Source organism: Poecile atricapillus, chromosome 1 (assembly GCF_030490865.1).
Source record: "Poecile atricapillus isolate bPoeAtr1 chromosome 1, bPoeAtr1.hap1, whole genome shotgun sequence".
NCBI lineage: Eukaryota > Metazoa > Chordata > Aves > Passeriformes > Paridae > Poecile > Poecile atricapillus.
The window spans coordinates 68,302,951-68,375,039 of NC_081249.1; the positions used below are offsets into that span (position 1 = coordinate 68,302,951).

General features: G+C 38.1%; 2 protein-coding genes across 3 annotated transcripts in view; one reads left to right on the forward strand and one right to left on the reverse strand.

Annotated features, from left to right (window-relative positions):
- Positions 1 to 1,047: 1,047 nt before the first annotated feature.
- B3GLCT (beta 3-glucosyltransferase) lies at positions 1,048 to 48,102 on the reverse strand. The gene is made up of 15 exons (XM_058842575.1): positions 47,771 to 48,102; positions 40,331 to 40,392; positions 38,088 to 38,127; positions 35,242 to 35,351; positions 24,176 to 24,252; positions 20,624 to 20,735; positions 18,029 to 18,165; positions 17,124 to 17,187; positions 14,474 to 14,605; positions 13,502 to 13,571; positions 9,438 to 9,551; positions 7,694 to 7,793; positions 6,527 to 6,646; positions 5,868 to 6,012; positions 1,048 to 2,693 (listed from the first exon to the last, which is right to left on the reverse strand). Exons 1-15 carry the CDS (start codon positions 47,856 to 47,858, stop codon positions 2,526 to 2,528), a joined length of 1,539 nt encoding a protein of 512 aa, XP_058698558.1. The 5' UTR covers positions 47,859 to 48,102; the 3' UTR covers positions 1,048 to 2,525.
- A 16,232-nt stretch (positions 48,103 to 64,334) lies between these two features.
- The window catches only part of HSPH1 (heat shock protein family H (Hsp110) member 1), a 23,411-nt gene continuing 15,656 nt past the window's right edge, over positions 64,335 to 72,089 (forward strand). For both annotated transcript variants that reach the window (XM_058842558.1, XM_058842566.1), the window contains exons 1-3: positions 64,335 to 64,602; positions 65,522 to 65,579; positions 71,208 to 71,348. In XM_058842558.1, the coding sequence (XP_058698541.1) occupies positions 64,496 to 64,602; positions 65,522 to 65,579; positions 71,208 to 71,348 (306 nt within the window). In that variant the 5' untranslated portion in view covers positions 64,335 to 64,495. The remainder of the gene's footprint in view (positions 64,603 to 65,521; positions 65,580 to 71,207; positions 71,349 to 72,089) is intronic.

Below are 72,089 nucleotides of genomic sequence, written 5' to 3' on the forward strand. Positions count from 1 at the left end.
ATGGAATTTTTTAATGCTATAAACATTAAAAATAAATAGTCAGTAATGATTCCCAGATTTTCTTTTTCATGCCACAACACTGCAATGTCCCAGAAAAGGAAATTTCAAGCAGTCAATCAGCTTTGCAGCCCTGGTTTAATCTGCCTGTTACCAAGTGAGTTGTGAATGCCTATTGATTTGCTTTAACATTACACCATTTATAACCCACTTGATTTTCATTAGAAACATTAGTACTGTTCAGGCTCATTAACACACAGTTTTGTCCTTAGGTTTCAGCTAGTAACAGTCATCCTCAGTATTTTAAAACTAAAGTTCCCATAGAAGGCTTCACATCTTGTTTACAGAAACTCTTTGTGACCCTTTGCTTGAAAAGATCTTATTTAGGTGGTGGGCTAAAAGGTAGTTTGTGTCATGCTCCTACAGTGTCAGAGTTTTGGGGGTAAAATACTTCAGCAAATTATGGCTTTGTTGCCTTCAAAACTGTGGAGACTAAAATCAGAAGTCTGATGCTTACTAATACCAGAAACTTTGCAGTAGAACCCAGAGCTAACAGCAAGGGAAAAGAAGGACTTTAGGACAGCTACTGCTACTACATTTGCCAAACCAGAAATAAAAGTCAAGCAAGCAATCAATCAATGAGTCAATGACTTCCCCCTAAATAAGCAGTTGAGAGGTACAACACAGCCTGGACTCAAATCTAATCATCTTTTGTTGATCTAGTCTCCACAGGGCCCAAGAAGAGATTAAATATCACCAGCTGGAAGTTGGACCTGACTGTACTGCACTGCAAGACCTTTGGAGAATCTGACAGTGAAATATGTTTTGTGATAGCATCAAGACTCCCAATCACAAAATGTCCATTGAAACAGCATTTTCCATTTGCACAAAACCAGAGGCTGAAAACTGACCTAATATGGAGGTCAGGACCAAACATGAAAAAAACCCCAAAGATTAAGCTGCCTTTTAATAGAACTGACAGTAAATACAATTAAGGTGATAAACTTATTTCACTGGTGCTTAAAGAATCCCGTACTTGCTATGCAAAGAGGAAGAAGGCACAAAAGGTTAAAGAATGCTTTTATTCAGCTTTCACAGTTCTAAACAGTAAACATAATTAACAATACACCAATGGTATCAGAGAACATAGTCCTGGTATCAGTAAAACGTCTATTGTTTAAGGCACTGGTAGTGGGAAGAAAGAAAGACATAACATGGATTGCTCTTTCTTAATCAGAATTTGAATCTATTATGAATATGTGCTTGCTATTCAATGCTTAGAAACCCACAAGCTACATTCACAAACAAATGTTTATACAAGTTCCATAATTAGAGAGACAGGAATCAGTGGCTCCCTTACTTCGACTCTAGAGCAAGTATTGCTTTTCTTTGGAGTGGAATCAATTTTTAGCCTACTAAAAGAAACCAAAACACAAATTACTTCAGCAGTATGGCTTTAAGACCCTGTGTTTGGTTACAATATAGCAAGCCAAGTTAAATAACAGCATATAAGTGCCATATACTGTCATTTTAAAAGAAGCAGTTTTATAATATAAAAATTAGTTTAGAACATACTAAACCCAGTTTTTGTACAAACATTTTTACAAAACTGAATTGCTAAAAAAACATTCAAGAACATTTTAAATATGAATCACACTTTACATGTTGTATGCATAAAATTACTTATCTTGATGATATAAATTAGGGATACTACAAAATCTTTAAAGCTGGCATTCATATGCTATTGAAATGTACACATCAGAAATACTGAAATGTTCTGCAGAAATCTTTAAGTGAAAGAGTCACTTTTATATTTGCCAAATTGATGTACGGTGACATCGGTTTCTAAAGGAGCCACAGTGACCTCCCGTGGCCACCTAAGAAATCCCTGTCCCTAAGCTTTTTTTCCATTTTGTACATGACATTCCATATAAATGCCAATAAACTCAAAAGGTGGTTTCATGCCTGGTCCAGCTACTCCAGAATACTACAGTATTTCTATCTGAAAGGAGCAAAAAGGAGCACAGCCTCCACACAATCTAGCTCCTGGTCGCAGAAAAAAAGTCAAGTGTCCTCTATGATTTATCAAGAAACTGTTCCAGAACCTTTTAGAGAACTGTTTTCTGTAAGTCATTGAGAGGTGATGTTAAATAGATGTTCAACACTTATTCAATATTAGGCTCCCAAATACATAAATTCAGCTTTTGGGAGAGCAAAGGAAGGGAATGTAAACTGATGCTGTCTAAACCAAGACCAAAGCAGAACACAGGTAAAGTTGTACAAGACTCTTAAATGTGAGTCATTGATATACAAAGCCCAAAAATATTCTAGAAAGAAACCAAGTGGAGGAAAATAATCCAAAAGTCGTTTAAGTGCCTTCTTCCATTGTTCTGAAGGGATGCAACCAACAGGAACAAAACACTGTCTTCTTATGTCATGAACAAATGAACCATGTGAAAACAAAACAAAAATCACAGTAGTGACTGTCTCTCAGCTGCAGAATAGTAATTAACACATTCTTCTACTGCTTATAAATCCTCTCTGTTATATCCAACTTTTTTTCCATTACGTGACTCTTCTGTGTTTGGTGCCAGCCATGTGAAATACACCTTTACTGGATCAATATTCCAATGCTTGTGAAATGATACTGGAATTTGGTGAGAAAGGTAGTCTTTTGGGTAGTCCATTGGCCTTGCCTAAGACAGAAAAATAAAGCAAAAGGACCAGTACTTAATGATCAATAATAATTTTTAAAAAGTATCGCTGCTCAATGGCCCTTGTAACACAACAATGTGGCACTAACAAAATATGCAAGATGGTAACAAAGGGGTTTTTACATCATTCTATTAAATGAATTTACAAGGCATTAGTTTAAATCTTCAACTCACACTGCAGTCATCATGCTAGGAATGAAGTACACTGATACTAAATATGCCCTGTTTCTCAGGATGAAATTGCCACCACTTCAGAAGCCAAGCAACAGTGTGGTTGTATGAATTCTTTCTAAATATGCAGTTTTGTCTCAATAATGACAAAATTATTTTAAACTATATTCTCTTCCTCCACCGATAAGACTTGTCAGCACTGCCACTGTGATTGCTGGATTCTAATAAGGCCATTTACAGCCAAAATGTATAGAGTTTATGATAGGTAAAGGTTCCAAATGTATCCAGTGGGATACACTGTTGTCCCAGGAAGCTGCATTGTTATCCTTTATCAGGCTACATCAAACCAGACAAAATTACAACACAGCTACAAGATACAGCTGCTATCTTAATGCTTCACATGTATTTAATTTTCTCTGACAGTTCAATGACACTAAGTGCATCAGTACATAAAGAATTCCCACCTGTAGTGGTCCCTGATAAAACAACTACATTTTACCATTATGGTTTTTGTAAGAAAAATGTACCAAAGGCAAACATTTGTGTTTTACATCCAGGGGAGAAAAGCCCCAAACAAGAAGAAAATGAAATTATTTGGATAACAAATAATTGATTTGATGCCTAGGCTGGTAACTGATTCAATACTGCACGCTTCACCTACTTATGGTGGTATTTATGAATTCTTCATGCAGTTCTGTATACATTACAGCCATAAAATTAGGCAACAGAATTTGACATTATGGAATCTGAGTACATGTTTTTGGTGCTTTGGTTTTTTTTTATTCTGATATTTAAGACATACAGTGCTTATTTTTAAAAATTCCACTGGAGAGATCAAGAGGGAAACCGTATCCCTCATGACTTTGAAAAGCACATTTAGGTTTCAAGAACCTGACAAATTTATTTTGGATAGAGACAGTTTTTACACATATGAGACCAAAGATTTTTGCTGTTTGAAAATCAATCAGCTTTTTATTAAGCTACAGACAAAATCCTGGTGTTTTGATAATTCTAAAATAATGATACCTACTCTAATAACTGTAATTGCTGGGGTTTTTTGCTAAAATTTGTATTTGATGTTCTAGAAAAGCCAAATATATTGCTTTAGCACAGATGTTATATTTAAGACCACAATTCTGGCTGCTACTCAATATGGGAAGGTTCCTGTTCTCTCTAAGAGTCACATCATGTCAAAAACCTCTGGAACAGGTTACAGAATATGTACATATCTACCTCAGCAAGTAGGCAGCAGGAAACCAGTAAGAGTGAGCAAACACATTACAGACACTCCAAGAATGAAGATATCTTTGCTTCTGTTTCATAATGTATATCTCAGTACAATTTTAGATTCAAATATTTCAAGGAACATCATGCATCACAATATTTCAGTCAAGTCCTTAAAAAGTTATTTTCTGGTTGACAGAAAATCCAAAATTGCTTTTCTCATTTTTAAAATATTTTTTGCACAATAGTGGATTTTGTAGAATAAGCACATTCAATTTTTATCCAGTGGCTTTCCCCCATGGGTTAATTTTTGTTTGAAGGATGTTAAATTAGAATTTGTTATAAACAACAGTAAAGATGAATTTGAAGTCAAGTGCAATTTTCTATGTGGAAAATCAAACTGCTTGGATTTCACTTTCAAAGTGATTCAGTATCAAATGCACACTATTAAGGATTACAAGGAGGTCTTTTTTTATTTAATACGGATCATTCTTACAAATTTGGAAAATGAGCTCTGCTCTGACTCTCCTTTAATTAGGCTGGTTTGTGGCTTTGGTTTAACACCTGTGCAAGCAAAATTATTCAGTAACTATTGATTTTATAATATTCATGACTTGTTTTGCTTCTTTACTGAAAGAAGTAAGCAATGACAAACAAAACAGGAGAGTAAACAGATATGATTTTTTTATATGGACAAGAAATTAAATCATTGAATAGTATGTTCTCAGTCTTCCCATTTCTCTGTATAGTAAATGTAATCAGAAATGGATTCTTAACGTAGGAAAAGCTGATAATTTAAATAAGAAACTCCCCCTCTCCACTGACAGCTCCTTTGAACTACAGGGTAATTTACTAATTCTCAAATAGCTTATTATCTTATCTTAGCTCATATTCAGATATGATTCAGATTCAGGGCTTCACAGATTTTCAACTAGATCAAAACCTGAAAAACATCAAATGCTACACTGATTTAAATGTGGACTTTTTAAAAAGTTATGTGCTGTTTGGGAAAAAAAACAAACCTCTAGTGCTTCTTGTTTATACCATGGTATGATTTGGTTTACTTGGCTTACAAGGAAGAAAATCTCTGCAGGCCTCAATGCATATGTTTTCCACTGTGACAATAGCTAGCTTATTAAATACTGCAGAAGACAGAAGCAAGATTCAAATCTACTCCAGTCCTTTTCTCCCAAACTGACATGAAAATTTTGTTTGGTAAGCCCTCTTTCCCATGTGCTAGCACAGAGCAATTTATGGTACTTACACCATTCTTCAGAATCCACCATAAAAGCAATGATCTCATATTTTATATCTTCACTAATGAGGTATTTCAGAATAGTAAATACTGAATAAATAGAAAAATCAGGTAAGCAGAGCAGGCAGATTTATTGAAAAATTTTACAGCCAGTTCTCCATTACCTGAAGGAAAAAGTATTGTGTTGTAGGCTTTTTCCCTTAGAGGACACATGACTATTATTCAAAGCACGTGGCTCCTAATTCTATTTTTTTTCAAAATCTTAACCTCTGACTGCATTTCTAAGAAAATGTAGTTATAGGTTAGCTAAAATATCATATAAACTAGCAAAGCATTGTAGTAATCCATGGTATGAAAATGTTCTTATTTGATCAGTCTTGTTCTGTTGAGAATCAAGGTAAAGAAGCAGCAGCATCTTGGTTAGTGTTATTACATATTTATGACTGTTTTATGTGTATACTTAAAAAGTGAAATACATTTTTAATACTCAAAAATAGCTCTCTGACCTGATGAAAAAGCGGACTGTGTGTTATAGGGATTCCTAAGCCACTGAAACACATCCCAAGGACCATATCATCAGGTGCATCCATGCTGTAACACCGGCATTTGCTAGCAAGTAGTTTCTGAACAGCTGTTCTGCTGAAAACCATCCTGAATTTAAAAAAAAAAGCACATGAAATGTATAAAAACTTCTAAAGACACCAAATAACTATAATTAATATATATTGCTGAATTATTTAAAACTGCAAGATCAAATATAGCCCTCTGATACAACACATTTGAAATTCAGAATTTAAGGGGTCAGAACTGACAAATAGTGCAAGAGGCATTTTCTGAAAGATAATTACTTTTTATAGTGAAAACTAATTACAACAATTATACCCATTGTTGTTATTCCAACAATAAGCTAGCTACCAACCATTTTTACTACAGCTGATAATTCCTCCTAAATTTGACCTGGACTCTCCTCAATCTTACTCAAATGTAAGGGAGAAGAGCTGAGGACTTGAGACCAGCATGTGTCACTACGCAGGTGTGAGGTAAATTGCACACATTTGGGGAAAACATCACTGTTTCTGTTGAAACTGATTTGTGTTGTAATTTAAAACATTTACATTCAGAACAGGAACTAATGTAGATCTCAGTAGGAAATTAAAAATCTTACCCTCCTCCACCAGTGATATAACTGTATCCTCCTGTTCCCAAGCCGTAGCCATAACGCTCTCCAAGGAATACTGGTTCGTTTGGGTCATAGCAGCTGAGCAAATTTCGGAGTCTGAATATACTATAATATGAAAAGCCATTAAAAAAAAAATACCTTGTAAAGATTCGTTTTGGAACAGACATTGCTACCCTCAACAGCATTCTATTAAATAGCACAAAGACGACAGGAGAAATTCAGAAATTCTACCCAGAAAAACTCCCCCAGAGATACAAACTGCTAAACAGAAATTTATGATGGATTATTTACTGTGAGATATGACTGCACAATTTGGTCAAATGATGAACAAATTAACATAAAGTATTTTTTGAAGTAGGCAGTTTGTCAGCAAAACTGCATCTCACCTCAGAGAAAACATGAAATGACACTCTCCAAGCAATGGTAAGATCTTTGCAAATTATCTGTGAACATTTACAAATTGAAAACTAAAAAGGTAGATTTAGTTCTATGAATGCTGAATTTTCCCCAGTTACATCCTCTCACAATTTCTTGTCTGTCACATGATTTAAGGTATTGTTCATAACCACGTGGTCCTGCACATTGCTCTCTGTGCCTTTTTTTGCTTATATTGCAGTGTCAGGTTTTATGAGAATGGGATCTAATCTTCCAACAAACACAAGTTCCAAAACACCATTCTGGGTACCTCAGACAACTAACCCAAAATTATGAAACCTTTCTCCTGACACATTTGTCTGAGGAACACTTCTTAGAAAGGTTATTAGCAAATGACTAAACAGCTCAAACATACCTACACTGAGGAATCACAAAACGTGGTGTATTCAGACAACATGACTACATGGTAATACTGATATGCGCAGTTTTAACCAACATTAATAAACGTCAGTTAAAATTAAATTAAATTATTAAATTTAATTAAAAATTAAATTTCTTAAATTAATAAATAAACAAATAATTGTTTAACCAACAAATAAACATTCTTTATAATAGCTGTCAAAAGAATACTGATGGGAAGTGATAATTCTTCAAGTAATATAAAGCCACAGGACCAATAAAATAGCTGTATCTCTTAAATAAAGGAAGGTAGGTGAATATTGTTAAATCTCTTATTGTCATAAACAGTGGTAGCTCCTGAAGTAATGCAATATATACCTTATCAGTGTGTCGTCATCCACTACAACTAACCAAGGGGTCTTGGGAGAAGTACGATTTAAAAACCTTTCCAAAATGGCAAAAGTTTTCCCACAGTGACCTAAAAAGAAAAGGAATTAACAGAATATACACTTAAATAAAATAGGAATTAAATTAAAAGCAAGCTTTATTCCAGTCATCTGTCCAGCTGTTGAACAATACTAGACAAATTGCTACTCTTAATTTAAAGAGCTGTAAAAATGAGGAGTCTATGATAGAAGCATGTTCTGCAAAATACTCCAAGATACTGTCATAGCATTTCATGATGCATCAGGCAGATCCATTGCTTTTATAGAAATATTTAAATCTATTTTAATCTATTGTACTCCTCATTGGCAACTCAGGTCCTGATCACTGCCTCCAAGGAAAGGTCTGAACATTTATCACAAAATTATAATGAGGTTCAGAGGTAAGACACCCTTTGCTAGGTGTGAAAAGTGAAACACCCTTATTCAGAATAAGCAGGACATGAGAAACAAAAAGTTTCAGACTTCTACAGAGTCTTTTTTAGATCTCGGTCAAACCTCATTTCAGTCAGTCTATTCGTTACAGTTGATTGTCTAAATATTACATTTAGTAAACTACCACTCAAAACAATACTAGATTTGAAGCCACTTTCAGTTAAAATATTCTTTGAGAAAATGCAGCAATTCTATGCTAAAAGAATGAAGGGAGGCCTCACTCTGGTAGTTATGTGAGACTGCGCACTTAATGCAAACAGATATACGAACATTTAAAATTAAACCCAAGGTTTCTATATTATATTCTATCATGAAATGTGGAAGCTCCCTGGTATGACTAGAACTACTGGGCATGGCTTCTACCATTGATCCACATGTGCCCAGCAGGCTTGCTGCCTCCTGAAAACATTCACTGCTTGCTCACGTCCTCCTCCACCTGTGCACACAGAAATCCCTGCCTATTCTCTCTCTGCTTCTAACAGACAACAAAAAAAAGGAGCAGAAATAAACCAGAGGCCAGAACAATTGACCTAGTAGGCCAGATAAGGCTAACAAGCCACTGCCTGGACACCTCTAATTTAGAAGGTAGTAGATATAAAATATCAGCCTAAGAACAATATATCAAATGAAAGAAAATAACAAAATTAATAAACTCAAGAAAGCCATCATACCCATGGCCTTTTTTCCTATTCAAACACAAAGTAAGTTAATTTAAATGCCTGCTTTTTGCTATAAAAAGATGTTTCAATCTTAACATTTACTTTTTGTGCTTAAATCAAGACATGCAAGGCACATAGACATAATATCTGAATACCATATGGCAAGCACTTTATGCTTAGTAACCAGTTGGCACTGCCTGAGGTCTTTTGAAATAAATTTATGACTTCTTCACTGTTGATGATCCTACTGAAAGTCATAAATAACTGCAGAGTAATTACTCTTACCCCAAGAAATAATACCATTTATTTTTTTTCCCTTGGAGTATATCAGTACACCATGCTTTCATAATCTCAGGATTCAGGTTTCTGCTAAAAAGAATATGATATCTACACAGGGGGACTCTGAATGTACTCTCCATCCACTTCCTGTGTGAAGAGCATTCTTTTAGTTTAGTCTGCACGTATGTGCTAGAGAAAAACAGAATTTCCAAATGACATGCTTGACATGAAAGACAAATATCATCCATGAAGCTTCACTTCTTCAGTCAGACATTTGTATAAAACTGACAACAGTCAATAGCTCACCTCTGTCAGTGTTAGGTATGCCTAAATCTATTGTAGGAATGGAGATGTCTGTATAATCACTGTAGTACTCAATAAGGGCAGCTTCTCTTTCCCAAGTCTGCTTTACAACTGGTACTGCAAAACAATGATTGGCATTCAAACACAAGGAACTTGATTAAAATAGATACTTGATCCAAATATTCATGTTAACTACATTTTGTTAGCCAAATTTCTTCATATGGTAATAAAAATGATACTTCAAATACAGAATCATGATTCTAAATGTTCACACTATTTTCTTTCCTATAGTATTTAGAGAGAAAAAATGTTACAATTTTATGAAAGCCAGTCAGGACAGTTTTATTTAAATGATAAAAAAGATTATATTAAAATATGACCATAGTTTCATGATGCTATTATTTATAATAATAATTGAAAAATGTGATATTTACATTTTGGCTAACCAAAGCATGGAATTCCACGTTTACGCTTGCTATTGTACAATTCATAGGACACATCAGCACAAACACTATCAAAGATTAGTCCTTCCTCCAGTATTGAAATGGCACATTTTAATCGAACTGTACAGTCTGTAACATATTCTGAATCAGAAACAGCAAAAATGTACCTTTTGAAATACTATACTGGTATTATATACAATCTATCTGACAGCAATATCATATTAATGCTCCAAAGCACCTGTCTCTGGAGACACAGGAGATTTTATAACCATTAAAATGTTATAAACATATAAATATTTATTTGTTCATTTTTAAATAAGAATATTTGTATAGTATATAGTTTATAAATATCATACAATCAATTTTGATCCCATGGAGGTTCTATTCAAAGGAGGATTGCTTAATACTTCTCTAGAAAAACAACCTTTTCCTTACTAGTTTGCCAGTTCACATCAGCATTTAAAATTGATCTCACATAATTCTAACAATGATGCCATGAGTGTTTACATTACATCCAGAAGTGAATAAATTACGGGTAACACAACAAAAAAATTCAGCCATCTGCAGGGTGTTCAGAAGAAAACCATCAGACTGAAATAATGATCTCTCTTCCATCTTAAAAATGAGGAGGTCAGGCCTGAGATGAGCAAGTACTCTGCATTCTGCTGCTACTGCTTCTCTGCTTTATGCTGTCTGACACCACCCAGGAGCTCTCATGGGTAGCAGACAGTGCTTTAAACGGAGGAAATCTTTATAATATAATATTATAATATTTATTTATAACTTCCCTTTGCTGCTAAACAACCCTGATACTTGTGAACAACTCATTTTAGACCCTTGCTAGAATCATCCATCACCTAATCTGATGTTTGTTGCCTGCCTAGTTGCTCACTTCCCTCTACTCTGAACACACAGGATTTATTACTCTTGATTGATCAACAGTCAGCTTGACAACAGTTACCCTTCAGTTCATTTTAGTGTTAAGACATTACCACAATGCACTAATGGAAAGGATTTAATATTTTGAAAAGAAAAAAATCACTTTTATAGCATTCTGCAATGGTCCATATTACTATTTAAAGTTCTTAAAGAAATTTAAAACGTGTTCTCATTTTTTCATAAAAAATACAAAAGGAATTAATTACAAAAAAATTTATAGGCAGGAAAATATTTTCTTATTTTGTTGAAATGTTTTACTTAGAAATGTTTCTCAGCAGAATAAAACCAGAAAGGTTTCAGAAAATAAGGCTGCAGAACAGAAGAATCACAGATACACAAGAGCATCCAAACTTCCCCTGGCAGAAGAGATGCACCTATGAAGGTTGTTTCACCTTTCTCCAGACAAGGGCCTGAAACTCAGCAGGGTCCTTTAACACACAGAAATATTTGCAATTACAGACTAAGCCTCTCTATTCCCTTGGTGGAGCCCCCCTTCTTTCTGTAAATGAAGAAAAGTTAACTGAAGCAAGGACTTGAGTTTTGTCTCAGTTAGAAGGTCTAGCAAGAGGGCTGTTAGATAGTGTCCTTCTCTTTCCCTTGCTTGTCTTGATGGAAGTGTCACCATGCAGACTAACGTCAATCGTAAATTGAATTCCACAATACTTTGTAATTGCTGGCAAATTGTGTCTTCCAAAGAAAACGACTGGGAATTTTGGATTAGATGACGATGAAAATATTTATCAATATGTATTAATACTTGTGATCACACTGAGGTTTTAATACCGCTAGAGATATTTAAAGGTCAGCTCTAAGCTCTTAACGACATTTTATTTCTGCTCTTTCTAGAACCCTGATGCATGTTTGCAGTCTTGAAAACTTCTTTTATAACTACAGATGGTATATGTAAGAAGGAGAGTTGTATTGAAGTAAATTCTGAGGTAAAATTTAGCTGCTTTAAAAAGCACAGCGATTTCCAAGCCTTATGCTGCATTAATGTAGTTTTTGGCATACAATAAATAATAACTTACCAGGTAAAAAGAGCTCTCTGAAGCTGGCATCCATTAATCTTTCAAAATCTGGAGTAAGATTATCCTCTATTGCATAAAACTGGAAGCTGTGAGGAAAGTTCAAGAATTTTCCTCAGTCTTCAACAGGTGTTTCTTAAAGGATGTTTAAACTATCTTTTTGAGGCCTTATGTTTCTTTCTGACTTCCTAGGTTATTTTTTTTTCCTTCTTCTTCTTTTTTTAAAATTTTGATGTTAAAAAATTAACATGGATCCAGGAAGGAGAACTCTTCAGTGAACTCCAATTACAGGACAGTCAATTTTGTTCTATCAAAAGCTACTTTAAAGATAACCTAATAATTATATAATTAAAATACTACAGATGTGCCTTCATCAGGTGCAGTAACATTAAGAAAAAAATTCCATAAGTCTTATTATGAAAAAAATCCTGCCTGTTTCTAACCAGACTTAGTTAAGAAAAGAGCTCTTTCATCCTGTCCTCTGACAACAGGTGTGGCAAAACTCTCTCAAAATCTGGTACAACTACTAACCAATTACTTAATTTTCAATTTTTTTGCCAATTATAATTAAATTATGCTTATAAACTAAGCCTAACGGAGAGAGTTTTATGCACCTGGAGTATTAAAGAGCACACAAAATTCAAGCAAATTCCTGGAAACAAATCTCTTCCTTATCAACAAAATGTCTAGAAGCAAACTAGAACAGACTGGTGGGTGGCATCAAGTAGGTGGAGCGTCTTCTGTTAAATTGGTGGATTTAGAATTTTTCCTTCCAAGCTTTGTTGAGACTTGATCTCCCTCAACTTAGCCAAGCATTACTATTTGTTAGTGGAAGCTGAGAGCCTCTCTGTGTCTATTTTCTGTGCCCCTGAGGAGGATGTTAATGCTTGCTGTGTGTATCTTTTTGGCTGTGCTAAGGTCTTTTTGTTTGCTGTTTTTAGCATGGTGACTATCACTGCTTGTGTAACTCTACAATTTTCAGATGAACTTTCAGATGAAACAGGCTATAGTGTTTGATCTGGGGCACTGGCTGGACAAAGTACTACATATGCTCAGATTTCCAGAAGGGACAAATTTTCCCATTCCAAGCATTACAAAATTCACATGCACCTAAAACAGTAGAAGCAACATGACAGCATAGACTGCTCAATCTTTTACTGGAGAGGAGGGCATGACAAAAGGAAGGAGGAGATGAGGGACCTCAGCTTGTTCAAATTTCTAAGTTTGCAGCAAAAAGCTGCACAATTGTCACTGCTGGTACAAAGAAGAGAAGTAAAGCAATTATCTACGGGAAACTCACTGAAGGACATTAACAGCTGCTGTATTAATTCATATTGCAACAACTTACAACAATATCAGCTGCCCCTATGCAGGTTTTAATTTATGTATTCAATTCTAAGTTTTTTGCCAACAGTGACTAATAATGAAACAACTTTTTATCTTAAACGTTTCACAGCACTCCTGAGGACTCTGAACAGCAAAAAGATTCCACCTAAAGGATAAGCTGTTTATAATTCCAAAACTTTCCTGTTTCCCAGTCAGTTTTGCAAACATTTAGTCCCAAAAGCTACAGAGAGAGCATGTATGAGCTTGCTTTTTAAATATTCATTTTATGAACTGTATTGCATAGAACTACTACCTTGACCAGCCAACAACTTACTTCTGTCACCATGAAATTTTCGACACGTTTTTACAGCAACAAAAACATCTTCCTTATTCACTGGCTCTCCCTATATGAACAAAACAAAAATTAATCTTTTAAGTGTAGGCTGTGCCTGTAGTATTTTATAGGATACATATGCCCATACATATAATAAAACAAAAAATATCTTTTCATTGTATAGCCTACCAAGCAGAAGAGTGTTCCTCGTGATACACCAGGAAGTAAATTTTTATCTCTTGAAAAAAAAAGGCATTGGTTGTTTAAAATTCCTGAAATAACATTATTGGAAAGTTTTTTTCCATTGAAATGGTACTCTAACAAGAACTAAAACCCTTATCACTGGGAAAAGACCATGAGTAGAAAAACTTGTTGAACTAAGAATGATTCATCCAAAAAAGAATGTTTTCATAATTTCTTTGAAATCAATCACTATGAGAACACAAATTGTATCACACTTGGAAAAAACAGCTGAAATTCTACACACTAGAAATCCTTGAATCTCCTCAACTGTAATAAACCATTTGACCGCTTTGATTTGTTATCCTTTTCGGCACCTAGAATTTTGCTCTCCTGGAAGCATGGAACACTTTTTGACCTCTAACTACACTTAACTCATAATATCATAAATGTATTCTCCTAGAGGTAGAAGAGATGGGCTGCACTTTAAGGCCCCAATACTATATTACATTTTATCTTTAGCCTCAACAAGTTTGATATTCCCATCTGTAGGGAAAGTAAAAGATCATCTATACTTCAGTATCTCCCTGTGTAAGGAGTGTAAGGATAAATAATTTATAGATCATACACCAACCAGACATTGTGGTAGAAATACTCATTAAAGCATAAGCAATATTAGCTGCCAGGAAATATTCTGTGTCACAGAGGCATGAAAGCATATCCAAAATGCATTCTAGATAAATGCCAGAACAAACTATTTATTTGTTTATTTATTTTAAATATTATACTCACACAAAGTGGCAGAAAATTGCTGAATGTTGTTGCACAGTGATCAACCTTATATGAATTCACATCATCTGTGCAGAACTCAGGCACTGGAGTAAGATGTGGTCCTTCCCCTTTCTGCCAAATGTACAGGGCGATCTATCAAAATTGGAAACATTTATATGAGTAATTAAACTAGAGAAAAATTTTCAGGGCATATAAAGAAATCATATTAACAAGAAAAGTGAAAGATATGGCATGGCATAGCAGATTTGTCCCTGAGTTATTAACTGAATTAACTAATTTCTCCATATTCTGCCAGTGGCACCATGCTCAGAGCCAAGAATTGGTTGCTGGTTCTTCCTGTTCCCTCCCTTGTCACTCCCTGCAACTGCAAGGATAGAGAACAGTACTTGTGCTCCTGGGTCCTTTAACCAATTGACCCTGTGTTAATTCAGAATTCAGCTATTCAGAATTAGTATCTATCACATGAACCAACAAAGAGGCAATGCTCCTAGACAACAAAGAGAATTTGACAATTGTAACTTATCATTAGTTATTTATGAAAATTCACAATGTGCTACAATTTTGCAATGAAAAATGAAATTTCAATAGAAAGCCTTAGAATGGTGTGAAGCTATTTTATTTCAGAAGTGAGGCCAGAGTGCCATTTTGGGTTGTAGCACAGGATGACACAAGGTTACTAAGACAGTTACTGGAAACAGATTTACAATTAAAAGACAAAAATAGTCTTAATCCTAGTTCAGATCTAAGGTTAGATGTACAAAAAATTCTGTTATTCAATTCCAGCTGTGAATAGGCATCAGGGAATATTCCATATATTGTGCAGTTACAAAAAGTCTAAGCAAGAACCTACAAGTGAGCAGCAACATGACAAAAACATTTTATGACATCTGCAAGATATGAAAGTGATATAAATGTTACGGATATAAGAAATAGGGACTTAGAAAGTAATAAGGTAACACAAACAAAAAAAAAAATAAAAATAAAAAGGATGCAGAGCACAATAAAATACCAAAGACTAGAGGCATATGTTATTAGGAGTCTGTCTAACTAAAACATTTCTTATAAACTTAAACATTATACACAATCATTAAAAATGACAGATTATATCCTTTGATTTGTTGTCAATCTTGATTCACACAAGAAGAGCGTAGACATAAAAATGATTTAAGACAGAGAAGATGGTGATTTATTAAATAAATGAGAGGGAATGAAACTGTCTCTAGGGAGACATGAGACTGTGCAGAAAGAATAACTACAGGCCTGAAGTAGGTTATCAATGGCAATAAATTTGAAATGAAACATATGCAAAGACCTGCTAACAGAATAATAAGTGGATGGAAGTCATTTTGTTGGTCGAGTGATCAACTGTTTTTTACTAAGCAATCTGTGGCACATAAAAGGAGTGGCTCTTAATGATCTTTTTTTATGACAATATGTTTAGAGACTTTGTTAGTGCTGAGGTAGAGTGAAATACTGGGAACGATTTTGTCTTAAAATATAGTTAAAATAAAATGACATTGTGAAGCTCAAGGTCTTGCATTGAGAAAAATTAATGAGAGGAAAAAAACAGCCTCTTGTCTTGTTTCTCACAGCAAAATGAAAGCTGAGAGGGATTCAATTGTTTTTGAGAAATTCATCAGTCAATGAGGGGAAACTATGTAAAACAATGGTTTTGCATAAAGCTAAATTTATTTAAATATACTACATATTTATATATAAATACTCTATAAATACAGGGTAGATTTATGTTGTAAATGAGGAGGTTTATAACCATTACAAGATCTGAAAAAGCAGAGTAGTTTTATGTAAATGTGTTTTTTTTCTGGACAAGAACAACAATTTATAGATGCTTTTCAGGAGTGTTAAAATAATTAAAACTACTTCACTATCACTCATAATTTCAGACTAAAATCTTAATCCTGTTCTTCCTTCTTCTTCTTCACATTCCTTATTCCTAATCTTAATCATATTTTTATTTCAGGCCAGAAGCTTATTTCAGATTCATGCCCCTCTTCCAACCCTGGTTCAGAAGTTCCCTTTGGTGACAGTACAAAACCCTGGATGGCACAAATATTTTAAATAGAGAAAAAATAAAAAAGCCTCCAAAAAAGTAACACAGATACTCTTTCAGAGCCTCCTTCTCATGCCCCTTTCAGTCAGTTCACCCACTGTCTGAAATACCTTCTGCCAACCTTTTGAAAGTGTTGCATACCAGAGGCAAAATAAAAGTCTTCCACGCTGCAAGCTGCAGCGCTGTTTGTTCACACAAAGGTAGATTCTGCAGAGTATTTAATGCAAACCCCATCATATTTAGCTCTGAGAGTCTGATTCAGAAAGTGACTGAGGCTGGCTAGAATTGAGATACTACCCACTTCAGTTTATGGTTCATGAATTGGAAGTCTCTCTCCTTCCCTACAGAGCAATCCTTAGAAGATTTATATATGAATGCAAGCTCATTTAATGAATTTTTCTATGCTTAAAATATAGTTCTAAAGTATTACAATATTCTAAAGGAAGGAAAAGAAATCTAACATTCCATTGCAGTCAACCTTTTTAGTAATGTTTAAGAATAATCTCTTATTTCCATTATGATTTAACACCATTCAAATACATAACTTTGAGGCAATTTTTTCTTTCATCATCTGCTTACCTCATGCTTTAAATCTATCGTAAAGTCTGATTTGAGTGGTTCGCTCTTCAACTTCTTTGCAAGCCTATGCAATTAGAGATGAAGAAATTTAATGAAACATATTAAAAAGACCAATCACTAGTGCATGCAGGAAAGTGAGGCTGGTACTACTGACCATCTTATAAGGGGAAAAATAATGATAAATCATATTTCTGTATTTATTGCCTCAAGAAGCAACGTATATTTATCATATAAATCCTTTTAAAAAAAAAACTGAAAAGTGTCATGATGTTAATATTAATATTCAGCATACACACTTCGATAAATTCTTCCTGCACAAGAAGAAAGTTCTCATCTGGAGAAGGCAGAGAGTCTGGTATAAAATTTTCAACAGATTCAAAAGCAGCACTGCATTTGAAGCTCAGTAGTGATCAGCATCTCAAGCTACAGACAATATTCTCTCTCTGTGTATTTCAAAGCACAGCATTTAGGAACTTTCAATTCAGGAGAACTTCGATTCTTGCTATGGTAAGATGCATTCAACTTTTGAAATCTATGACCTTTACAAATCTCATTTGAAAGCACCTAAGTGTCTAAGCCGAAATAAATACATAATTTGTCTGCACAGCATAAGAAATGCTTCCAGAGGGCAATGCAGCCACTCTACAACCCAAGAATAAAACCAATGTCTGGGGGAGAATACATTCTTAAAATTACAATATGGGATTGAACTAGTTAATTAGTACTGGACAACTATTAGCTAGGTGATGTAGGCAGAGTGAAGCAAAATAAACCACATGCACAGCAATGAAAGAGAAATCTATTTCTGCACTCTTGTTTCATTTTGAAGTGTTTATAATAATTATACTTGGAATGTGTAGAATAATGGAGAACAAACAGGAAGTGACTTAAAATTCAATTCTTACTTGTTAACAAGTGGAATGCTAAGTGCCCAACCAGCAGCAAAATCTGGAAATTTAAAGACTGTAGGATTTTCAGCAAAGGCATAATGGTGAATTATTGTAGATTCTTCATCATATAATGCTTTACCTAAAAACCACTCCTGTAAAGGAATATAGGAAACAATTTTGTTCATCTACAGCATCCTTTTAGTGAAGATGACGACTGCATTCATGCTGAATAAAGCAAACCTGAAAACAAAAACAAGGGAAGCATATTGTTCACAATAAATAATCTGGACAAAAAAACTGTACTTGGTAAGAAATTAAACTAAAATTGTTCTCTGAAATCAAATAGAGGCTGCATTTTCAAACTCCAGGTCATGCCTTGGCTTCCACCTGTTCAAAGAACACTGAATCCCAGAGTCATAGAATGGCTGAGGTTGGAACAGGCCTCTTGAGATCATCTAGACCAATTACTCTGCTCAAGCAGGATCACCCAATGCAGGCTGCCCAGGACTCTGTCCAGTCATCTTTTCAGTACATTCCACAACCTCTCTGGACAACCTGCTCCAGTATTTGAATTCCCAAACTGACTGCTCTCTAGACAAGACACTCAAAAGCACTGTATTCAGGATCTTCATACACATCAGTTTTGAATTTCTGGCCTCTTCTACGCTAGGGAACTTAGAAAGAGATTTCAGCTGTCATTCCCTCACTGTCTCGCTACAACATTTTATGAGCTCTTAGGATTCTCAAAGACAAACTGTTCTTAAGACATTTTATACACTTTACAGGTATTAACAGCTACTAACTCATTGCTGCCCATCCACTGGGGTTATCCATTACAGCCATCTCTGAGGCTGCAGTCTGTCACCCTGTTAGGATGACTGGAAGAGAAGCAGCACATACAATTTAGTTTAACCATCTTCCACTGTGAATCAATCTACTGATGAAACACAGAATCACAGAGGGGCTGAGATTGGAAGGGACCTCTGGGGATCACCTGGCCTAACTTTCCCTGCTCAGACAGGTCCAGCTGCAAAGCAGGATGCTCAAGACCATGTCCTAATGGCCCGTGAGTTATATCCAAAGACTGAGACTTCACAATATCTTTGGGCCAGTGCTCATTCATCTGCACAATAAAAAAGTGTTGCCTGATGTTCAGGTATAATCCAGCATCTGAGTGCTTCCCTTGAGGTCTGTATCTAAAGCCATTCCTCACTGATTTTCACTTTTACTGCAGTCAGTAATGCCCTTGGTTATCAATGCAGGACATTCTCTTAACATTTCTCCACAGCCTCCTTCAATGCTTTGAAACATCTGTTTTCACTCATCATTACATTCAATACTACACTTGTATCACTCTCAATATTTCTGTTACTAATCTCTACATATCCACATTGAAACGCTGCAGATTCATCAACAATTCATAGGCCCATTGCAGACCTCTTAATGAGATAAGCGTATACCAACCTTTTATTATGCAGACTGCTGAGACTTTAAAATGAATATTTAATGAGCTCTGATATAAATCACCTTAAATTTTGTATCTGATGGACTACTACTGTATATAAGGAATCAGGGATAGACTGTTACACTAGGATGACAATTTCTATGTACAAAAGCAGTATGTTTTATTTTCCTTTTATTGCAGGTTAGAATGTAATTTGTTATTTTATTAGAATCCATATGTAATGCAAAGCAGAGTAAAACTGGCAGAAGGACAGCAGCTAGAACAAAAATGTTCATGTTTCTATTCTGAGAATATCAATTATAAGTAGGTGTTTCTGAAACAGAAAAAAAAAAAAAGGATAAAGGTCTGAATATATTCAGTCCTCCATTTTGAAGACCAAGTGTTTTAAAAGGTAAGACCTCTGAATTTTTATTATTATTACCATTTTAGAAAAGAACTGTGAGAAAACACCACAAGGCCATGTGCCTGAAAAAGAAGTAAAAGTGAGTCCTGAAACAGAACTATGATAAAGAAGCAAAATATATTTCACACAGGAGATTTTGGCTTCTTTTATTACAGGCTGACACCAAGGTGGGGTTTCTTTTCTGACCATTGAAAATTCTAAATATTGTCACCTTTCATGTCAGTTGCATTGCCAAATATGCTTTGCTCCTTGGTGATTGTATTTCTAATTTGTTTTTTTCCAAGTCTTTGGTGTTGTTTTTTTTTTCCAACAGGTACAGAAGACTTATCACCAAGACAGATCAGAAACAGAATGCAAGTTAAACACCCTACTATTTTATATCAGAGACAAACTAGCATCAATCATTCAGTCTGATGATAATCAGAATTGATAGCAGACAGGAAAATGAGGAGAAGGGACCATAAAAGTGTGGTAACCACAGATTATATTCATATTTTTATTTATGGTACATAATTTTCAGACTATTCACAGAAGAAAATGGTTTCTCTGCTTGACTTTAACAGTTCTTCAACAGCTATACAGGTGCTTGTACTGTTTCATGTTAAATACCTTGTTCTCAGCCTCAGCAACAGAAATCTGTGCCCCTCTTTCAAGGTGTTTGAACACATCTTTTCCAACATTTGGCAAAACACACTCAATCACACTCAAAAAAAAAAGTCAAATCTCTAAATGTTTATTTCACCTTAGACTTGTCAAATCTTCTGAGTGTTTCTAGTAGTTTTAAGACTTGTACTCTTGTATCTTCTTCACAGAAGAAAATCCATGAGGTGTTCCTACCATAGGTAACAGAGAAGCTAAAAAAAAAAATAAACATTTTACTAAAAAGGTGGCTTATGAACAAAACTGGCAAATTCAAGGCACATTCCCCAACTATTAATAATTTGCCATCAATTCTTCATTTATACAGAAGCAGAAAATTTTACTACCGATTTAGAATTACACATCAAAGAACTACAGTAAATGGATAAAGATACTGCCTCTGCTGCTATCTATTTATAAAGCACCAGCTATTACAGAAAAAAGGGAACAGAGATACATAAAGGATTTCCATTCAGAAATGCACAGCTCTAATAGCCACCTAGGAATTCAGAAGTCCACAGATAGCAGTTTAAGTTACCTTCCCTTTCTTCCAACGGACCCCACCACTGGCTGTCTAAAACCTAACAGCACTACAACCATCATCAAAATGCCTAATGGCAGGTTTTCTCACTGCTGTTGGACACTGAACATTCCCAATCTAAAAGCTTCATTAGCTTTTCCAGTACAGTGAAACTACACACTGAAGGGATTCCTCAAAGATAACAATAATCTAAATGCAAGATTCCTGAATCCTTCAGAAAAATGTCATTCCTTGTTTCTCTGTTCCTCTAGCCTTAATTTTTCCACTACTCATCAAAAATGAGCCGTATTAATTAATAACATCCTAATGGAAAAAAACCTCCACTCTATTTTCCCAGTTTCCTTTGCATGGCTTTTACATTGATTCAATTTAACAAATCATCTGAGGAGAGGGAAAAGTAAACCAGTATCTGTAAACAGTCGGCTTTTTCCAAAGCACTTTCTACTGATAAAATCAGCAATGAAAACAAACAGCAGAAATATAAGTCAGCAGAAGTAAGCTAAAAAGGTTGATTGGATCATTTATGTTTTAGGGAATCATGTTTGCCTAAAAAAAACCCCCAAAACCAAATACCACGTGAAAACCCAAACCCATCATCTGAGAAATACTTAAGCTAGAAAATGTTACCTGCCTCTGCAGGTATTGCAGTAACATGCTAGAAGCACCAGATGGTTGCCAGGTGTTAAATTAGTTCAGTCTTTTTTCACCTGGGACCAGGTATTGTGCTGGTTTGTGCTGGGGTAGAAATAATTTTCTCTACAGTATCATGAGAGTCATCTTCCTGTTAAGCTACCTTTCCTCTGTGTCTTGCAACAGTATTTGACCATTCACTGCTTTCTGCTTAACACACTTAAGCAGAAATCTTATCTGCTAAACTCCAGTAGCCAGAAGAACTCATCACTCATCCTTTCATAAAGTCATATAATTGGTGCATAGTCAACACTGAAATCCAGGCAACCCTCTGCCATTCAGCCAAGCAAGCAAGACACAGTTAAGTGGGAAAAACACTTCCTACTGCCCTTCTAAAACCTAACAAACAAGTACAGAAAGGGTATCAGACACATCTCATGTTTTTTAATATGTACATTAATTAACACCCTGTGAAGACTGCAGGCTTTTCTCTCACACCTTAGTGCTCAGCTAGAACTTCAAGGCAGAAATGTCCGGATTTACATAAAAGCAGATGGGTGAAGGGCAAGGGGAAAACACAAGAATGACCCCTACAAGAAGAATTACTGCATCTTGTGAATATAGCGCACATAAGTTTACAAAAATAATGAGCAGCTCACCTAGCTATTGATGGACAAACAGAATAATTCCCAAGGCTAAGTACTTAAGGTCTTCAAGAGAGTCTTATGGAGACCTCAGAGCACAACAGTTTAGAGTTCAGACTGCAAGGAGACATTGGAGATACCCAGATAAGATCCTGTTCTGGATAATTTTTTAAAAATTGGTTTCTTCTCTGCTGAATGAGCGTGGTTACTGAGAAGAAATGTAGCAGCCTTCTGGGCACAGCAAGGATACTGTATCATAAGACATCCACTGTTTGTATCTTCTGAAATTAAACATCTTGTCCAACTTAACCTCTGCTCAAGAACTGAAAATTAAGAATTTTCACAATTGCTTGGAGACCTCCTTAAAAATGCTGATAACTACAGGACTGAGAAATCTTTTATTTTTACAGCAGTTTTCTGATGCAGATGCATCTTACATCACAATTAAAAGCATCATCAGGTGCAGCAGGATGGGCTGAACTCCCTTCTTTCTCTTTTGTCCATTCAGAAAACAAAACAATAAAAGCTTCAAAACACCAACATACTTCTCAACTACTCCATGTCTTCATTTGCCAGAAGTACTATGTGAAACAGTACACACAAGGAAGCTCATATTCCAGAAATCTCAAAATGGAAATCCTTTACTCAAGATTCTTCTTCTATTTCTAAAGAATTTTCTTCTGCTTTCTCACACAAATGAGCATTTGTAATTTTTTTTTATTATTATTTTTGCTATCTTGTAAGAGCTGTATCTCTAAACCCTGTCACCAAGACATAAATAATTCAGAGGAGGAGCCACAAGGTCATTGAAACGGGAGCTAAGCAGAGGAAAAAAACAAAGATGATTGATAGTTTGAACATCATCTTCCAGTTTTTCAATTTACTTCCAATCTCTTTTGCTATTTTTCAGTTTACATATAGCTCAAAGACAGCCGCTATACAAGGACTATTTTCATTTTTCTAGACACAAAGCAATGGAAAGCACAAGGAAAAGTATCCTGTCCTGCAACCACTCTGACATAAAAACCTCACCCTGAATATGTCTAATAAATTATATTAACTAAATTAAACCTCAGGGGGCTGCATATTTCAAATGCAAGCTTCAGGCAAAAGATAGCCTTCAGTACCATGGAGCTTGAGGATTTCCGAAGCAAAATAATTTTTTCCTGACAGATTGCAAGATACTACCATGTAAATGCAGCATGTCCTCCTTGGAGCCATCTGCATAAGCTAAGAAGAAAAAATACTTGAGACTACCTGTCTTTTCTGATCATACTAATATGAAAATTTGCCATATAAGCATCTAAAAAGACGCTGAAACCTACATTTTCTCACTACAGAGACATACTACCTCTTACAAACACTATAAGCAATAAAAACCCCAAACAAGTATTATGATCTGTTTTAGTTTAATTTATTCAACTTCATTCAGTCAAATAATATGAAAGATCAAAATTTATGTAATACCTCACACCTTACACTGTAAGAACTGGGGACCAAATAGAAAAATACACATTTAAAAATGCTGTTTCTTTAGACTAGTTTACTTCCGTAATAATTTTTAAATGCACAGTGCTTTGAAGAAGGCTGTTGCTCAGTTAAATTCTATTATTGTTCTTTTATTTTAAATAGAGTTCTCTGACTTAATTAACTTTATCAGAAAATTGCTTTGTAAAACAAAAAAAAAAAGGAAGTACAGTAAGAAAGTTAAAATGCAAGGTTGCAACTCGTATTATATTTATTAGAAAATTATGCTTCTGAAAGAAGAGGTCTGAGTAACTAATACATATATTCTTGGTTACAAAGACTTCTGAAAATAACTGGCATTAATTACACTTACTCTTTCATTAATGGCAATATTGTCCATGAACCTTCATGCCTGTCGATCTGATGAATAAGCAAAACCGTAGGCAATTCCTTCAAGAAAAATAAAAACATTCCCATTAAACTTGAATTACATGTACTTTCTTCCTAAACATCAATTAATCTTTAAAAAATTTTTCTGGAACAACTACTCAGTTTTCATTGGTTTTGCCCTGAAGAATAGATGAATTAGGATGGTATGAAACAAGATGAACTGCAAGTTAGGGATAGTGCTTCTTCCAACTCATAATTTCTTACCTGTCTTTTACTTATAAAGCTAACAGACTTCAAGTTAAATGCTGTGCATAAGAACCCATGTAATCAATATATCATAGTTATCTCCTTGCCATACCATAAAATCCCATACTGTAAAGAAATACTTATAAATAATGTAGGGTATTCTACAAAGGCTTCCATTGGACAATCTTGTCACACACAGCTTAAGTGAGAGTTCTAACACTCTTTACTTTGAGCTGAGCTTAGACCTGTCATACTAACGCCATGACAAAAACCCATGGATTTACACAAAAATCAAAATGAGGCGTTAGCATTTTTTTCTTTCTGAAAGATCAAAGAAGCTTCCCTACAAAGGAAAATATTTCTCGTAAGTTCCTTTGCTCTTTTGTTATTTGAAACCTTTGATGTGGCAGATCCCAATGCCTGTCATTCTGGGGTAGTTTCCAAGAAAAGACCATTTTAACCACAGCCTTCTGATAAACCAAACTGCACGATTTGTAATACATGTGAAAAGCTGGATACAGGTACATCCCTTAACACACACACAGTACCTTACTCCATCACCAAATCCAATCCCCCACTGCAGCACCATTCTCTCGAGGTGTGACACCAGCTAAAGAGAAGGGAGAGGCTCCCTGCTCACCTGGCAGTCTGGCAGGGGGTCACTGCCCACAGGAGCATGGCACTCACCACAGCATTCAGGGGAACAGAATTTTGGCTAGGCACAAAACTTCACATGAAACACTTAGGAAAGAGCAAAGGGTGAGCAAAAGAGGTGGGCTGAGGTCAGCAAATCATGGTGGGTTGAGGAGTGGTTTAAGGCCAGCTGGAAATTAGGCCCACTCAACCCCCCACTTCCCCTGTCCTAGATAAAACCAGGACAAGGAGGAAAAATCATCAGTAAGTACAGGGAGGAAAGGGAGTTGGTCACTTGTAACAAATTGTTGGTCAGGACACTCGTCTGGCCATGCCCTGCTCTGATCACTGCAGTCTGTCCTGTCTTCTTAAATTCCATTTCTAACTCCTGGGCAGGAGGCTTTGCATGTCTGTATTTGGAGGTCTGTGTTCCCACAGCCAGAGAGAGGTCCAAGCCCTAATCCTTTTCTGCTTACAGCTTGCATGTGCCAAAAATTCCTGCTTGATGAATGTTTTTTGAGAATGATGCCATTAACATAAAAAAATCACACTTAAACACAAAAAATACTTTATTTTCTAAGAAAAGCTCTAAAATAAATTTTACACTATTTGCTGACTGTCAAGTTTACTTTAAATCCTTTTTAATAGCAGTTAAGCACAGCACCTAAAAATACATAAAAACTCCAAATTTCATAGAGTAAACATCTCTATCACTCTAAGGAATAACTGTGTCTCTCAGGAGTGCATCAATCTTATACAAAATAAGGATTTATGTTATTGGAATGACCTAAATTGAAAAGAAACAATGCAAAAACTCTAATTTGGAACAGGATATTCAGCTGCATCTCAAAAATCAGTATTTCTGATTCATGGTTCCAGTACAAGCCAACCTAACAAATATACTTGCTTTCAGTTTACTGAAAAACCAAAAGTTCAGAGTTTTTTTGTGGAAGTGGCAAATCTTAATCATAGTATTCTCAACATCTTGTATCTCACTAAAATGTGAAAATGGTAAAATTTACTTTGGTCTAGTTTTATCTTTATTGATTTTATTTACTTAAATTTATTTACTTTCATTTATCTTTGGTTTAATTTTATGGTAAAACTATAAAATTATGCTTACTTATGGGACTGCAGATAGGAAGATAAAAGGGCAGACCTCTGTCTTTACAAGAACATTTATTTTTACAAACAAAAGCAGTTACGCTAGTATTTGTAGGCAGCCATGTATTTTATGTACAATAGGATCCGGAAAAGAAAAAATTAGTTAATAATAATAATATATTCAGTGTCTCTATCACACTGAAGGCTGAAACTGGAGTCATTTTAGATACAAACAGCATTTACCCATGGAAAAGGTACAAAGTAAATTACATAATCTAAGTAGCTAAGTACCATATAGTCAGTTATCTCCTCTTTAACAAAAAAGTCCAGCCATTTCCTTTGTGCAGAGCAAAGATGATAAAGAAAAACCACTCTCATCTTGAATTAATCCAATACTTTTACAAGGTATCTTTTCTCTTTGACATTCTCATAAACCTGCTCTCTTTCTCTACCTAGCTTCCTCTAAAACTTGAAAATACATGTCCTGCATGATCCTTTCCTTCCATTCATCCATAATCATGCATCAATTCTAATTTAATAAAGGAGATGCTTAAAACACACTGTAAAGGTAAAACATCCTCTTTCAAAAATACAGGACGGTTTCTGTTGCTTTTTCTTTCTCATTTTACGTATTTTCACTCTGAACCTAGTGGAACTGGGCTGACCTACTCATTTTATTTATTCTGTCTTCAGTACAAGGACAGAACAAAAAAGCCAAATGTACTTGGTGTCAGTTTTGAGGAGTGGAAGGGCATGTGCAGTCAAGGTAATGAAATGTAACTTGCACTCTGTGTCTATCTCCTAAAACTCTCCCACAAATGCATCCATGGCCTGTAATGCATTCACTGGTTATTCTAGCTTGGAACTATTTTTTTCCACAGTTACAAAGCACATGTGTTTTCACACATACCAACCATTTTACATAAGACACTAGTAAAGTATCTTATAATCTAAAAAAAAAAATTAATCACTTTTTGAAGACTGAGAAACTATCCCCACTTTCACAACTGAGCTGACTTTAAAGGGCAAAACCAAGAAATTGCTTGTGGTTGGAAATACAATGTGAGAGTACATACTCCATGTATGAGTATGACACATTTTTACTCCAAATACCACCTACTCTATCAGCACAGTGATACACAGAATACAATTGCAAACTCTTTGTAAACAAAAAACTAAGTGTGAATAAAGGGGTTAGATCCACATTTTCAAACCAATTCTAAAAGGACACAGACTGACAGAGCCTCATTTGTACCTTAGAATCATCTAGTATTTTTTATGTAAGTTTAAGTATGAAGATGCTAATGACACAATCAATTTCACACCACATCATTGAGAGACCTCTGGTTCTTGAATCTAAATATCGATAGTTCTCTTCATTAACATGCAAAAACTTGGGTGGAATAGCATATCCAATAAAGAAAAGGTAATTCAGAATGAAAGAATTAAGGACTGAGTAAGGGAATCATTAACCTGAAACAAGTATCTGTATTCTTTCTGCATTACATGCAATTTCATATTAATCTACCAAATCCTTTATGAGAAATGTGCAATTTATAGAGAACAAAACTGTACAATGTAAAAACAAAGAAAAATGTTAACATTTCACAGACTACAAGGTCAAAATGGGCTTCTGTATGCACCCAGGATGGCAGAGATCAACCCCAGCTAAAATGGGATTTCTAGGCTAGGTCACATCCTCTATAATCCTGTAGCAGAACTGTGTTTGCTTTGTTTTCCTACAAAAGAGTTCACTGAATTTCATCTAAGCATAACCAAACCTTGCCCTAAGTGTATTCTTTTGTGAGAACACAAATTCTTTATTAGAACACAACTCAAACTAGATCTTGCTCAGCACTATTAATTATATGTCCTGTGTGACATGATTTTGCAAGTATGACATGGATACGGAACTGCAGTGAAATACAAAACACGACAGTAATGTGTTCATTGTTTTATTACTGAGTCACCTGAGCAGAGCAAAAAGCCATCTTGTAATACACCAGAGAAAAATGAAGTACTGTATGGGAATTTGCTCCTAATGAGTCCAGTTTGCTGATATTTGAAGGTGTCTTGCATAGATCATCTCTGTGCTTTGTGCTTATCAGACTGCCCCATGACGGCCAGAGCCGAGGGGCAGGAATGGGGATCTTAAACCCTGCGCACTGGTGCTGAACTGCACAGCTCCAGAATTAGAAATGCTTTCCTATCTCTCCAAACCCTACAAGCACATAAGAACATTTTCCCAACTCTCTTTATCTTCTTTCCAGCAATCAATCCTAAGACACAGAGTTAGCCTACCTTCTCAGCCTTCCCTTGGGAGGTTAAATAAGCCAAGCTCTTACAGTCGTCTGTTATGACTGTTATGACAAAGTAGAGCTGTGGAATACATACTGAAGTCTCCCTACAGCTTTACTTTCAAAAACATGACAATTCTGTAGACATCCTGAAGGATTCTAAAGAAAGTAATACCAATAGCAATAGTTAAAAGAGTAACAGCAAACCTCCTACCTCTAAACCCAGCGGGTCAGACAATTTAATGGGAATTGCCAGCTTCAAACATTATACCAAACACTACATCTTCTCTACATTCTAGCAATTTTCTTAAATACTGAAAATTACCATGCACATTTCAAATATTTTTCATGTTTTAAAGACATAAGCATCAATTCTATCAGAGCCTCATTTCCAAGAAGTCAGGATAAAATATTATTTCAATAATCCCATTCAAATAAAATTCATGGATGATTTAAAGTACTGTTTTACAATGCCACTGTAAAATAACTTTGCTCCTGTTTAACACATCAGTTATTTAAGAGTTTCTCCAAAGTTGTCCAGTCAATTTAATTCCTTGCTCTGTTTCTCCCTTTAAGCTTCATTCATAGAATTGTAGAACAGTTTTGAGCTGGAAGGAACCTTTAAAGCTCTAGTTCAAGCCCCTCCAGTGAGCAAGGACACCTTCAGCTACCTCAGATGGCTCAGAGCCCCCACCAGAATGATTTTAAATGTTTCCAGCCACGGGATATCAACCACCTCTCTGGCAAACTGTCAGTGTTTCATCATCACTGTAAAAAATTTCTTCCTTATGTTGAGTCTTCAACTACTCTCCTTCAGTTTACAAACCTTACCCTTTCCTTATCATTACAGGCCCTCTAAAAAGTCTGTTCCCATCTTTCTTTATAAACCTCCATTAAGTACTGAAAGGCCACAATAAGGTGCAAAAAACCTCCACAACAACAAAAACCATGTTTCTAATGAGGAATGGTTTCCAATAATCTTTTGCTCCTCAGGACGCCTAAGGTAATACAGTATAATGTACTATTTTCCATTAGAGATAATTTCTTCTTCTGCTCTACTCTCACATGCCCAGTTATTTTAAAAAAGAATTGAGTTTTCATAATATATTACATTTAATTTGAGAGAGTTCAGTTAAAGGCCATCGCATCACCCTGCTTTCACAAATCAAGAGCAAGTACTGTGTGCAAATTAACAAATTAGACCTTATTTTGTAACAGGAGAAATAAAAAGATGTGGAAAAAATCTGGAAAAGTTTTGAGTGCTTATTATAAAGGCTACTACAGATGTGTATAATAAGACAGTAGCCTAGGATGACAACAATATATTGCAGTAAAGTGCCATTTGTTTGATCTTCACTTGAGTGAATAAAAAGCAGCAAGGAATACTTTCTCCACAGATCACAGTTTACAAGAATTCTAAATAAATGCAATCATACAAAAGACAGATGTGGTATACAGTACATAGCTATTATTCATGAAAGCCAAAATTAAAGATGAACCACTATAATTATGTTGCCAACTGGTCTGAGTAAGATCTTTGTTTAGAATGTGTTTAAGATAAGATTTTAGTATTTTAGTTGATAATATTAGCATGTAAAGTGAGTTTTTACTTAAAAATAAAATCTTTGTCAATCCCAACTAGTGCATAAAAACACTTCAGTTTGGATATTAGGACAGATTTATTCACTGAAAGAGTGATTAAGCATTGGAACAAGCTTCCCAGCACAGTGGTGGGGTCACCATCCCTGGAAGTGTTCAAACAACTGAGCAGATGTGGCACTTCCTGATATGGTTTAATGGGTGAGGTGGTATTCAGCCAAAGACTTGATGATTTGGAGATTTTTTTCAACCTTAATGATTCTATGATTCAAGCAATGAAATTAAGAAATGTACAGGGTTCAGCTGCTTCTTTTAATACCAATAAGATTAGCAGTGTAAGTAGATTTTTATATTCATGGAAACCCTGAAGCATCTTTCACTGACAGCAAGATTGAGACAGTTGTCTCCCAAGCTAAATCACTGTGATACATGGGGGAGCAGGTCCCTTCCTCACAACAGGCTCTGGCCAAGTAAATCTAATGTACCTTTTTTAACTAGGGAAGAAGAGAAGGAACAGCAGAGCAGAAAGAAGCTTCCACAAGGCAAGAAATTTGGTGAATGTATTTCAAGTACCAGTATAGACGCTCAGAAGAATTTACAAGAATAAAACAACTGTCACCGGGTAATGATTTTAATCTGATGATTTAGTAATTCTACTCTCATGTATACTTGAGCACTCTATTCAAAGATGATTGAGCAATTTTAATATAGCCAACAGCAGTGGAGGAGGAATCTTTGAAGCAATCTCTTATTCTTTACTAAGAAAAGAAATATCTTAGTAACATGGGTTTGTTCAAATCTTATTAAGTATGCAGAGATTGCTGCTGGAGAGGCTGAGAGATACTTAGCCTAAAGCACTTTAAACTTCTGAATTTCTTGTATATATTTTGCCCTGACATGACAAGACATCTCTGTGAGGTGACAGGTCCTATTTTCTGCATTAAAAAAAGTGAAGGAAGTTACCACATACTTGACTGGTAAAAGCAGCTATATAAAAATGGCATATGATGTGTAAGGCACGGCTGAGGGGAGCCCATTCACCACTACTAAAACATTTAAAAGACCTCATTAGTGCAGAATTATCCGACTTCTACAAATTCCTTCAAATCTGCTGAGCATCCATTAGCGGAAAAAGATCCTGTTCACCTTCCAACACTGAGAGTAGGTAACTTTTACAGTTTCAACAGTTAATGAGCTAGACATCAATTCTGCTGATAACAAAGCCAGCAATTGTCAAAAGGATGCCAGTACCTTTGCAGAATGAGAATCAAGGGCATAGTAGAAAGTCAAAGATCAAACAATTAAAACAAAAAGCTAGAACAGCTGGAGGAAAGCAAAGATAAAACAAAAGTCACTCAAATGTGTAAAGCCCTGCACGTTGACCTTGAAGAGACTTAAGAGAACTCCAAAATACATTTTCAAAACTAAACAGTACCTTTTGTACACTTTTCCTGGAACAGTTTCAAAAGATTTTATTTTGATTGCACCTCATCTTTCAACACAACAGTTTAGAAGCATTTCACAACTTGAGCACCCAAATATTGAAGCCTCAAAATGAGCAGTTGTGCTTTAAAATGCAAATCCTAAAGGAATGAAGCATTATGAAGAAAAACAAAGAAAAATGACCAAGTCCATACTGATACTAGGCAATGTATGCAAGCAGAATAAGAAACACAACATAAAATAAACACAGGTGCTAACATGGATAACAAAGTAGAAATAGGAACTTCATATACTGACCACTTAAATGCACACTCTTATTAGGGTTTTATACTGCAAGTTCTACCCACATAATATAAGTGTACTTTTATCGACAGATTTGGAAAATAAATGTAAATATTGAAGTTGTGGATGATGTTGCAAACACAAGAATGAATAAATCCTTGTTAAAAAAAAAAAAAAAGAAAGCTGTTGCTAGGAAGCAAACAAAGGGCACACTATTATTTTACACAAAAAACCAAAGAGAACTGATCTAGTAATACTGAGAAATCAAAAAGTTTAAAGCTTTTGAAATTAAAACATACCTGTTTGAATTTAAAAAATAGAGTTGATCTTGATATGGTGGAAAACCTTGCCACAAAGACAAACTATTGCAGCCACGGAGATGGAGGGGCAGGTCAGAATGGAGCCCGACACTTCACTTAAATATAATATGTTAAATCTTGTTAAAACTGCAGGATCAAAAAATGAATCGCCTGATCAGTCGGAGATGGAAAGTGCCTTCCAGGAAATGGGAAGTCATTACAGGAGGGAGAGAAGTAAACAGGGTTTTCATACTAGAATCCTGAATTTGAGCAAGTAACTGAAGATTGAAGCAATAGGTATATTACAGATTGCATTGAATTTATGGCATTAATTCGGAACAGTCTCAAGCAAATTATGTCAGAACTCATACTTCACATCATCTATTACTCACATGGAAGTATGTGATACTCTTTTCCATTTTCCAATACTACATGGTATCCATTTTAAAATATTCTTATCTTATTGGCTTTTTGTTTCAGTGTTTTGATTTTTTATTGTAACTCCATAATGAACAGTATTCATTTGCTATAGTTCTTCTGGTTAATAAACATAGGACCCCATTTGATCTCTACACTTTTAAGGAAAAACTTTAGTTTTTTGAATTGGTCAAGGGTGTTCAATGTAAGAATCCTCAAGGACCCAAAGCAAAAAAAATCTCCCACTCTACTAGACCAGCTTTCATAGGGAAATATACAGATTTTTGTCTTCTAAACAGTGTCACAATCACAGGCAACTAAAAAACACTGACTGCATCTAAACTGGTAATTTTTCAAAAGATTTATTTTACCTGTTTTCTCATTTAAATGCAATAGCCAAAAAGTAACCCTGATTTTGACTTTTTTAAGACAGAAAGGGCATAGTCCCAAGTATTACCACTTTACACTCCCAACAGCTTCTTTATTCTTATTTGGTGCTTCTTACAGAGGTCTAATTTACAGAGGTAAAATGTTCAGGAATCTCAGAAAATTAAGAAGATTGGCAGAAACTGTTGTGAATTTTTGCCATTGCTAAATTCTAACTGAAGAGTTTTGGCTAATATTCAATAAATCGCTTTGGAGAATGTTTCTCCAAAACAAAATTCTGACATCTTCTGGTGACTGGAATTACAGATTGGTTTCACATTACAAAAATGTTTTAAGTACACAATAACAGAAAATAAATGGACAAATCACTTGTAAAGATTAATGTCAGTAACTTAATCCATTTTGAAATGAAACATATATGCTAACTTAATCCATTTTGAAATGAAACATATATGAAATCTAGCAGTTGGATCCCATTTCTCATTTTAAACTAGCAGAAAATAACTAATGAGACCTTATGGACTAAGCAGCTATTGCCTGGGCCTGTAACAACAGAGGAGTGAACCTGATGACTCAGTCTTTTGTTTTCATACAGCAGTTGTCTTTGAAATCACAAGGATTTAACTTTTTATTGCCTGAAACTAATAATTTCATATGTCTTCTTTGCAGTGAAAAATTCCAACTTCAAATGTTGGTATGTAGGATTGCAGAGATCTCCACAATCAGCATTACTAGGTAGTGTCTCACAGTGGCATTGTCAGTTGACCAAAACAATCAAGATGTACCAAGAACCTGCTGGTTATGCCTGTTTATTTTTTTCTCCTATACACTGATGGAGTTCCCCTTATCCCAAGTTTCAGATATGAGATTATTGGTGGGATTTCCATCACTGCTTTTCTTAAGACACCGTGACTGCTGTTGAAGAGGTAACTGTTATACTTAAAAAGCATCACCATTTCAGCATTTCAATAATGCTATTCAATTTCAATAAGGCATCTCCTTAATTAGGCAATAAAGGTTTTTAGAAGCCAGGTCAGTTTCAGGTACAACTGATTGTAAAAAGATTTCACCTCTCTCCCACAAAACATGCTTATATTTCAGCCTCACTGAAACCATTTGTACTTCTGCTTACTGGACTTGTCATTACTCATATTCTGCAACATCAGTTACAGAACTCAACTAAAATCCTTGGGTTTAATGACTGACACCATAATCCTCTCTGCACACATTGTATCTGAATGCTTGTCTCAATTCTGAAGAGGACTCTGAAAGAGGAGAACTCTGGAAAACAAATGCTGTTCACATTACTGTGATCATTAAGGGATTAAAAATTGCATTTAGAATGGATTTAATTACAACAGGTTTGATAAGCTTGGATAAATGAAGACTAAAACATCCAGCAATCTGATTTAGGCACTACAAGACTAATATACATAAGACAATTTACAAAAGATTCCTTTTTCCTTTACAACAAAGAGCATGGAAATGAAAAATAGGTCAAATAACCTCACAGCAAGCTATTTCATATCAGGGGATGTATGTCACTCTTAAATTTTTCTTAATTTTATAAAAGACAAAGAAAATAAAGCATTGTTTATGCACCCTGAACTTCCATTGTAAGTTTCTTAAAAACCTCTTCTCTCTAGGCTTAAGCTTGACAAATCAAATTTCACGTTAGAATGTAGAATGGAAAGTACAACATGCAGCTCTCAGGTCAGTGTGAGCCACCAGCACCAGGCAGAGTGCTCAGTGTGCAGAGGAGTGGCAGAGGAACAAGGCAGAGTTAGGGGAGGCACTGCATCACAGAGGGACGGGGCAAGAGGTGTGTGGAGGGCTGCTGCTGCAGGAAGGGAATTTAATGCCCACACACACATTTCTGTTCTACTGCCACAATGTCAACTGTGCAATGGAATTCTGACAAAATTTACATTACAGCAAATTCACTGGCTCTATTAAAATACTCACCTAAAATGATTCTAATAATTAAATTGTTATGTTTTTCACTTCATAAAGAATACATCTTTTTTTTCTTTACTTTTTTTATTTCCAAACACACTAAAGTCATATTGGAAAACTGCCTTCTTCCACATCTTTCTTGTCACTTTTGCATCAAATGGCATCCAAACAATAACAGCCATTACACATCAAGTTGAAATTAAAATTAGTGATAAATCATAGAGTACAATCAGTAAATAACCATTGAAATAGGTTTTTTTATAAGCACACAGAAAGATTACCAAAAGAAATAAAATGGATTTGAAAAAACAACAAGCCACAATATTTTTAGTAAAATGGAGTAACAGCATATATTACAAGGTGCACTCAATATGATCTCAACATACCTTTCCAAGATCTACAGCCTGTTTCAAAATATCTCTTTTTAGATCTTCTGCTCTCTTGGAATGAAATGAGTTACTTTGACTCTGGATGACAAATACTATTCCTTTTAATTCTGTAAACAAGAAAATGAGAAGATTTAAAATAAAAGAAATAATTTTCTGATTTGCTCCAAAGCTAGTGAGGACCCAGGTGTATGTGGGAATCTATTACACAGTAAGCTATTCCTTTAATTATACAAACATTTTATGAAATAGTAAAAAGGCATTATTTAACACACACACACACAAAAATCCAAACCAGCCCTTTTCAAGATTCATTTAAAAATCATCTCACTCGTGTCTTCACAGTGTTTAAAGGCATCTTAACAAAAAACTTTAAGCAGGAGAGAAGACTGAGAGAAATCTAAAAGAAAATAGTGAAGTAGCATTGCAAATGTTTGTGAATTATAAAAGTATTATTAAAATTAAAATTAAAATTAAAATACAAGTAAATGATGAAGCAGGTAGCCAAATTTTCTTGATGATAGGAGACAGAATAATCCCTCGATAGTTGGAAATCTTAGAAAAACAGGGAGATAATATCCCATTCAGAAGAAGAGCACAGCAGACAACAAAGGATGAGAAGACAAAAGGAAAAGGACAAATGCCTTTTCAAGGCATCAACTCTTCACAAGCTTGATCTACGCTGTTTAACCCACTCAAACCTGTGAACTAAGTATCAATCAGTGAGGAGGAGTAACACATGATACTGGGACTTCTGTTTGTTTGGCCACAAAAGGCTGAACTCTACAGATACTATGTAGAAAATGTACCAGGAAACTCAGAATATAATAATTTAAGGCAGCACCACAAGGAAGGAAATTAATACCAAAGAGATCTGTACAAAATGTTGAAAATTGTGGAGAAGGAACAAAGTTCACACCAAAAATAAAAAAGCTAATTTGACAAATGGAGTAAAATGAATGATGGACAGTGGAACAAAGATGGAGAAAAACTGAAGGAAGAAGGGAAGAAGGAAAGTCTGAAGAAGGAAAGAAGTAATAAGGAAAAAGAGTGAAACAGCCCATGAAGAAAGATCACAAGGAAAACATTGTGAACAGAAAGAGCATTAACCACAAATACCTGCACTAAAGTTATGAGAAGACTGCTATGTCCAACACCTGAGGATCGATTCCATTGCTTTGCTCCCCTGAACAGTTATTTGTTAATTTAAGCTTATGACAGCTCAAAGCTGCAGTTACGTGTTTTTCTACTTTTCCCTCAATAGTATTTCCCCTCAATTTATTAGCTTATTCATCAAGCCATTGTCAAATTGTGTGAGATTTCTGATGATATATTAGGGAGATGGAATAAACATTGGTTTAGATATCAGTACTCATTTCACATTTTTCCCACAGAGTGTAGGAATCAACAGTGTTCATGCTCATCAACCACCAAAACAAACTGCTTAAAAATCCCATGCATAATAAAAACTTCTGAATAGCAACTAATTGCTACCTAGCAAGATCTTTGCTAGATTTCCTGTGCAAAAATTAAAATCAGTGTGAGAACTGAAACTACACTTCATTGATGCTAATGAGAGTCAAAGGGCTAAATCTACATGCACAACACCAAAAACACCCACAGAGACAAAAAGCAAACACTGCCTTGTTTTTATGTAATTGCTGTTTTAGTACCAGTATATTTACGGATATGGAAACATTGGAATTACACTTACTTTCACTTATGGTACATTTAACAACACCTGTGATATCCCACAATAGCATACTTTCTAGGGGTGAGATAACATCCACTTTGATGATTAAATCAAATGGAAATAGTTTCCTTGGCTGTAGGTAGTTTAAAATAGTTAATAAAAGACATATTCAGAGTATGAAAATGGCAACAAAAACCAGTTACAATATTGAACACCTCAATTGTTTCTCAAGCTGAGAAACACCCGATGAAGCAAGAGAAAGCAGTCTTTTGAAAGATAAATATTCAAATGTGCTACTAATCTGTATATAACAGCTCAAAAGAGGAGAATGAAGTATCAGAAGAACTAAGAACCATCAAGAACTACATCCTGTTTCAAGCCCTTACATTTCACCTATAGAAATGGGTTAAAAGACCTAAAAAAAATCCTCAAACCAAAATAACTTAGCAAGAGGCAAAAAAATGATGTACTGCATCAGCCCAGCAGTCCATCTAGTCCAGTATATTTTTTAAACAGTAGTACTAGGAAAGAGTACTTAGGGACACCACAAAACCTTCACTTTCTCCAGTGCTCCTCATACCCTCACAACATTGATAAATATTATATTAGGAAATGCCAGAAGACAGACATAATTAAGCTGGGTCTTTTTAGAAAAAGCAGAGCCAAGTCCTGAGGGCTTAGCAGAGCGAGAAGTCCACAGTTACAGTGCAGAGAATGCAAGTCAGGTTTGTTAACTTTTTGCCAGAAGGACATCAGGCTTGTCTTCAGAAAAGGCAGAACCTTGCAGGATTTTTATTCTCATTATTTATCAGGTGTCCAGCAACAAAATTGTGTTACTGCTATTTTACCTATTATTGCTTGACAGGCTTCTTAAATACTTCCTTCTAGTTATTATAATTTATTATATTACAAAGTTATTATCAGTTGTTAGAAGAACAGCTACTGTCATTAAATTTTATATTAAACTATAGTACAAAGAGCAATTCATCCTTTTCACAGTGCAAGTGCACATGTTCACAAAAAGACTTAACTACAAGAACTGCAAGTACAATCAAAGATTTAGAATTTTCTGTTTGATGAGGCTACATGAACCAAGAAAAGGAAAAATACTAACCAACAAAATATTTGTGAAACAGCACTATACTCTACTTACCACTGCCTATTTTACTTATTGTTCTACTTTTTTCAGATTTCTAGAAGAAAGAAAGAAAAAAAAACAATAAGGATATACACAAGGCCTCAAATATTTCTACAGAAACACACTGTGAGTCAAAGCACTCATCAGTTTATAATGTATACATAGAGGTTTTAACTCAAAAACTGATATGAAAAATAAAGTAAAATGTTATTTACCATCAAGATTTGCAAGAGATATCCTATATGCTTGCATACTAGTGCTCAGAAAATAAAGTAAGAGTAAGAAAAAAAAAGAGAGAAAATGCTTTTCCATAACTCAGTTTATACCAGAACTCTTTAGATTATTACTAACAATGCCTTTTTTTTTTATTATGTATCTCCTCAGCAGTAAGTTTGGAATGTGGAGCTCTACAATAAAAACACACCTGTTCAGTATGGAAAAAACCCCAACATATTCTATTCATTTAATCTACTAGCAAGCTTTTATCAAAACACAATTCTTAAAGGAAGATTCAAATGCAATTTATATCAAGACAAATATAAAAAGGTTGCTGCACATAATGTGACTCCACTGGAATTTACTCATCTATCACAAACATCAGGTATCTGCACTGTCTAGAAAATTGCAGGAAGGAAAACAGAGCCTTCATTTGTTACACAATTTATCCCAGGTGAAAGCACCCCAGTGCTTTGGTTTGTCCACATGAAAAAACAAACTCATCTTTACTAATTGTATAAGAATGTTGTAGGATTTATCGTGGTTTCCGTGTTTTAAGACTTTCAGATAGAAAAGCCATACATATCATCGTTAATAAGTTCATACATTGTTTTCCTACCCTTGAGACAAGTTCTATTTTTAAATACTTAACCCCCTCCCTTTTTTTAAATATCAGATCTATGTAATCCTTTTAGCTCTACTTGCATCAGATGATCTTTCCTCTGACTATTACACTGAAATGAATAAGCTCCAACTTCCCTGGTAGCCATCTGTAAAACCTTTTCAAAAAATACTGCAACTACATCCATTCTTATGACCCTTTTCCCGCTGCCTGGGTCAATAGAATTTAAAAGATTTCTTATAAGATTAATTTATTTTGATATCTATACCCAACACTGTTATTATATAGCACAGTAAGTTAACATTCTAAGCTAACCTGTATCAGAAAAAACATAGGAAGGTTGATTTTCTATGCAAACAAAAACCTATGTGTTTTGTGGTACACTGTGTGCATAATAAGTCATATTTAAAATTACTTTTATTAAAACACAAAACAATTGTTGCCTGTTATATTCCTGTTAATGTTATTTAAAAAAAGAAAAAGGGAAAAAAAGATATTTTGGCCTGAAGAGTTCTAGGAAGCACCTCTGACTTCATCTGATGGAAGGTTTTGAAACTCTAGAATAGTAGGAGAGCCTTCATAAATTATATCTTATATAAGAAGGGTAACAGCTGGATTGAGACAGTAATGGAATTCAACAAACAGCAACCTATTAGTAATGACAACAGAATGACATGACCAAGTTTCCCAGATGCTGCAGCAGATCAGCAGTTTGCAATAGGGATATTTTTCACTTAGAAAAATTACTGTAGTTATAGCAATCATCATCAAAACCAAAAATTATTTTAAAATATGTACTTCTGACAATATTTTTATTGTATTTGATGTCAGATCACTAGATCTAAATGGCAGCTATAGATTCTAGCTATTGATCCATTCCAGTCTTTTATTTTCCTCCCTTAAATTTCTTTTATATGTACACAAATATCTGTTACAAATAGGTACTCATATAAAAATGGTAATCAGAGGTCTGTCAAAGGACATGCATGCATACACACCTAACACTCAGTATGCTCTTTAAAGCTAGGGCTGGCTCTGACCATTAGTTCTTCTAATCTGGTTAATTTGAAATTTCATGTGTGAGCTTTGCTTGAGCCATGACTTGAGTGGTAATATGTAATAATGCTAATTTGGCAGAGAGGCAGCCATTTCCCTCTCAATATATTATATATTTAACAAAACCAATAAGAAAAGAAAACCTGTCTTTGAATTAATAAAGGTTATATACTCAAAAACTTTTCTCAACAAGAATAGCACTAAGAACTGATAAGACACAGAACAGAAAGACAAATTTGGTACTACTGAAGTCAATAATTAAAATAATCAATGCCACAGATATTAGGCTTTCTGCTCAGGTCTATTCTAGCTTATTTTATAATGTCTGTAAAATGTTCCTGCTCTAGCAATTAAAATTTATTACCTGCAGCACTGGTAGCTCAGTCTCATCTTCTGCACCTTCAGCAACTACACTTACGGCAAAAGCTGAAAGAAAAAACAGACTTTTTTCGTATTACAGGAGCTCACTTTCACAACTGATGAAGTTCTGAAGCAAAAAATACCTCTATTTTCCCCCTCCCCCCATGAATTAGGTAGATTTGTCACATTAAATGATACTGTATTTGGAACAATCTTTGCAAACATGAGAGTCTCTTCATAGAGAATTTATACATTTGCTGCCTGACAATTCCCACACCATCACTGAAAAAAATCACTCTGATATGAAGCCAATGTTTTTTGGCTTCAAGGCAAATAAATCCCTTGAAAAAAAAAAATAATCTGCTCAGTCCAGTAGCTCACTTGATAACAGCCTACCACATGAGAGACCTGCAGTCCACTGTTTTGAGTTAAAGTTTGTATTACCAAAGCTTCTCTTAGAATCACAGAAACTGACAGTGGCTAACAAAAATTTCTATCAAAAATGAAGATGACTATCATAGGCTTTGAATATCATCTTTGAACAGGAGTCAAAATTTTAAATATCTGAGACCCAAATAAATGTTTACAAAAAAACCAGAGACCCCCACAGAGCTAACCTGCACAAAAGTAGCATTACCTTAATCTATTCATAGTGACACCACCCTTTGCATACACTTCTGGTTTTGTTAGAAAAAATAATCATAAAAAGGGTTCTGGTATCACTTTTTTTGTTGTTGATGTAGTCACTTGATTTGTCTCAGCCTGCTCATTTGTAAAAGTACTTCCATTTAACATATGAAAGTCTTGCTAATATTCTTCTTTAAAAATCTTTTTCTTAAAAGTACTAAAGAGATGTAAATGAAAGCAAATTGTTACAATTTGGAAGGAATTCAAAATACTATTCAACATGGTCAAATTGAGAGTTTTCTTAAAAACTGGGGCGGAAAACAGATTCAAGTGGATTATCTCACTGCAAATTTAAATTATTTATTGCTTGAAATTGATTTCAGAGTGAACTGCTAGCCATTATCATCCCTGTGATGCACTAGAAACCTACAATATAGGACAGCAGGACAAGATTGTCCTAGGTGTAGGGTGCCCCATCTCCGAACACCTACATCCTTATGCTCTTCCAGCTGGAGATCAAACTTCATCAAGTGTCCAGGAGCTGAGGTTCATAGTGACATCTCAGGTCCTGATGAACCTGCATCTCAAATCACACGACTAGATGCAGATATCCCAAATATTATTCTAACACAGGAGACGCATGGTGGCCATTAATCAGAATCACAGGATTATTAGTTGGAAGGGACCCACAACTCTTAATTGCATTGCCAGTACAGGGATTGAACTCATGTTATGAGCACCAGGTTCTAACCAACAGGGAAAATCTCAAGGTCATATCCCTCCTTTTCTCCCAATATCAATCTCTAATCAACTCTAGAGAGTATTTAGGGATTCAGACAAGGAACAGCTTCCCCTACACAAGCCAGATCCACACCTTCTTGACACAGTCCTAATTACAAGATCAACACAAAACATTCTTATTCCAGGAAATTTATTAATTACATAGTATTAACCTGAAGAAGTGTCACCACATAAATTCAGCTTATTCACAAGCCTAATTTTCAGTTTTTAATATGCACCCAAGGAATGCCAAATGAAACCTAAGACAACTGTGACTGACAAGAGATGCTACCTCTGTCACCACAGTGCATTCAATAACCCACGCCACACTGCTCCTAAGCTTTATAAAATATTAACACACATGATCCTTGAAACAAATCAAACAATAATCAGATCACCTATTTCACACCACATCTTAGAGAACACAGATAAAGCTCTTCAGAGAATTAATCAAACAACCTACTCATCCTGGTATTACTAAACCACAGATTTGTTGAGGTTGGAAAGGATTCCTAATGGTCATTTAGTTCAATCCCCCAGAACTGGATTCTCAGGACCTTGTCTAGTTAGATTTTTAGATTATTTCCCAGAACAGACTCTATAAACTCGCTGAGCAACCTCTTCCAGTGCTCATTCTTAGATTCAAAAAATACAAAAACAAACAAGATAAACAAAAACCAAAGAAAAAAGTAATTATGTTCAAATGGAATTTCCTGTATTTCAGTTTGTAAAAACTGATTCGTGTCCTGTTAAGTACCAGAGTCTGGCTCTGTCTCCTTTATTGCAACCCATCAGGCATTTACATGTTGGACATCCTCCCTGAACCTTCTTTTCTCCAGGCTAACCAGCCCCAGCTCCTTCAGCCTCTCCTTGTCTGTCAGGGATTTGTGATAGTTTATTATTATTTTTCTCTCCACCTCACTGTTCACAGACACAGACCACACTTCCATCAGTTTGTTATGACATTAAAGGAGACAGGATTGAACTCAAACTCCTTGCTGAAGTTGAGATGAACAGCATCCACTGCTTCCCCACATTCATGAAGGCAGTCATGTCACCACAGAAGTCTTTTGGGTTGGTTAAGCATGACTGCCCGTTCATAAAAACATGGTGACTCCTCTCAGTCACCCTCTTGTCCTTCATATGTTTGTCTTGTCCTACCTTGTGGCAGTGATACTGAGGATTATTTGCTCCACCACCTTCCCAGGGACTGAGGCACCTCTAGCCAACTTATTCTTGCCATCCTTGAAGACCAGGGTGATATTCTTCTAGTCGTGAGGAATCTCCCCCAGTAACCATCACCTTTCAAGGATTATCAAGCCTTGCGTTGACATTGTCAAACTCCGCCAGCACTTGTATGTGCCTGCCATCAGGTCCTGTGGACTTCTGTATGTCCAGTTTGTTTAAATGTTCCCTAAACCAGTCCTCCTCCAGTGAGATTTACTCTTCTTTGCTCCAGACTTTCTCATGAGTTTCAGAGGACTGGGATTTCTGAAGGTGAGTTTTAATAATATTGATCAGGGCAAAGAAGGTTCCAAGTTCCTTGCCCTCTTTCATGTCCTTCTTTTAACCCTGTCTTCCATTCATAAGAAGGCCTAATATTATTTTCCCTAGTCTCCCTTTTGCTGATACACCTGCAAAGCCCTTTTTCTTATCCCTCGTAAGTTGAATCCCTCACCAGATTCAACTCCAGGTGGGCCCTGGCTTTCCTAATGGCATACCTGCAGACTCAGACAGTGTCTCCACGTCTTGAGGTGACCTGACTGTGTTTCCATCTCTTGTGTGCTTCCTTTTTTATGATTCAGCTTTGCCAGGAGCTCCTGTTTGTGCACGTGGGCCTCCTGCCATCTTTGCCTGCCTTCTTGTGTGTGGGGATGGATCACTATTGTAGGAGATGAACCTTGAAAATCAACCAGCTCTGACCCTGTCACACAGTGCAGTTTCAACACTCACACATATAATTTATTCAACAAACCAGTACATGCAGTGAATGCTAAAGTCTCTCACTATATCATTATTCTTACTCCCTGTGATTTCAGAAAGACATCTTCCCCTCCTTTTCCAACAATTAAACACATTAAAATGACTTGGTATCTTTTACATTAAGTGTATCAGGAAGACTTTTTCCAGCTAATACATTTTAATAAGACAAGAACTGTTCAGTCTATTTTTAAACTACTAAAGAACCATTCACAAAACAGAAAAACAGACCCCTGAAGACACCACCAAAAAAAGCCTCAAGAATCTTCACCCAACAGTAATGAAGTTTTTCACACACAGAGGCTGTATAAATTTATCTTAGCAACACTCTTCTACCTGATTAGCAAATCTGTTATGCACATCTAATTTGATAAAGCAGTCTTCAGCAGTCAGCTGTGGCCAAGACTCTTCTGGCTAAGCAACCTGATCTCTCAGCATGGCAATAAATATCCTCTTCTAAGGATTTACTGGGAAAAAGGCAGCAGGAAAAGAACATGGTAAATTTAGCCGGTACATGGTAAATTCAACGTACCAACAAAGGGACCATAGGGTAGGCAGAAAACAGTGCCTTGGCACAAGTGGACAACTCCAAGATTAATTAATCCACATGCAATTCACTTCCAAGAGACTTCTGAAAAAGATGTTCCCAGCAGTGGACCACTGAGAGAAAAATTGCAACTCCAGACGCAGCTCATGGCCAGGTCACTCGTACAGCACAGGCAGAAACTATAAATTCTCTGTGTGAAGGATATTTTTTTTGCTGTGTGCAAGGCATACATGCACAAAGAAGGATGACCTACGTCTAGGAGCTATCATTTGCTGCTGTAACAAAACAGTAACTTTTCGTGCTCAAACATCATTATTATTTCAGAAACTGCAACAGATTTCTTTCTTAAACACACATCAATGTCTGGAGCTAGAGGCACCTTTGGTAAATCCAAAATTTCTTCTAGTCCTTTTCTGTGTGCTAATACAATGTAACAATACCTCAGCTGGACCGCTGACTTGCCATAGAGCACAGAGAAAATACATTGCAAGACAAAACACTAGCTGGTAAAAGTTCAAGCCCGGTAAGGTACTATGGTAACCAAAAGACCACGGTGATTAACTGTACCGTTTCGAATAAACAAAGCAGCCCAAAGCAGAAAAAAACCCAGCAAGGAACCATCTTAAATGCAACCTGTAATCTTGTATTTGTCACTTCATTTTTTTATGCATTGTGAGCTCTGAAGGTTGTTAACACACGTTGTGCATTAACATCATGTCATCCGGCAGGAGCAGACAGAAGCAGAACGTGTCAATCGCTAGTACTCCCCTCCTTTTGCTAAATGGCCAAGAACTGAGGATAAGAAAAGGAAAGAAATCTTAGAAAGACTTTAAAGTTTTATATTATCATCAATCTTACCTTTATGTCTTTTGAGAGCATGACTAAATTCCACCAGAAAAGCTAGACAACGTTTTTGGATCCATTCAAAACCTGGACATGTAATATGAGAATTCCTATTCAATTCAATTCTTTTAATTCCCATTTATTTTTGTCAAGTGTTCTATTATTTCCATACAAATTTTCTTAAGTATATAGAATTGCTTATAACACTAGAAAGTAAAACTCAGTAATTAGTTTCATTGCTCAGCAACCAAACTGCAGGAACATGTGCAGGATAGAAAAATGGATGTAAACACTGCAGCATTAAAATACAATAAACTGTACAAATATCTACAATTATATAATATCACATTTTATATGTAGAAGCAATCCTTTCTTTGGCAATACTCTCTCATGCATAAAAAACTTCCAAACTTTTACAATTATATGTCCTTGAAGTGCAAGGGATGTTTAAAACTGAGGACTTAACTCTTTTCTTTCACAGACTAATCCACCTCTGACAGAAAAGCAACACTTGTTACATTCCTCTTTTAGAGCCTGATTCAAGGTTGACTGACCCAAGTCGTTCCAACCACCACACTGAGCTGAGGGTCAGTTCAAATGAGCTACAAAAAAGTAACCTTTCTGTGACTTAATGTATGGCAAAACTGTGACAGATAATAACCACTTCAAATAATGAGAGCCAGGGATTATGTAGTATGCACTAGAGAAAACATTTAAAATAGGATGTCTTTATACTTCTAATAATTTAATGAAAGGCCTGTTTTTTGTTTTGGTTGGGTTTCTTCCCCCTTACAAGTTTTCAAAGAACATAAGATTCTATGGATTGACAGGATTCCAGAGAAAATCTGCACTGATGCTGTCAGTCAGAGATGGGATCTTCCATTATGAGACAGCACTATAAATTAGTTTTGTGTATTTATATGCAAGCTTTTATAATATTTCTTCACTGTTGCCACCCTATCAGAGTCAAAGACTCTGGTCTAGCCGGATAAGAATGTATAACAGATTCATCAACGCAAAACGCAGAGTGAGCAGGAGGAGGAGGAAGAAGAGAGGCTGATGCAAGCAAATTTACAGCATCTGAAGCTTTTCATAAAATAGAAGCAACTACTTGTATTTCTTTACACAAATGGCACGTATGGGAAGAAGGCAGCTGAAATCACCACTTTGAACTTCTGGAATGTCTAAATGAGTGCTGTGTACACCACTATCTTTATAAAAGGCAAGCAAAGAAAACCAGTAGAAGAAAAAGCATCATCATGATCCCTTCTGATTGCCTAGAAGTTACACCATACAAAATCATCTGATTACATTTTCCCATTCTGTAAGCTGCCACTTGCAAGCCAGCATTTATGAAATTACCAAACTATCGACAGACAAGCTGTTTGCTTCTGTAGAAGGCAATCGAAATTATTTCTGTTTTCGAAGAAAAAACTTACTATCCAGGCCATCTCAAAAGCATGGGTTATTTGGGAAAAAGGGACTCTATAACATAAGAAGATATTAAAAAACCAAAAGAAAACCACAATACTGCAGGAAGCTTCTGGTGAATAAATTCCATACAAGCATTAACCAAGAGCTACTAAACACGAACACAAGTGTTTCCATTTCTGCTTTATGCCTGTATGTATGTAGGTATGTATGCACGCACAATAAATACAGATACGGGAAAAACTGAATCTGCTATTCTCTGACTGTGATTACAATCTGCTTGCAATCACAGTGCTACAGTACCTTACTGGTAATATCCCCGAAATAATGAAATGCAGCTTTAGGAAGAGCTGCAGAGTATTAGGACTCCTCCAAAAACCAAGCAGTGTCAGTGAAAGGAAAAGTGTTTAGCAGAAGAAAAACCAAAATATCAGTTTTACTTTGCTGAAAACGTGATTTATTAGTACCAGTTTTCCCCTCCATGATTTTGATGAACAAGCCATAGCAGTGGAAGAGACTCAAATCCAAAGGCTCACAACAACCTGACAAGCCTATGCTGACAGAGATGGAAATATTCAGGACTAGAAATAATGAGAAACAGAAGAGATGTAAACATTTACTTCTGCCTCTTACACTCACGCCAACAGCTCCCAACTCCAGGAGCCTGTAGCAACCCAATCGCTGACATACTACTAACCCTTCTCCTTTCATCTTCTCCCACCTGACTAGACACATGGAAAACATCTCTAAAACACAGCAATGCATTTCTTTCCTCTCGGCTGGCATTTTAGGCGGGCACTTTTACCTTTCCCCCCGCCCTGAGCAGAACACACCGTCAGACACCAGCACGAGTGCTCTGCGCTGTGCTCGGCTGTTCCACGGAGCTGTTCCCGACCCCAGGGCGGATTTCCCCGTCCGTGCCCGCACTCCCTGGCCCCGCACCCCGCCCCGGGGGCGGGAGGCGCTCCCGGCGCTGCCCCCTCAGCGGGGCCAAGCAGGGACCCCGCTCCGCCCGGCCGCGCTCCAGCTCGGATCGCCAACAAACTTCGGCAACAGGGGCACCTCGGCTTCCCCGCCCGCTTCCCCGCGCGGGGCGGGACAGAGCGGGCAGGAAGCGGCGCCACTCCGAGCTCTCCGTGCCCTCCTCCCTGCCATCACCCCCTCGGAGGGGCCGAGCGTCCCGGGTCTCCTCCCTTCACCTCGCCATGGCGTCCCGGCCCGGCCCCCGCCACTCACCCCGGGCGCGGAGCGGCGGGAGAAGGAAGACGAGGTGGGCGCAGGCAGCGAAGAGGAGCCAGCGGCTGCAGCCGGGCTCCCGAGACATCTTGGCGGGGGCCGCCGAGCCGCACGGCGAGGAGGAGAGGGGCACGGTGCGCCCGGCTGCCCGCCTCTGCCGCAGGAGCGCGGGCGAGCGGCCTCCGGCTGGTGGCGGTGCCGCGGTCGCCGCCTGCCCGCCCTCCTCCTCCTCCTCCTCCTGCTGCTGCCTTCCCCTTCCCTCCTCCCGGCAGGACCGGCCGCCGGCAGCAGGGGGAGGCGCTCGGCGGCCGCGGCGCCCTCTGGTGGCAGCAGCGGGAGAGGCAGCGCCCCTCGGCTCCCCGCGATCCCGGGGCGCTCGTCACGGGACACCCGCCGCCCCCGGGGACCGGGAGTGAGCATCCCGCCCCAAATAATCCCAGTCAGCACAGCTTTCCTTAGCCATTAACTCTGCTTAGCCATGCGTTGGAACGGGCTGCCAGGGAGGTGGTGGACTCACCGACTTTGGAGGTGCTTAAGGAAAGACTGGTTATGGCACTCAGTGCTCTGGTGTGGTTGACATGGTGGTGTTCGGTCATGGGTTGGACTGGATGATCTCAGAGGTCTTTTCCAACAGAATTGGTTCTGTTATTCTGTGAAACGTTGCCCAGCACTCCAACAGGAACCTTATCCACCAAACCACGGGACTTAATTATCTCTAAAGCAACCCTTACAATCCCCTACCCAAGAGAGCACATGGCTTCAGACAGCCTTTCTAAACTACCTGTGTGACCAGGAGTGGGAACACGGGCTGCAGCAGAGTACAGGCATGTGAACTGCAGCACAGCCTTGGCACTGGAGACTCCACAGCTGAAATGACTCACCCTCTTTGGCTAAAGAAATGCAGACCTGGAGCTGCACAAAACTGGTTTTAGGGGTAACACAGAGGACAAAGTAGATTCTAACATGCATATATGTCACAACACAGACAGTAAATTTGGATATAACAGATCCACAGACCAAAGAAGAAAAATCAAGGGTGTGAAACCTTGCTAGCAAAGAAGAAATTACCGCAAATGAATCCTGGTGCAAGGAAGAGGAAACCATCCACAGGAGTGTCAGATTTGTCCTAGTGGAGCACTCCACATGTTAACAACTTGCTGTAAGTCGTCCCCCCCCCCCCCCCCCCCCGAATTAAACTGCTGTCCTTCAGACCCATGGAAGCCACAGAAAGGCAAGTAGTGATAGTATTAGAAACTCAGCAGTGTGTAGAAAAATTTCAGTGCCATGTTATTCTTTCTTTTTTCTGTAACAATTAGATCTGTATTAATAATTATTAGAATTTCACATTTCAACTATAGTAGCAAGAAACAAAAAATTTTTGTCATATAGCATATAAGGTGTGCTTCCTCTTTGCTCTTAAACATGATTTTGAGTGTAACACCTGGTGCCCCTACGTTACAACTCCTTTTGTGCTGGCTGCATATAAACATGAATTCCAGCCAGGTCTGTTTCTACACATTTTCCCATCAAATAGTTTTAGACCCCTCCCAGCAACCCAACCATTCAGTGTGCACTGGCCTCACTGGAGAAAAAAGGTGCAGAGTCCAAGTCAGCCATAAACTATTTTTAATCCAGTAAGGCCAAACAGCATGCAACCCAACTTGGATCTTTCTTCAAAACACTGCAACCTTTAGATCCATGGCATTCTTTTCCTGACAGGTCAAGTGGTTGCAATAGGATACCTCAAATGTTCCAGAGAAATGACTGTGAAGATGAACGGAAACCTTTTCACAGTGATAAATGTTTACTCCCACTGCAAGCTCAGGCAAGCACATCTATATCACAGTAACTTGGTAGCAGACCTCACACTTCCTTTAGAACTATTGCAAATTTCTATTGCATATTTCTAAAAGAAATATGTTAGCCAGACTTCTTTGGAGTACTCAACCTGCTTTATGTATTTTCTAAACACACACCCCCTGATATCACAATAGAAGGGAAAATGAGGCACAAGTGTGAACAACAACAGCTTGTTATTTGCCTTACAGAACAACCGCTTCTTGCTGACATTCCGATTCACTAAATAAGTTACTGGCCTCAAGAATAATAATTCTGATGCCAGCTAAGTAGAAACTTACATACTATTTCTCTGTCTGATTTTATGGGCATGCTCATCATTACCAAGAAAAAAAAAATTTAAAAAAAGAAGAAAGTTATCCTTCCATTTCTTGAACTATAACAATATAAATATATGAAACCTCTTGCTTAACATGTATTCTGCATTTGCTTGGTTTTCTTTATGAGTTTCACCAACGTTTCCCACCCTTTCTTCCATTTCTCTGTTTTGTGCTGGTTTTTTTAAGAATTCACATCACAAGAATCATGCCCAGAACATCTGGGATAAACATAAGACTTTTCACTTTCAAAATGGTTAAGATATACACATGTTCCAATGTTTCCCTATGCACCAAATCTGTAAGAAAAAAAAAAAAAAAAGGTCTTTTGCTGAGATGTAATAAGTGTTTTGGCTTGTCACAAATATAAGAAAAATTCCATTGTAACAACCCCCAAGAAATATGGAACTCTACCATGAAACACAGCACTCTCCAACTGTTAAAAAATAGCACTTAAGTGTTTTAAATCTTATATTTAGGCCTGTGAGGAGGAACTAGGAAATAAAGCTTTTTCTTGAATTCTACTCTATTTACACGCTCATATTTTGTTTGTTTGTTATTCTAAGCACCCTACTGAGAATTTCCATCTTAGGAAGGCTGAAAATAATGAACTTTCTGTTAAGGAACACAGAGGTTTACACCACTCCTTTCTTTATAGTTTTACATATATTTTTTCCTAAAAAATATATTCCTAAATAATACAAATGTAGCACTCATGCTGTCATACCTTCGAGATTAGAAAGGAGGGGCTGCAAATACAAATAAATGCTGCCATATATATATATATTTATATATATAAAATTATGCGTATCAAATGCAAAGGCTGGCATGCAATTCAAAGGCAGCTTGCTCTTTGTGCAGGCCCTGTAGCAGTGCCTCCGGATACCCTGGTGGATCTGTCATCTCTTTCTCTAGAAGGACTATAATACAGGGAAACAGAGAAATTATGAACCAGACACAACAGCAATTACTGAGTTAGAGAACTTGACTGCAATTACTTTGTGCTTTTAGTCATTTGAGAAAGGTTTCATCCAGGAATGACAGAGTTTCCATAGTTTCTTTCAATAGGTGGGGCAGAAAGACCTCTCTGTCAGAGACAGCCCTGCAAATCACATGAGTTAAGTTCTGTTCCAGTTCTTCTTCAGGCTTCTGCAATTGGACCTCTCTGTCCTACTCAGGAAATTACGTAAGGAGAGGCATAACTTTAGGTGATGACTAATCCTGGGGAAATGAGCAAAACCAATCCAAATGAGTTCACAATCACACAATTACTTTTTAAATTACAGCATGCATTTGGAAACAGAGTTTCTCAGCTTTCAGCTACTCAAGGCAGTTATTAAATGCCAGTTCCAGTCCATTATTATATACCATAAAATATTGATACCCTGGGAATACACCTACATTTGTCAAACACTAGGCAATGGGCTTGAGCAGGGGAGCCCTGATTCTCTGCAGCGCTCAAATCCGAACTCCATTCGCTGGTCCCCTTTGGACCACTCTAAACAGCTGTCTCTGGGAGAAACCTGCAGTAGCAGGGAAAGCCTCCCACACTCTAAACATGACCCAGTCAGTAACACTTGCTCCAGGACTTGTCCATCTTGCTCAGGAGAACTGATAATGTTGCAGTAGCAGCACGTGCATGCTGTAAATCTGACAACCAAATCACTGAGGGAACTCGGCGCCCCAGCCAACCCCTGTGGCAGCCCACAGTGTAGTCTGAGTTTAGTCTCTCTTCTTCCTGAGTTAACCTGGGAAGTGCTCGTTCTTAATTAAAATTTGAGGACTCCATTTGACGTAAGTCTTAGAGCCTTCAGTCAAAGCTTTATAGAGAACTGGTGTGCAGCTATAGCAAAGAATTCTGGGAACAGAGTTCAACCAAGCAATTTTTCATGATAGAAACTGCTGTTATTAGATCACACACTCTCTAGAAAGAACTTGTAAAAACACTGGGTGTGAAGCAATCAGTCACAGATTCTTATGATTGTTAAGATGGATCAAAGACAATTTATTTCCTGTGGGGCAGTAATGAGTGTTTAACTGTCTCTGCCGGTCAGCTCCTCTGTCTTCTGGCCGAGAAACAGTAAAAATACCATCTGCAGCATATCTTCTGGTGCTCATTTAGGATTGCCCAAGAGGCAGAATATATTCTGGGGAGGGGGCAGGACACAGGAATTTCAACGTCTTTGAACTATTACAGACGAAGCTACAGATAAGAAACAGATTTATCAAGCTGTGAAATTTAACACAGATCTCCAAAATTCAGGTGATGAGATTTTGAGATGTTCCTGTCTACTGCGCACAGTCAAGGAGAAAATTCTATAGGCAGATGTAGAAGACTGAAGCTTTTCAGTCTTGGTTAAGCCAAGGGCATGTTGTCCACTCCCTTGGTCAAATGAACAGCTTGCCTAAAGAACTGTCAGACTTGCTGCTCTCTCCTGTTTGTTGTCCTGCTGCTTCCATCTGACACAGAACTGCCTCTACCAAGCACATCTGAGCTCTCTATATTTCTCCTGATGAAATGTAGCTGTTTAAAAATATGAAACATTCATCCTAAACTGCCCGATCCTGTCTTTTAATAAATTAGTGAAAATATTACCTTGTCAACTGAAAGTCAAAGTATAGATAAACAATAAGGGATTTAACTGAGCAAAATAATGTGTGAACAAAATGCTTCCATAAGTTCTAAAGAGCTTAGTGGCTACATGAACTACTTTCCTCAGCTTCTAATTCTTACAAGAAAATAAACAGTGGTGTAAAGAATCACCTACTTTCCCCAGCTGTTTCTACTAAGTCATAGTGGCAGGGGAAAAGAATGAGGAAAACTGTACAAGAAACACTGAAGTGGGTGGTTAAATGAATTTGTCTTGATGATTTGGTTTGATGAGCTGTAAAGATCATGATCATTCAAGCATTGATTAACCTGCATCAGCTCCTGCGATTTGTGCCTCAAGATGTCTAATGCCTCACAAATATCTTCAAACAGTCACAGTAACAGTAATATCCAGAAATGTTCAGCCAGCATGGAGCATCTTAACAAGGCTTTAGACTCTGGAAAAATACGTTCTATAAAATGGTGACACCAAAGACTTTGGCGCATGTCTGTCTTAGAGCTTTTAATGCCAGTAATCTCAAGAAGCAAAGGGGCTGTGTATTTAAATGTGAACACCGTAAACAGTGGCAGGTGCATAACAGCTAGCTTATTCTAGCTAGAAGAAGTAGCTCTCTTTTGAACCAGCCCAGGTGTGCACAGTAATCATGCCACTGAACAAGCAGAGTTGGAAAATTGTGCCACTTCAGAAGTAGCTTTGAGCTGGGTGTTGGACCAGATGACCTCAAAACTTCTTTCCCAGCTTAATTATTCTCTTATTCTGAGATGGTAGGGAGAAGAATAGAAAAAGACATGACACCTACCTGACACAAACCTGCAGACAAAATCAGTCAGCTCTGGATATGTAAACTCACTCTCACTACCAATAACAGAGGTTGGTATTTGCTGCCTGTTGAGGCCTCCCACTTAGGCAAAATAGCAATTTAAAGTCATTATATCAGTCATTATTGAAGGTAAAATGATTCAGTTCTGAGCTTGTCAACCATCCTTGCTTATGAATAAGTCACCTCACAACCATCCCTTGATATGAACAAAGCCACATTAAATATCTTCTATGCAATAAAAACAGATTTAGTTGTCTAAAAGGGACTTGTGCATCCTTCTGTGCATGTCTTCACTCAAAGGTGGATATCTGCCTTGTCCTTCTCAGTGACAAGGGTGGGCATAGTTAACCAGATGAACAGCTTACTGATCAAAACTGACAGTAGGAACCAGAGCACTCCTCACTCAGAAGTTTTCAGTTATGAAGTGGCCCTCAGGAGCCATTACAGCCTGATGTCACTTCAGAGCAACTGCACTCATGGCAGCCTGTATTAGCCTCAAAGCAGTTCTAGATTATGGCCACCCACAATTGCTCCCTTAGGACTCTTTCATTCTGCTTTTGATATGGAAAGTCAAACAGAACTGGATCAAAAAAAAACACAGAATGACACACGTGCTACTGAACCATTCAAGTACAGCAACATCAAGGCAACATGACACAGGGAAACCACAAAAGCCAAAAGAAGTTTGAGGGTTCCATGGCAACATTGTCTAGGAAAACATTGCCCAAACCCCCAAAACACACAGTACTAAATCAAAACCCCTCAGTTAAGAGTCTGGAAAAACTGCTTTGTGACCAAGTAGGATGGCACAATGGGCATAACAGCAGTACCAAGTTTTTACACAGCTCAACAGAAAACACAACCAATCCTAAGAAAATGACCATGACATGCACAGTAAACCTCAATAACAAGCTTTGTGTAGACAGCATGGAAAACAACTAGCTTGTTGATTTTTACCTAAAAAGCTGTAAAAACTTGGTGTACTTGTTCTGGCCAAGATGGAATTAATATCCTTCAGAAGAGCCCATATGGTGATATCCTTTCCCCCCAAGCTGAGCAGGAGGTTGGGAGAAGACCCAAACTGGCCAAGGGCATATTCCATATTATATAAAGTTATGCTACCAAATAGAAGCTGGGTTAGAAGAAGGTGTGTGTGGCCTTCAAGGTGGCTGATGTCTGGAGCTTGGCTAGACACTGCCCTAAGAGGTTGTGAACAATTGCCTTGGCAGCACTTGGGTCTTTTCCCCTTTTTTTCCTTTATTTAGTAAAGTGTCTCCATCTCAGCCCACAGCCTTTGCTCTCCTTTTATCCACTGTCGTGCTGGGGGAGCAGGAAGTGTGAGGAAGCAGCTGTGGGGGTGCTCAGCTGTTGGCCAAAACCCTTGGTAACAATCTCTTCTAAATCTATGACATTCTGGTCTTTTCAACACCTTTATTTGGAAGTGCAACACCCTGTGGTCTGAATAGTAAGTTTGAAAGACAAATTATTGTTTCCAGCAGATTTATCTACTACAGAATGTACAGTGTTAATACCATGGGGTGGGATTGAAGAGGATTTAGAAAGAAACTGGAGAGGTCTTTTCATATCTGCTCACAGCAGGACCCAGGCCACTTCTCAAACCATGGAGACACCAGAAATCAAAAGTATCCATTTGTGCAAGGCTTTGGCTGCCAGTTCCTGGCTGACACCGGGCTTCACACTTTGTTGGAACCAAAGGGTACTTCCTTGTTTTAATTTTAGGACAGTATTTCTCATCATATCCTTAATGGGCCTATAGAAAGTCCTCCCATAATTTTTCAATACTTAAGAAATAGTTGCATGTCTTTTCAATTTCTGTTCTCATAAAAAGAATAAAAAAGGAGAATGCTTCCAATGTTGGATCACTGGTCGTCACCCATTCTCATACTGTATATTTAAAGATTCTGTCTCACTTTTCAGCTCTGAAACTGAGTTATCTGTTACTTCAAGTTTGTGAGGCTCTAAAAGAAGAATAAAAGGTCTTGAACTTAAAGAACTGCGCTGTGATGAGTTCTAGAGGAATAGAAACATAGAGCTGGTCAGACAAACAGATAATCCAAGATCATATTTTAATGATCTTCTCTTTAATTCTGCAGTTGGCTCAGATTCAAGTGAACACACTCCTTACAAGGCTTAACAATTAAACTTTGATAAGTAGCAGGTTCATAAATTGTTTATAGCACATGCTAATGATATTTGATTATTTGATATTGTTTCTGAAAATGCAACGGGTTGGCAACATTCTCAAAGAATAAGAAATACTTCCATGAAGATTTCTATTTATGCTGAATTTCTATCTTTATGTTGAACAGCCAACATGAAAGCAGAATTGGTTTTTTTTTTCATTCAAAGTTTAAAAAAAAATATTCTTCCAGCTTTCATCCAGCCTGGGAGAATGCCTTCTCCCAAGTAAGTTAGTACTGACACTGATCTACATAGCTCTGACTGTGCTCTTTCATGAGACTCTGAAATAATGTCAAAGCTTCACTCTGCACTTTTTGCCTCAAATACAGCCATAAAGTAAAAATTAATGGGAAAAGTGCATTTCTTTTTACTGGCTCATTCACCTCCACAGTAGTCACTGCTGTGTAACTGGTCAGAAAATTTTCAAATCAGTCTCTGATGTTTTAATTAATCTGAAGATACAATACTCTTAGTTATCTACGGGGTAATTTGTACAATAAATTTAATGAACCCTGGGGAAAAAAGTCATACCAGTGTGAGGAAAAGTGTATTTGTTGTATGGTTTTATATCAGTCTCCTGATGTGGAGCAAAGCTTTTGTACCTGCCAGGAAGGAGATTAAGGTCCAATTAAAAAGATCTAAATACAATTTAAAAGTAAACCTAGAGGAACCTTGACCTTAAGAACCACATAGTGGTATCTGATATATCAGTCTGGCTACAGACACAAATCAGCTCTGAATGAAAAAACTGTTTTAAAAGAAAAATGTTTTAAACTGAATTTCATTAAAGACAATAAAACACACAGGTGCTATTCCTTCTTTTTGCATTAGTGTACAGCTTCATCACAGGCTGGCTGGTGCACATGCACATGAAAACAGTTTGGCTGTACAGAATATCTTTCCATTTCAGCACTTGAAATCAAAACACCACTTCCCTAAACTGAGCCACATCCGTTCTTGGTTAAAAATCCATTACTATTTAAAGCAAGATGATTACTTAAAATCAAACTAAAAAAAGAAAAAAAAAAAAAAAAAAGAGAGAGAGAGAGAAGAGAGAAGACAACTAGATCTGCATTCTGACTTGCCTTATATAGTTATGCTAAAGGAAAAAAGGAACAGAGCCAACACTGTGAAGGCTTATGTGAGGCAATGGTGCCACCCAATGTCCAGAAGTTATACATAAATTTGTTTATTGATCCAAGAACAAAAAAAACCCGAACTCAACAAATTGGGTATAATTGTGTTATTAGTAATCATAACTGCATGCAAAGGCTTGGCTCAGGCATAAGATTAACAGATGTGGTGAATTTCCAAGTAGGCAAATATTGTTTTAGTTTCAGCAAGAATTCTTTGCTATGAATATTAGCATAGCCCAGGTAAATCCATTCAAGCTGTCAAAACATTTTTACCAATGTTTTCCTAAGGTCCTTGTTATTTTAGTTTCTCACTTTTTGAGCCCTCTCAGCTGGGAGAGTCAGCTCTCACAGGGATCAGTCTTCAGCATGTTTCAAGCAGTGCAGGGACTTTACTATTACACTACTAAAATTAAAATTCTTGCACAATAATTCAGTTTTGATAAATGGATTAATCTAGCCTGTGTTCAAAGCACAGCCTTTTAGAAAGGCACCTGTAACTATAAATGAAGAGTTTATAACAGTGGAAAACTTCAGCAGGAAATCATTAATGACAATTACTGTTAAAAGTGCAAATCTCACTTTTGTTTGAAAATTTTCCCTCATCCCTCTCCTAGAGGAACATTGTGTGACTGCTTCTGAAATAATAAAAAAAAGCTTTAATGAGAATATACCTCTTGGTATATGGCCTCTTTTAGAATTTCTTGTGTAATTCTAAATCCATAAATGTTTATTTATACCACTTTGCATGTGTTCTACACTATAAAGTGTTCTGCCAGCTCTTTGGGCTATCTTCAATTCTTCCAAATCACCTATAAATGTAAATACAAAACTATTCATTGCAAGTCATGCATATTTACTAAAGCACCCACATCACAAAAAGTATTATTGTGCTGAGATCTATTTCTAATATTCTAATATTCTATTAGAATGTTCTTATATTTTTTCAAACATTACTTCTTTGTACTCGCTAGTTCATTATACAAGTATGGGTTTGTACTGCCTTATTTCCACCATATTCATAACCAAGGCTTATGTTCACATGACAAATAAACAAGCTCCCTTCAGAGGCCTTTACTTTTCAGAATGCACATAATATTTCTTTTTCAAGCATATTGATTTTTTTCCTTAAAAAGAAAATAATTCTGTAGTTTTAAATACACCATCTTTGAGGTATTCCTTGAAAAGGAAGACATTTCACCTATTAATCACTCAGCCTGTTGATTTTTAACTCTCAGTATTTCATCTTCCATCCCATAGATTTTTATAGCTTTCATATGAAAACAGTGTGAAGTTTTCAACTGTTGGAATACATTTTATTAACCGGCTTATGTTGCAACATATTTAAGATAAACATATATTTACAATAGTTTATATGTTCTAAATATAGCTATAGAGGTAGTATACACTACCTCTAAAGGAAAATTTTATAGTCCTCAATTTCTGGCAATTGTTGACTTTATGAGAATGAAAGTGGGGAAATTACATACCTGCATTTCTTTTTAGAAAAAAAAGTGTTTGATTTGTGTATGCATAGACACAGTGCAATGCACACACACTTTTAAAAGATGCTTTATTACTTGATCCTTCTAAGCATGTTTACTGTAACCTATAGTGTATATATATTTATATACTCAGTTAACTTTTCATGCTGTCCAGGCCTAACCACTCAGTGAGTAGATTTTCTGAAAGTTACTGGAAAAGCAAAAGAAATTAATTTCTTAGTGTCTGAACTGAAGATCCTGATATTATATTAGGGTTTTTTGTTTTGTTTCTTTTTTTTAAGAAGTCAAAATCTGAACAGTCTTTGAAGTGCTTTGGATACTTTCTAGTGAGAAAATGGCTTGGATTACTGTCAGAAATTCATAACAAATACATGTCATACTAATAATGTAAGTGATATTTTTAAAACATTCTACCAATGTTGAAAGCACAAGAAGTCTGCATAATCCGTGCACATCTAATTAGCACTGAGTCATATAAATGATACATAATGATTTGGCAGCATATTGCCAGATGGTTTGCTATCAGATCAAGTAGTAATAACTTAGCTTATTTATCTCCATTCCCCTCATCCCTTATTTTCTTCTTCATCCCTTTTCATTTCCCTACTTAAAAATAACATTCAGTTCCTTTCATTTCATACACAAAAACCAGTCCAAGCCACACTGATTTTTTTTTTTTTTTATCCAGACTGTCTAAAGAGGCTTTGCAATCTTTCTGCTTTTACAAGTACATTTATTTTATTAACTGCACTTAGGCATCAGAGAATTTATACAATCTAGTTCCGTATTTATTTAAAAACATCCAACTTTCCCTTTCTTCCAATTAGTGATGTTCAGCTGCTCCCCTATATTGTCTGAATTTCTTGTTTAAAATGTGTTTTGTGTCTAACCAACAGGAGAAAAGTTTATGAGGGAATTATAAACATGTAATCACTCAAATTAGAGTATTTTGAGATTCATGAACACTCTGGGTTTAGTACTATTTGAATGTGCCCCCAATCTCCATAATTTTGGATCTTAAAGCATTTATGGCATAATTGCCTTGCTGTGTTAAGTTTATTAAATGCAAAGTAAATAAAGTGTGAATGTTCTTTTCCCTTAAATCTTAACATTTTCCAGTGGGACAATCCAGTTGTTTAAGTGAAGGATGAAAATATCTGTACATCCAAGGGAATAAAACAGAGAATTTCACAATAACTTTGGCACTGTAACTTTTAACTTACCTTCTCCACCTTTGCATTAGTTTCAGTCTTAATTTGTGCTTTTCTAAATACAAATAATGCTTAATTAGCATCAGACAGTAACAGTAGTTTCCCAGCCATCAAAGCAAACATTCACAGCTGCAGGTTTTGAGGAAATCATATTTACCTCAAAAATAAAGTCTGCTCCACTTTAACTCATATTTTATAAGAACATAGATCTATTAATAGGCATGAAAATGAAAAAAAGTCACAGGAAAAGGACATCCTTGTATTCAGATTAAGAGGGCTTTTTTGGGTTAAGAGTCTTATTCAGAGTGTGAGGAAGATAAAGCCATCACCCTGTTGGTTACTCTGGGATTTGGATCCATGCTATGCTGCGTGTCCAAGTGCTGATACATGGCCAGAGCCACAAAGAGCCTCATTAGAATTTGCCAAGTGCTGAGGCTTTTATCAGGAAGCATGCAAAAATCTATCAAGTTAAGTTTATCTGCCTTACCCAAGAGCCTGTGCATTTTGTACAAAGTGGTTATTCCCTGCAGTAGGGATGCTTTGAACAGTTCAGCTCAGATTTCAAACATTCAGAAAGCAGTGCCCATTGATTGCTATGCTTCAGGCTACTTACACTACCACATTGGTGACGCATCTTCTCCAATTTTCCTCTCTTTCTCCAGGATAAGAATCTGAAAGGAGGTATTAGAAAAGATAATACTATAGAAATTATCATTAACACTTCCTACACAGAACAGACCAAAAAATAATTCAAGCGAAAATACAAGCATGATGTGTCAGTCTCACATAGTTTGTCAATCTCAAAAGTTGGATAAACTTTTGGCAACTCATATTATTTTCCTTGACACAATCCTCTTTTTCACTTGATTTACAAAATGTTTAAATACATGAAAATAAATATCATACAGTGATAGTGGTATGAAAATCAGTGTAAAGCAAGAGCTGAAGTACAGCATTGTACCACAAGGGTGAGACTGCTGGAGCTACTGGACTGAATTAATTAATATTTCCAGAGGACCACAGCTTGATAGGAATGTCAGTCCTTCTTTGGAATGAGCAATGACCTGAAATGCTCTTTACCCTTTTAAAACTTTGCTGGGAACCCAAGAACAAATGAACCCTAATCTCATTAGGTTGCATTAAAGACCTTCTCAAATGATGAGAGACAGAAACTGTACAGAAGCTTAGATTGACCAGCATGTGCTATCATAAGAGCCAACTGCTCACATTTACAGAACGGCAGCTGCAGCAAAGCTGGCACAGGCAACTTCCAAGAAGATTAGAACAATAGCATGGGCTGGAATGCAGCTCAACCCCCAAATGGAAAGTGAGAACATATATAAAGTCCCCAGATAAATGGCAGGGACCTATTTATTTGGAATGCAACATTTACATGTTGCCTGCCTATACTGGGATGGGTTTTATTGTTTTCTGTTTCAATTAAAATACGAAGATTATGTACAAAGAATGCTGCCTCTACTGTCCCAGCGGAGCTCCTGTAGATCCCTGTTTAGGCCTCTAATAACTCAGCAGAAATTTCAAGTACTCAATTGATTCCTATGTTATTTTCTGTGACGCTTAGCCTTCCACAGGGACATTAGCCCATCCTCTAGTTGTCTGAGGTCATGTTTTATAATGGTAACATTCCCGGTATAGACACTAATGTCATTCTATCTCTGCTCCCCATGGCAGTTTACCAACATTAGGACTGGTTCAACAGATGAGATAACTCCTGTTCCCATGTTAAATTCAGTTTCTGAACACCCTTATTAGTGCTCTGGTAGAGGCCACAGTACCAAATATGAAAATAATTTTTAAAGACATGTTCAGCTACCATTTTAAAACATTGCTTGCACAGGAGAAGGTCAGATTGCTCTTTTCTCCAGGTCAGAATGTGGGCATGTTTACAGAAGCCCTTAACTGTCACAGTAAGAGCACTTACCGAACCAAACTCCCTGCACATACTGAGGGTGAAGAAAAATCCACCAGAGATACCATTTTGTCTCCAAACTCTCTCTTCATTTATCATAAATTAAACACTGAAGTAGAGAGAATAATTGGGTAAACTGAGCAACGCTCATCCTAAATGTGCGAGGCAACCTTAAAAATTTCAAAAAAACGTGGCTCAGTCATTATATCCTGGTAACAAGCTAAAATAGTTGGTGCATTGCAAAACCACTAAGGTTAAAATAGAGCACCTATGTGTAAGAACCAAATACCTCACTGAACAATAAGAAAGCAGGAATAGCAGAGCTCTGCTCTCCCCTTCCCAGCAGCATTAAGATCACAGGCTACATGACCAAGGAGAACATTAACATAAATTTCACATCAGGACAGCATTACTGTCCACATGGACATCAAGTAAAGGCTGATGTGACACCCAAAAAGAAGGGCAGCACACTGGTTAGCCTTGGTTCCGAAACTCACAAGCTTTCCAACACTAACAAACAGCAGCAGAGTGTTTCCCCACCCACCCCTACGAGAAGATTTACTGCCCATAGGTAACCCTTCTTGTCTCTAGAAGGAAAAGATACACAGTCTCCACACTGCTGGAAGAAAGAACCAAGACTTTTCAGAATCTTCTCCTAGACTTTTAAAATAAAGTTTATCGTGCCATTTCTACAGCCCTTGGGAAATCATGGTTTGAAGGATTGCAATCCTGCTGGCTTTATCCAGAGCATCGGTCTAGGCAGATAGATGTAAGTGTTCTCACTGCCAGGCCTCACCAGCGTGTTAACCTCAGCCAGCCAATGTCATCTCCTTTCTTGATGCCTCTTTGATCTTGTATTTCTTGGCTCTCATTGGTGATGGAAAACAAGGGGTTCTTATTCAGGACATTCAGACATGTTCATTCACAAAGCACTTCCTGGTGGCAGGCAGCTGTGCCCACAGCCACAGGGTTTCCATCCTGCAGATTTGCTGGCAGCATGCAGCACTGGCCTATCCCTTCAGAACAGCCCCCACCACTGTGTCAGCTGCCCCAGGCCCAGATGTAGGAACCATCTCTAGCAAACACCTTACCAATATTACCTCCCTCAGCAGCTCTTATCTCACCTCTCCTCCTCCTCAACACCATTTACAATTCCATAGTGGGAAGGCATAGCAAGTCACTACCAGTACGTGTTTCTGCTCTAAGCTAAGTAAAAATAAGCTTTATTCCTATACTGGGATTTCAGTTCATTGAAGCCATAATTCAACCACTGCACTGCACCATCAGAGATGGTGCCAGTAGAGTAACTTCCAAATTCGCTGCTGATCTTTTCCTCCCTTTAGAGAGCAGCTGCAAATCTGGGCAAACAGTCAAGTTTCTTCTTTTTCTGTTCAAGGATAAACAGTTTATAACGAAAGAGAAAAAACAGAAAGAATATCTGGTATCTGCTTTTATCATCTATGGCAACACTTAAACCACCAGGTATGCTGCGTGTCCATAGTTTGCCACAATAGAACTTTCTAAACTACGTTAAATGCTAGGTACCCCACTTCTTGTCAAATAGGGTGACAGCTGACACACAGGTGAACTGATAAATGAAAAGACTGGCTTTTCATCTACAAGTTCTACAGAAGTATTATCCAGGATGCAAGGACTTTGGATGCTCACGAAGGCTGCTTAAGTACTTTAAGCATTTCTGTATCAGGATATTTAAGCAGCTAAATACTTTGATGAAGTCTGTCTCCTCATTCAAAACTGGAAATACATTATCATGAATATTTACCATGTCAAGTCAGGACACAAAACCTCATCAGCTCTCACACACATCTGTTAGGCCAACCAATCAGCTCATTCTGAAGTTAGAAGCGGCATCCTTAGCTAGTCATGCTGGTCTCATGAATTTTTCAGCCCTGTGTCTCTTCTGAAACAGGCAAGCACTATTACAGGAGATCAAATCCTCCCCATACACAAAATCCAGGGGTCAAAATCCAGCAGAGCTGAATGTTACTCAGCTCTAAAGCAAAGCTTTATCAGAAATTGCTGAACCACAGTGCCTAGAGAGGGGGTGTGGGGTGGAAATATCTTGCCTCTTCCATGCAGGGACACTCAGGACACTGGATGCTATCACCTCTTCCTGCCCTTTGGAACAGCCAGGACTTGAAAGGCAGCACCTAACACGCCGAGAGGACTTAAACTGTGCCAGGGGAGTGTGAGGCTGGACACTAGGAGGAATTTCTTCACAGAAAGTGTGATTAGACATTGGAATGGGCTGCCCGGGGAGGTGGTGGAGTCACTGTCCCTGCAGGTGTTTAAGGAAAGACTGGATGTGGCACTCAGTGGTCTGGTGGCCATGGTTCGGTCACAGCTTGGACTCAGTGATCTCTGAAGTCTTTTCCAACCTGACTGATTCTGTGATGGATGTACTGCTGACAACCAAAATCAGGATCTGTGTACCCACCATACCCCCATACGGAATACAGAAGGTTAAGGCTTCTTCTAGCAGGGATGGAGTCCTGCACGAAAAAGCTATAGCTAGACAGACAGGAGGCAATAGGGCATTTATGTTATGGTGGATTGCCGAGACAAAAGCCCTCTGCAGAGAGCAAGTGATGTGCAGTATTAACATATTTAGCCCGCCAGCACGGGAGGGAAATACCTACAACAACGTGACAATGATCTTTAGAGAGGTTTCCCAGTGTATTAAAGTAGGGGCACTGCCAAGGAGAGCGGCGCTTCTCCCGTTCTCCCGCACATTCCAGGCTGCCGGAGCCTCCGCCTTTCCCGGCCCCCGCCGCCTCCTCCGCTCGGCCCCGCCCCTCCCGCCTGGCCCCGCCCCGCGCGGGGCTGGCGGCGTCCGCGGTCGCCATGGGAACGGCGCGCGTCACCGCGCCCGGCGCCGCCGATTGGCGGGAATTGTTCGAGAAGGCGGCCGAGGGCGGAAGCGGAAGCCGCACGTGGAGCCGGTGAGTGGCTGCCGCAGTTTCTGGAAACTTCGCCTCATTGTCATATTTAAAGCGGCGGAGGCGCCGCTGGGTCCCCTCCCCGTCCGCCCGCCCGCGCGCGCTACGGGGACCGGCGGCCTCAGCAGCACCGAGAGCGAGCCGGGCAGAGCGGGGGCCTCCCTCTGGCGCCGGGGCCATGGCTGTGGTGGGCTTTGATTTGGGCTTCCAGAGCTGCTACATCGCCGTGGCGCGGGCCGGCGGCATCGAGACCGTCGCCAACGAGTTCAGCGACCGCTGCACGCCGTGAGTGAGGGGCGCGGGGGCGGGCGGGGGCCGGTCTGCGTCCGGCGGAGCGCCCGCCGTGGAGAAGGTGCTGGAAGTTTCGCGGTGGGGGAATTCCCGCTGTGTGGGGCCAGCGCGTTCCCCGGCACTCGCCGCCTCCGTACGGGCTCCCGAGGGCTGCCGGGGGCAGGTACAGGGTGGCGGGGCCGGGCGGCAGCCTAGTGTGTGTCCCTCCGACCCGCTGTGTGCCCCTCTACTCCCCTTCCCACCCCAACCCGCTGTGTGCCGCTATCCCCTCACCCGCTGTGCCCCCATTCTGCCCCCCCGGTCCCCACCCGCTCCGTGCCCCCCTGCCGGTCCCCACCCCCGTGTCCCGGTCCCGACCCATTGCGTGCCCCTGTCCCCCGGAGCCGGAGCGCGTCCCGCGGGCGCTGCCCGGGGCACGGAGCTCTGCGCGGGTCGTGGTGCGGCGGGCTGGCAGCGCTGCGGGAATCCCGTGGGGGCAGCCCGGGTTAAGTGGGACACGGGGGAAACACACTCCCGCTCATGCTGCGTAGGATGGGCTCTGCCAGCTGCTCCAGGGCAGCTGTCCTGTAGTCAGAGGTCCGGTATAGAAAGGCTCGGGCTCGAAGCAGGAGTTGAGTTGAGAAGTTAGAAGCAGCCATGCACAGACGGGTGGGGTGTAGTCCGGCTATGAGCCCTGAATCGCGATCATCCCGTTTTGCCGTGTGGATAAGCCTTTGTGAAAAGTCCTGGATTCGAGCCACGGCTTTAAGATGGATAAAAGACTTCCTGTAGTTTTTTATTGCGAACTGGCAGAATGGCACTTTGACGGAAAGACTTGGATGTTTTATCTGCGTTAGTAGAAAATGAATCCGTGACAGTTCTCAGTCGTGTTTGTTGTCCATGACCGAGTTAATTGGCCGGTTGTTCTTTCCAGGTCGGTGGTTTCATTTGGATCAAAAAGCAGAGCTATTGGTGTTGCGGCTAAAAACCAGGTAGGTCATTTCCTGCTCCGAACTGTTGAAGTAGCGGTGGGTGTAAAAAGAGTTGTCTGGCTGCAGTTGAAGCAAGACAGCTTCAGTTTCTTGTTGAGCCTTTTATTTTAGAAATGCTGCACTATGCTGCCATGCTTTCTTCAGAGAAATGTGGGATGTTTTTGCTAGAATGCTTCTGCTCTCTCTTTCATTAATGTAATGCTTTCCAGTTGAATATGTTCCTATTCTGACAAGTTAAGGTCACTGGCTTCTTTTCCTAATGATTCTATACAGGATTTTCCTTGTACTCGAGTGAAAACAATTTAAATGCTGTATATAGTTTCTTAAAATTAGATGTAAGGGGAGAGGATTGGCTCAGATTCTTGAAGCTATTTAGGGTCCATTGCTACTTTTGGATTTGCTGTGAATTAAATGCCTCTGTTTTTGAAAGTGTAAGTCCTTACTTTGGGGTTGTTTGTTGGTTTTTTTTTTTTGATTGAGGTGCTCTGAAAGATTGAATGTTTTCTTTGTTAAAGTAGCATTTTCAGTTTAGACGGAGAACTCAATTCCAACAAGTCTCAGAATAACGAAATGTAATGGTTAAATATATCCTTAGGTATTGTATGTTGTTACATAACTGCTGCCGGGAGATCAAGCATGCAGCCTCCGCTGGCCTGTGCATCTCTCTCATGTAGTAAAAGGACTGCAGTGGGTTTCCATGGAGAGAGCACTGAAGGAGACTTTATTCCACCGTAATAACACTCCTCTTAATTTTGAGTAGCCAAGGCAATACAAATACTTTAAATGTTAACAAGCACATGCACATTCAGTTACAGGTTAACATTTGGAGTAATGAAGTAAATACACATGTTTGTGTTTTTCCCTTAAATTTAGTTTTAGCATTGCTGAGTTGACTGCTGATATTATTACAAGTTGGAAACAAGTCTGATTCGTTAGTGAGCAAAAATGAGTTATTACTCAAAATGGGAAATGATCTGAATCCTATGTACACTTGAGCATGTTTCAGTTTTGTTAGATTGTTCCAGTAGATGCTGTGGAAAACATGAAGTAAGCTGAGAGTGAGGCAGATTCTCTCTTAGATTGCATTTACAACTGTGTATTTGCAGTGATGAACACCTGTGACTTCAGTTACCCTCAGACTAACCTGTATGATGCTGCTATATTGGGTGTTTCATGCTTGGCTCTCCTGGCAGTTGAAACTAAATATTTTTGCCAGGAAAGAAGAATGCGATACTTAAAATGATAAAAGATGATATATCATTTATTTCTCTTGTTGTAAGTGGTCCAGTTTGTCTGATGAGATGTGAATTGTGTTTCTTTTATAAATATGGAAGTTTCCTGACATGGACTACTGAGAGTTACATTTTTGGTGTCCTGGGGTGTAGTCACTACTTAAATCCAGGAGTACAACAATTCTTTTCATTTGAAAAATACAAACAAAAAAAATCCCACAAAATAATAAAAAAAAAAAGACATTTTGACTGGTGACCTCTACATTGTGATTTTGTGGGAGAGCTCAAAATATTCAAAGGTGCTCTCTAACATTTGAGAAACATTTGCTGCTGGGGCAAATTTTCAGAGAATTTCTGTTACCTTAGGTCAGTGTGGTAGCACTGGAGATGAGAACAGTACATCAGTTAACAGACCATAATTCTCAGCTTTCTTAATTGTGACTAAGCAGGAAGATATTAAAACATTCTACAGACCTAATGGCATACAATTACTCTAAAAATATCTTAAGATTGTTCTCTTAGAAAAGGCTTTGAGGTTAATTCTAAATTAGGCTATAAAAGCTGCCAGAGTGTTTGCGCTTCTCTGCCCACTACATGGTAATAATTCCTGCTGCTACGTTCTTCAGCCATACAGCTGTGAAATACATAGCATTCAAGTACTCTGAAGTTGTGGCTATACAAATAAATGAAACCATGCTGGGAAACAATCTTGGACACAGGAACCTAACTACTCAATCACATTAAAGTACTGGAATGGTTCCTGGTGTGATTTTTGGCCTGTGCTAACTTGTGCTAGTACCATTACTTGCTGAGCACTGTTTGGTGATTAGAATAAACCAAGGATGACTCTCAGCAGGGAGTCCAAGTGTGACATCTTTCTACAGACACAGCTGTCTGAAAGTTACTGTTTGTTAGTGGGAGTATGGCCTCCTTTTTTGTCAGGCAGCTTTTCTGTAGGAGAGCTGTCCTAGTTGAGTAGTTTTCTAATAGAAGATGTAGCTCAAATTCTTCCATTTCATGGTGGAAAATTTTACATGCAACAAAGAACCAATGCTTTTCTTTGATGGTAGTGAATGCTAGAAATATTTCTTGGTATGCTCAGCATTTGACTTACCATGCTGTCTCTTGGTGCCTGCCTAAATCTCTATCCTGTAGATAATAACACACTTTTATTTCTCTCAAGTAAAAGAGTATTAATTCTACTCAGAGATACTTGCATTATCTCTTAACGCTGCTCTAGTTGTCTGTTTTCTGTTGTGCTTTGCATTTCTGATAATGTTTCTCTATGTCACTTCCTTATACTGGGGAGCTTGCATTGTAGTTTAGTATATACTTCAAGCTGATGTTAGCAAAAAAAGTTCCAAGTTATCTGTGCAGTGTATTCTTCTTTGGTCTAGTGCAAGAATTTGAGTTGCTGCTAGATGAACGTGAACAAGGAAATGATGTGATTTCAGAGTAGCTCAGGGAGGAAAAAGTATTGAAAGTATTGAAATGTATGGGGACGCTTAAACTTTGCATTTAGTAACTTGGAAAGCCCTTATTTGCTCTTAATGCAAAGATGTTTAAAGTGGAGGTAGTGTGGCTTTGCTTTGGAGGGCCAGCTTACAAACAGAAACCAGCTTCATATGTAGTTGCAGTCTTTAAACATTTGAATTATGTGTAAGTTCTGTCACCCAGTTGCAAGGTGAGTGGCTCAGGTTGGCAGCACAATCAGCAGCAGAGTGCCCCAGTGCAGTGCACAGGGGAGTTTCCCGAGCTGGGGGAATGTCACGGGGAGACAAGAGCTGCCAGAAGCCTGCAGCTCGAGTGCCAGTGGCTGATGAGACCTGGGTGGGGCCAGGAGCAACAACAGCAGTTTCCCCCAAATATAACATAAGCCCTTAGGGAGCGCTGGTGACCAGAGTGTGGCACAGCAATGTGCAGGAGGGATGCCGAGGCAGTGCCAGCCCAACCAGGGAGCAGTGCTGTCCCCTGGCAGAAAGCCACGGCCTCGCTCAGCTCCACACCCAGCACGGCTGGCACAGCTCTGGCAGGAGCACGCTGCCACCCAGGTGCCACCTACAGGGTGAGCCCTGCTTTCAATGCCACTTGTGGGTGGCACCTGTGAGCACAGCTCTGGGAGGGTGCCCAGGTATTCTTCCACTTAGTGACAGAACTCTGGCAGAACGTGAGTAGGTTGAGGACTGTCAGGGGAGTGTGAGAGATTATATAGTGGAATTACACTCTGCCTTCAGGATATGCCTGTGAGGCAGACAGGACACACAGAGGATTCCTTTCTCTCCTCTCCACCTGCTGGAAAACAGTGGCTTGAAGGGATAGGGAGCTATCTGTCACCAAAATTAAATAGTCTATGTCAAAACTGCTTCCTTGAAGAAGAAAAGACAGGTCATTGCCGTAGGAGACTCCCTTTGGAAGGGAGCAGAAGGCCCAATATGCTGGCTGGATGGAACCACTTCTTAGGGAAGTCTGCTGTCTCTCTGGGGTCTAAGTTCCTACCCTGGTAGGGCCATCAGATCCATTATTGGTTTCTCAGAGTGGCGGTGAGGAGGTTGCACCAGGAAGTCCATGGGCAATCAGGAGAGAGCAATTATGTTCTGTATCCTTCCAATTGCAGGAAGTGAAGGAGGAAACGGGAAGAGCCAGCAGACCAATATCTGACCCTGATGCCACTGGCAGAATCTGGGGGCTTTTATCATGGGTCAGTTTACCTGACAGCAAGGACGGCTAGCAACAGGCAGGGTACACCTGTCTCAGAGGGGGAAAAGGATCTTTGTACAGGAGCTAGCATGGATCATTGAGAGCTTTAAACCGGATTTGGAGGAGGAAAAACATACAACCAAGTTTGCTAGAGATGAGCCTGGAGGGGTACCACAGCAGTGTTGGAGAGGGTGGTCTAGTGAGGTCCTTCACTCGGCTGCTCTGGTGGAGATGAATGGTCACACAGGCATTGGGGCTTCTCCTCTGCAAAAAAGTTGCAGGATCAATAGCCTGGCTGACGTGCATGTACATCAATGCCTGCAGCACAGGCAATAAAGGGGAGGAGCTGGACACCACTGTGCAGCAGTAAAACTCTGACACGGTTGCCATTGTAGAGATGTGGGGGGATGACTGGCACAACTGGGGTCCTACTTCTAACTGGTTAAAACCTGGCTGGGTAGCCAGGCCCAGAGCATGATGGTGAATGGAATTAAATCCCACTGTCAGTTTATCACCAGTGGTGTTCCCCAAGGCTCAGTATTGGGGGCTAGCCCTATTTGATATTTCAATCAATGATCTGGAAGAGGGGATCAGGTACACCCTCAGTCAGTTTGGAGGTTAGGCCAAGTTGGACAGGAGTGTTGATCTGCTGGAGGGCAGGATGGCTCTACAGAAGGATCTGGACAGGCTGGATTGAAGGGTTGAGGCTGATTATGTGAGGTTCAATGAGTCCTGCCCTTGAGTCACAACAACCTCATATAGCACTACAGGCTGAGGGCAGAGTGGCTGGGAATCTGCCTGGTGGAAAAACACTTGGGGGTGCCATTCAGCAGTGGCTGAACATGATCTAGAGTGTCCCCAGGTGGCCAAAAGGCCAATCCTGGCCTTTATCAGCAATAGTGTGGCCAGCAGGAGCAGGGCAGGAATTGTCCCCCTTTACTCAGCACTGGTGAGGCTGCACCTCAAATCCTGTTTGGTTTTGTGCCTCTCACTACAAGAAAGGCACTGAGATGCTGGAGTGTGTCCAGAGAAGGGCAAAGGAGCTGGGAAAGAGTCTGGAGCACAAGTCTGTTGAGGAGCAGCTGAGGGAGCTGGGGGTGTTTAGACTGGAGAAGAGTGTCAGGTGTGCCTTCATCACTATGTACAATAACCTGAAAGGAGCACAAGTTGCACCAGGGGAAGTTTAGATTGGCTATTAGGAGCATTTTTTTTCACCAGGGTGTTTGTAAAGGTTTGTACAGACATCCCGGGGAAGTGGTGGAGTCACTATCCTTGGAGATATTTAAAAAGTGCATGAATGTGGCTTTTGGGGATATTTGTGGACTTGGCTGTGTTAGGTAAATAACTGGGCTTGATCTGAAAGGCCTTTTCCAACTTAAATGATTCAATGATTGTAAATTAGTTGACTAAAAAAGAGGTGGGCTCTGTTGATCATGTTATTGTTCACCCAGTTGTGACAAGGTTTCAGAGATAGTTTCATCATCCTTAATAAGTAACAGTCTGGAAGTCTGTGTCTAACTTATTAATGAGCTGATAAAAAGTAGCAGACAGTAATTTACCACTGTTAAATAAAACAGCTGTGACAAGGGAATGAGCAGTTGACTAAAAACCTGACCTGTGCTTGGTGGCATACAGTACACCACTGAACATCGCAGGCTGATTAAGAGTGGATTTCTAACTATCCTGTATTTCTTTACAGCAAATTACTCATGCCCACAACACTGTATCTAACTTCAAGAGATTCCATGGCCGTGCGTTTAATGATCCTTTTGTTCAGAAGGAAAAAGAAAAGCTGAGCTATGATTTGGTTCCCATGAAGAATGGTGGAGTAGGAGTAAAGGTAAATCTGCAGTGTATCTTTCTGGGTTGTATAGCTAAATCTGAAGTCTTACATTTCAGCACCTAGTCATGAAAATATGAGTTTCTTTTAATTACCCTAAAGGTAGGTTGTTTTAATCTTTCTGTTAAAGAAGATCTCTTCTATGAATAGAAAGCTTCATCTTTAAATAGTGGATGTTAACCTTCAAATTAAGGTTCATTTACAAATAATTGCTGAAATGCAAGTTTCCCTGTTGGCAAATTGCACATCTATCTCAAACACAGTGGCAGAAAAATTACTAAGATAATTACAAGGTCGTATGGTTTTACTTCAAAGTATGACTTTCTGTCACTTTTGTGTAGAATGCATTGCAGGAGTCTTACTAGGTGGTTTACAAATGCTTTAGAAAGTAGTTGGAACTCTTTAGAATAATTGCCATAAATGAGTGGCAAGTGTGTCTGTAATGGACTGCCTGGAGTCAGTTACTTGTAAAATGGTCTTCAAACACATTTCCTACCACACTGCAGGTGTGGTTCTTCCTTGCATTTCAAGGACTTCACTGATGCAAGGTCAGCTTTTCCCAGAATAGGTGCAGTTAATAACATTGTGTCCATTTACAGAAATACGTACAATTACTGATAATGAAGCTTTACTGGCATAACAGACAGTGTTGCCCTTAGCTTGAACTGGTCCCTCAAAACGTCAGTGTAGATCAGTCCTGAACAGTGAATAGATCACAGAATTAAATACATTATGAGGAAT

Excerpts from the sequence above, each read along its gene's own strand:
- B3GLCT (XM_058842575.1), bottom strand. The coding sequence starts at position 47,858 with ATGTCTCGGGAGCCCGGCTGCAGCCGCTGGCTCCTCTTCGCTGCCTGC. Across the intron at positions 18,166-20,623 it reads GAAGATTTGACAAGTCTAAG|GAGTGGTTTTTAGGTAAAGC; the intron begins GTGAAATAAACA and ends ATTCCTTTACAG. Across the intron at positions 9,552-13,501 it reads AAAATTTCATGGTGACAGAA|TACCAGTTGTAAAGCAGACT; the intron begins GTAAGTTGTTGG and ends ATTGTTTTGCAG.